The sequence below is a fragment of the Triticum urartu genome, chromosome 6A, assembly GCF_056163025.1.
Source record: "Triticum urartu cultivar PI428250 chromosome 6A, HENAU_Tu73, whole genome shotgun sequence".
Classification (NCBI taxonomy): Eukaryota; Viridiplantae; Streptophyta; class Magnoliopsida; order Poales; family Poaceae; genus Triticum; species Triticum urartu.
In genome coordinates, this window is record NC_141878.1 from 18,457,820 (window position 1) to 18,529,908 (window position 72,089).

At 43.6% G+C, this 72,089-nt stretch overlaps 4 pseudogenes across 1 annotated transcript; all 4 read left to right on the forward strand.

The window, feature by feature from the left end:
- The first annotated feature begins 13,868 nt into the window (after positions 1–13,868).
- Positions 13,869–14,976, forward strand: LOC125516363 (cation/calcium exchanger 1 pseudogene; annotated as a pseudogene).
- Positions 14,977–16,949: 1,973 nt separating this feature from the next.
- On the forward strand, positions 16,950–22,883 carry LOC125516362 (uncharacterized; annotated as a pseudogene). Its single transcript, XR_015608250.1, has 4 exons — positions 16,950–18,325; positions 18,903–19,044; positions 19,300–22,255; positions 22,438–22,883. The product of XR_015608250.1 is annotated as an uncharacterized LOC125516362 (transcript).
- Positions 22,884–28,383: 5,500 nt separating this feature from the next.
- LOC147963293 (zinc finger BED domain-containing protein RICESLEEPER 2-like) lies at positions 28,384–32,615 on the forward strand (annotated as a pseudogene).
- A 19,381-nt stretch (positions 32,616–51,996) lies between these two features.
- LOC147963294 (sucrose:sucrose 1-fructosyltransferase pseudogene) lies at positions 51,997–55,473 on the forward strand (annotated as a pseudogene).
- Positions 55,474–72,089: the final 16,616 nt, after the last annotated feature.

The window sequence follows — 72,089 nt, forward strand, 5'->3', positions numbered from 1 at the left end:
CAAGATTTTCCTTCTTCCCAACTAGTCTATATATACTTTCTATTCTTTAATAAGGATGAGGAGGCTGTTATTCTTATTTAGTAGAATAACACCTCTTGCCCACTAGATTGTCGTGGAGAAACATCCTCGGCCTAATAAGCATCTCACCGACCCTTATACAGAGACAGCAGACAGGGCTCGCATTACTGTCCTTGATGAGAACTACGTGTATACAATTCCATTTCTTGGTGTTTTAGTACGGCTTTGTGCAACCCAGAATCAGGATGCTCCTCGATTGGGCTCACTCAGAAGACGAGAACGTTGTTAAATTAGTGGCTCGTGATCCTGCAGCTTTGTAATTTTTTTGTCTCCATCTTATTCCTGCAGCTAGCGAACGAGTAGAAGCAAAGGATTGATTTCTTCTTTTCATCAATTTGGCCTCTACGGAGGAGAGGCACCATTTGCACATCCACATACTGATCAATCCCTGCAGCAACATAAGCAGGGACAAACTAGTGCAAGGCTACAAGTCCAACCACATACGAGTAATTTAATGGACTCCAAGTACAGAGGTATGGTTGTAGCAAAGAAAGCCTTGGCTCAGTGGTTGGGCATGCGGCTGTGCAGCCTAACGACCCGAGTTCAATTCCTAGAATTGACAGGTGATGCACAGGGGTTTTTCCCCATTTATTGAGGATCAAGTTTGGTGTGTGGTGGAACCACTCATTTAAAAAAATTTAACTTTAATTCCTAATAAAACAGAGGTTGTTCGTATTGAGCAGTCAATGGCCCTTCCTTCAACAGGCTTTGCGTATGATAGGTTTTGATCAGACCTGGAGACACTAGGTAGACTCTTTCATGCAAAAAGGGAGTGTTGGGATTAAAGTGAATGATGATATAGGTCACTACTTCCAAACACACAAAGGCTTGAGGCAAGGAGATCCGATGTCACCTATTCTATTCAACATAGTGGTCGATATGTTGACAATTCTTATAGGAAGGGCTAAGGAGGCGGGCCAGGTAGGTGGCCTCGTCCCGTACTTAGTTGACGGAGGTGTATCCATCCTACAGTACGCTGATGATACTATCATCTTCATGGACCATGATTTGGCAAAAGCGTACGATAAGGTCAAATGGCCCTTCCTTCAACAGGCTTTGCGTATGAAAGGTTTTGATCAGACCTGGAGACACTAGGTAGACTCTTTTATGCAAAAAGGGAGTGTTGGGATTAAAGTGAATGATGATATAGGTCACTACTTCCAAACACACAAAGGCTTGAGGCAAGGAGATCCGATGTCACCTATTCTATTCAACATAGTGGTCGATATGTTGACAATTCTTATAGGAAGGGCTAAGGAGGTGGGCCAGGTAGGTGACCTCGTCCCGTACTTAGTTGACGGAGGTGTATCCATCCTACAGTACGCTGATGATACTATCATCTTCATGGACCATGATTTGGCAAAAGCGTGAAACATGAAGCGTTGGGGAACGTAGTAATTTCAAAAAAATTCCTACGCACACGCAAGATCATGGTGATGCATAGCAACGAGAGGAGAGAGTATGATCTACGTACCCTTGTAGATCGACAACGGAAGCGTTGACACAACGTAGAGGAAGTAGTCGTACGTCTTCCCGATCCGACCGATCCAAGTACCGTTACTCCGGCACCTCCGAGTTCTTAGCACACGTACAGCTCGATGACGTTCCCCGGGCTCCGATCCAGCAAGGCGTCGGGGAAGAGTTCCGTCAGCACGACGGCGTGGTGACAATGATGTTGTTCTACCGGCGTAGGGCTTCGCCTAAGCACTGCAACGATATGACCGAGGTGGAATATGGTGGAGGGGGGCACCGCACACGGCTAAGGAACGATCACGAAGATCAACTTCTGTCTCCTAGGGTGCCCCCCTGCCTCCGTATATAAAGGATCCAAGGGGGGTGCGGCCGGCCCTAGAGGAGGCGCGCAGGAGGAGTCCTACTCCTACCGGGAGTAGGACTCCCCTCCCTTTCCTTGTCCAAGTAGGAGAGAGGGAAGGAGAGAAGGAAAGGGGGGGCGCCGCCCCTCCCTCCTTGTCCAATTCGGACTAAGGGGAGAGGGGGCGCGCGGCCTGCCCGGGCAGCCCCTTCCTCTTCTCCACTTTAGGCCCATGAGGCCCATTAACCCCCCGGGGGGTTCCGGTAACCCCCCGGTGCTCCGGTTTTATCCAAAACTTCCCCGGAACGCTTCCGGTGTCCGAATATAGTCGTCCAATATATCAATCTTTATGTCTCGACCATTTCGAGACTCCTCGTCATGTCCGTGATCACATCCGGGACTCCAAACTAACTTCGGTACATCAAAATGCATAAACTCATAATAACTGTCATCGTAACGTTAAGCGTGCGGACCCTACGGTTCAAGAACAACGTAGACATGACTGAGACAAATCTCCGGTCAATAACCAATAGCGGGCCCTGGATGCCCATATTGGCTCCTACATATTCTACGAAGATCTTTATCGGTCAGACCGCATAACAACATACGTTGTTCCCTTTGTCATCAGTATGTTACTTGCCCGAGATTCGATCGTCGGTATCCAATACCTAGTTCAATCTCGTTACCGGCAAGTCTCTTTACTCGTTCTGTAATACATCATCTCGCAACTAACTCATTAGTTGTAATGCTTGCAAGGCTTATGTGATGTGCATTACCGAGAGGGCCCAGAGATACCTCTCCGACAATCGGAGTGACAAATCCTAATCTCGAAATACGCCAACCCAACATCTACCTTTGGAGACACCTGTAGAGCACCTTTATAATCACCCATTTACGTTGTGACGTTTGGTAGCACACAAAGTGTTCCTCCGGCAAACGGGAGTTGCATAATCTCATAGTCATAGGAACATGTATAAGTCATGAAGAAAGCAATAGCAACATACTAAACGATCGGGTGCTAAGCTAATGGAATGGGTCATGTCAATCAGATCATTCACCTAATGATGTGATCCCGTTAATCAAATAACAACTCTTTGTTCATGGTTAGGAAACTTAACCATCTTTGATTAACGAGCTAGTCAAGTAGAGGCATACTAGTGACACTCTGTTTGTCTATATATTCACACATGTATTATGTTTCCGGTTAATACAATTCTAGCATGAATAATAAACATTTATCATGATATAAGGAAATAAATAATAACTTTATTATTGCCTCTAGGGCATATTTCCTTCATGAAGCTGGTGTTATGCATATTCAAACAATTGACCGGGTTAAAGATTAACTTCCACAAGAGCGAATTGTTCTATTTTGGAAGAGCTAATGATGACCAAGATGCGTACAAACAATTGTTCGGGTGTGAATTGGGGGCTTTACCTTTAACTTATTTAGGTATACCAATTCACCATCGTAAGCTGACCAACAGAGAATAGAAGTGCATTGAGGATCGATTTGAGAAGAAACTGAGCTGCTGGAAAGGCAAGCTGATGTCATACCGAGGCCGACTAATTCTTATTAATTTGGTCCTCACGAGCATGCCCATGTTTCTCCTCTCCTTTTTTGATTGGAAATGTTTTATAGTGGATCATTTTGCCCAGGGCAAGCAACAGATTTGGGGATCATGGTAGTACCTTTGTTTATTTTGCTTGTCAAAGTAGAACAAAAACCATGCCTGGACCGGATTGGTTTGTGATAGTACTATTTATCAAATTTGGAACATGTTACGACTTCTGATAACTAATTCGTAGCATTTTGTTCGTGTAGTTGTGATCAATAAATGCGTAGAATTTTCTCACCGATGAGGCGGTTTAGTAGTGTATGGCTCCATCGATGTATGTTTGTGTGTGTGTTCAGATATTATCCGTGCTTTGTAAATTTCTTCCCCGAATCCTATTAAGTGTTTGGATTCTCAAACCAAATTCTATTAAGTTCATATACAAAATTTGTTGGTTGTCCTGCACTAGTACAAGTAAATGAAATTTGTGTATTACATCTGTTGTTGATTTTGAAAGTTAATGCTCTCTAATGTTCCTATATTTCCCTCTGATAAGAAAAATGAAAGAGGAACAAGGGGACCATGAAGCATACCAAAGTGGTGGTTCATCGTTGATATCCGGTGCGACAATGAGAAGGGCTCAACCTATTGGGGAACGTAGTAATTTCAAAAAAATTCCTACGCACACGCAAGATCATGGTGATGCATAGCAACGAGAGGGGAGAGTGTGATCTACGTACCCTTGTAGATCGACAACGGAAGCGTTTGGTTGATGTAGTCGTACGTCTCCACGGCCCGACCGATCAAGCACCGAAACTACGGCACCTCCGAGTTCTAGCACACGTTCAGCTCGATGACGATCCCCGGACTCTGATCCAGCAAAGTGTCGGGGAAGAGTTCCGTCAGCACGACAGTGTGGTGACGATCTTGATGCAGTACCGTCGCAGGGCTTCGCCTAAACACCGCTACAATATTATCGAGGACTATGGTGGAAGGGGGCACCGCACACGGCTAAGAATATGATCACGTGGATCAACTTGTGTGTCTAGGGGTGCCCCCTGCCCCCGTATATAAAGGAGCAAGGGGAGGAGGCCGGCCGGCCCTATAGGCACGCCAAGGAGGAGTCCTCCTCCTAGTAGGAGTAGGACTCCTACTAGGAGGGGGAAAGAAGTGGGGAGGGAGAGGGAAAAAGGGGGGCGCCGCCCCCCTCTCCTAGTCCAATTCGTACCAGGGGGAGGAGACGCGCGGCCCACCTTTGGCTGCTCCTCTCTCTCCACTAAGGCCCATATGGCCCATTACTTCTCCCGGGGGGGTTCCGGTAACCCTCCGGCTCTCCGGTTTTCTCCGAAATCACCCAGAACACTTCTGGTGTCCGAATATAGCCGTCGAATATATCAATCTTTATGTCTCGACCATTTCGAGACTCCTCGTCATGTCCGTGATCACATCCGGGACTCCGAACTAACTTCGGTACATCAAAACTCATAAACTCATAATACAACTGTCATCGAAACCTTAAGCGTGCGGACCCTACGGGTTCGAGAACAATGTAGACATGACCGAGACACGTCTCCGGTCAATAACCAATAGCGGAACCTGGATGCAAATTTTGATCTGCAAATTTTGATATATTATATGTATTTTTCTGAATTAGGATGATTTAGTTATGATTTTTTCAAGTTTGAAAATTGCCCTATAGTGCCGGTTTGTGTCTCCAACCGGTACTATAGGTCAGACCCCTTTAGTACCGGTTCATGGCACGAACCGGTACTAAAGGTTAGACCTTTAGTACCGGTTCGTGCCATGAACCGGTACTAAAGGTGATCGTGGGGCCCCGGCCTGACGCCAGCCAGCCACCACCCCTTTAGTACCGGTTCGTGCCATGAACCGGTTCTAAAGGTTCAACACGAACCGGCATTAATGCAAATCCGTTCGAACCGGCACTAATGGTACCATTAGTACCGGCTCAAATACAAACCGGCACTAATGTGCTTCACGTTTGACCCTTTTTTTACTAGTGTATTGTACTCCCTTGCTTAACACAGTGTAGGGTATACAATAGATCTGGTACACAGCATGGCATACTTTATAGAACCTATGTCTGAGGCATAGGGAATGACTTTCATTCTATTTCTATCTTCTGCCGTGGTCGGGCTTTGAGTCTTACTCAATTTCACACCTTGCAACACAGGCAAGAACTCTTTCTTTGACTGTTCCATTTTGAACTACTTCAAAATCTTGTCAAGATATGTACTCATTGAAAAAACTTATCAAGCGTCTTGATCTATCTCTATAGATCTTGATGCTCAATATGTAAGCAGCTTTACCGAGGTCTTTCTTTGAAAAATTCCTTTCAAAAATTCCTTTATGCTTTCCAGAAAATTATACATTATTTCCGATCAACAATATGTTGTTCACATATACTTATCAGAAATGTTGTAGTGCTCCCACTCACTTTCTTGTAAATACAGGCTTCACCGTAAGTCTGTATAAAACTATATGCTTTGATCAACTTATCAAAGCGTATATTCCAACTCCGAGATGCTTGCACCAGTCCATAGATGGATCGTTCGAGCTTGCATATTTTGTTAACACTTTTAGGATTGACAGAACCTTCTGGTTGCATCATATACAACTCTTCTTTAAGAAATCCATTAAGGAATGCAGTTTTGTTTATCCATTTGCCAGATTTCATAAAATGCGGCAATTGCTAACATGATTCGGACAGACTTAAGCATATATACGAGTGAGAAAATCTCATCGTAGTCAACACCTTGAACTTGTCGAAAACCTTTTTGCGACAATTCTAGCTTTGTAGATAATAACACTACTATCAGCGTCCGTCTTCCTCTTGAAGATCCATTTATTCTCTATGGCTTGCCGATCAACGGGCAAATCCATCAAAGTCCATACTTTGTTCTTATACATGGATCATATCTCAGATTTCATGGCCTCAAACCATTTCGCGGAATCTGGGCTCATCATCGCTTCCTCCTAGTTCGCAAGTTCGTCATGGTCTAGTAACATGACTTCCAGAATAGGACTACCGTACCACACTGGTGCGAATCTCACTCTGGTTTACCTACGAGATTCGGTAGTAACTTGATCTGAAGTTACATGATCATCATCATTAGCTTCCTCACTAATTGGTGTAGTAGTCACAAGAACAGATTTCTGTGATGAACTAATTTCCAATAAGGGAGAAGGTACAATTACCTTATCAATTTTTCTACTTTCCTCCCACTCACTTCTTTCAAGAGAAACTCCTTCTCTGGAAAGGATCCATTCTCAGCAACGAATATTTTGCCTTCGGATCTGTGATAGAAGGTGTTCCCAACATTTTCTTTAGGGTATCCTATGAAGATGCACTTTTCCGATTTGGGTTTGAGCTTATCAGGATGAAAAAAAATTCACATAAGCATCACAACCCCAAACTTTAAGAAACGACAACTTTGGTTTCTTGCCAAACCACAGTTCATAAGGCGTCGTCTCAACGGATTTTGATGGTGCCCTATTTAACGTGAATGCAGCTGTCTCTAATGCATAACCCCAAAACGATAGTGGTAGATCGGTAAGATACATCATAGATTGCACTATATCCAATAAAGTACAGTTATGACGTTCGGACACACCATTATGATGTGGTGTTTCAGGTGGCGTGAGTAGTGAAATTATTTCACATTGTTTTAACTGAAGACCAAACTCGTAACTCAAATATTTTACCTCTGCGATCATATCGTAGAAACTTTTATTTTCTTGTCACGATGATTTTCCACTTCACTCTAAAATTCTTTGAACTGTTCAAATGTTTCAGACTTATGTTTCATCAAGTAAATATCCCCATATCTGCTCAAATCATCTTGTGAAGGTCAGAAAATAATGATACCTGCTGTAAGCCTTAATATTCATCGGACCACATACATCAGTATGTATGATTTCCAACAAATCTGTTGCTTGCTTCATTGTTCCGGAGAACGGCGTTTTAGTCATCTTGCCCATAAGGCATGGTTCGCAAGCATCAAGTGATTCCAAAATCCCATCAGCATGGAGCTTCTTCATGCGCTTTACACCAATATGACCTAAACGGCAGTGCCACAAATAAGTTGCACTATCATTATTAACTTTACATATTTTGGTTTCAATATTATGAATATGTGTATCACTAAGATCAAGATCCAATGAACTATTTTTATTGGGTGTGTAACCATATAAGGTTTTATTCATGTAAACAGAACAACAATTTATTCTTTTACTTAAATGAATAACCGTATTACAATAAACATGATCAAATCATATTCATGCTCAACGCAAACACCAAATAACACTTATTTAGGTTCAACACTAATCCCAAAATTATAGGGAGTGTGTGATGATGATCATATCAATCTTGGAACCACTTCCAACACACATCGTCACTTCACCCTTAACTAGTCTCTGTTCATTCTGCAACTCCCGTTTCGAGTTACTACTCTTAGCAACTGAACTAGCATTAAATACTGAGGGGTTGCTATAAACACTAGTAAAGTACACATCAATAACATGTATATCAAATATACTTATGTTCACTTTGCCATACTTCTTATCCGCCAATCACTTGGGGTAGTTCCGCTTCCAGTGACCAGTTCCTTTGCAGTAGAAGCACTTAGTCTTAGGCTTAGGACCAGACTCGGGCTTCTTCACTTGAGCAGCAACTTGCTTGCTGTTCTTCTTGAAGTTCCCCTTCTTTCCTTTGCCCTTTTCTTGAAACTAGTGGTCTTGTTAACCATCAACACTTGATGTTTTTCTTGATTTCTACCTTCGTCGATTTCAGCATCATGAAGAGCTTGGGAATTGTTTCTGTTATCCCTTGCATATTATAATTCATCACGAAGTTCTACTAACTTGGTGATGGTGACTAGAGAATTCTGTCAATCACTATCTTATCTGGAAGATTAACGTCCACTTGATTCAAGCGATTGTAGTACCCAGACAATCTGAGCACATGCTCACTAGTTGAGCGATTCTCCTCCATCTTTTAGCTATAGAACTTGTTGGAGACTTCATATCTCTCAACTCGGGTATTTGCTTGAAATATTAACTTCAACTCCTGGAACATCTCATATGGTGCATGACGTTCAAAACGTCTTTGAAGTCCCGATTCTAAGCCGTTAAGCATGGTGCACTAAACTATCAAGTAGTAATCATATTGAGCTAGCCAAAAGTTCATAACGTCTGCATCTGCTCCTGCAATAGGTCTGTCACCTAGCGGTGCATCAAGGACATAATTCTTTTGTGCGGCAATGAGGATAAACCTCAGATCACGGATCCAATCCGCATCATTGCTACTAACATCTTTCAACACAATTTTTCTCTAGGAACATATCAAAATAAACATATGAAAGCAACAACGCGAGCTATTGATCTACAACATAGATATGCTAATACTACCAGGACTAAGTTCATGATAAATTAAAGTTCAATTAATCATATTACTTAAGAACTCCCACTTAGATAGACATCCCTCTAATCCTCTAAGTGATCACGTGATCCAAATCAACTAAACCATGTCCGATCATCACGTGAAATGGATTAGTCTTCAATGGTGAACATCATTATGTTGATCATATCTACTATATGATTCACGCTCGACCTTTCGGTCTCCGTGTTCCGAGGCCATATCTGCATATGCTAGGCTCGTCAAGTATAACCCGAGTATTCTACGTGTGCAAAACTGGCTTGCACCCGTTGTAGATGGACGTAGAGCTTATCACACCCGATCATCACGTGGTGTCTGGGCAAGACGAACTTTGGCAACGGTGCATACTCAGGGAGAACACTTCTTGATAATTAGTGAGAGATCATCTTATAATGCTACCGTCAATCAAAGCAAGATAAGATGCATAAAAGGATAAACATCACATGCAATCAATATAAGTGATATGATATGGCCATCATCATCTTGTGCTTGTGATCTCCATCTCCGAAGCACCGTCATGATCACCATCGTCACCGGCGCGACACCTTGATCTCCATCGTAGCATCGTTGTCGTCTCGCCAATCTTATGCTTCTACGACTATCGCTACCGTTTAGTGATAAAGTAAAGCATTACATCGCGATTGCATTGCATACAATAAAGCGACAACCATATGGCTCCTGCCAGTTGCCGATAACTCGGTTACAAAACATGATCATCTCATACAATAAAATTTAGCATCATGTCTTGACCATATCACATCACAACATGCCCTGCAAAAACAAGTTAGACGTCCTCTACTTTGTTGTTGCAAGTTTTACGTGGCTGCTACGGGCTTAAGCAAGAACCAATCTTACCTACGCATCAAAACCACAACGATAGTTTGTCAAGTTGGTGTTGTTTTAACCTTCGCAAGGACCGGGCGTAGCCACACTCGGTTCAACTAAAGTTGGAGAAACTGTCACCCGCAAGCCACCTCTGTGCAAAGCACGTCGGGAGAACCGGTCTCGCGTAAGCGTACGCGTAATGTTGGTCCGGACCGCTTCGTCCAACAATACCGCCGAACCAAAGTATGACATGCTGGTAAGCAGTATGACTTATATCGCCCACAACTCAGTTGTGTTCTACTCGTGCAAATAACATCAAACCATAAAACCTAGGCTCGGATGCCACTGTTGGGGAACATAGTAATTTCAAAAAGTTTACTACGCACACGCAAGATCATGGTGATGCATAGCAACGAGAGGAGAGAGTATGATCTACGTACCCTTGTAGATCGACAACGGAAGCGTTGACACAACGTAGAGGAAGTAGTCGTACGTCTTCCCGATCCGACCGATTCAAGCACCGTTACTCCGGCACCTCCGAGTTCTTAGCACACGTACAGCTCGATGATGTTCCCCGGGCTCCGATCCAGCAAGGCGTCGGCGAAGAGTTCCGTCAGCACGACGGCGTGGTGACGATGATGATGTTCTACCGGCGCAGGGCTTCGCCTAAGCACTGCAACGATATGACCGAGGTGGAATATGGTGGAGGGGGGCACCGCACACGGCTAAGGAACGATCACGAAGATCAACTTCTGTCTCCTAGGGTGCCCCCCTGCCTCCGTATATAAAGGATCCAAGGGGGGGTGCGGCCGGCCCTAGAGGAGGCGCGCAGGAGGAGTCCTACTCCTACCGGGAGTAGGACTCCCCTCCCTTTCCTTGTCCAAGTAGGAGAGAGGGAAGGAGGGAAGGAAAGGGGGGGCGCTGCCCCTCCCTCCTTGTCCAATTCGGACTAGGGGGAGAGGGGGCGCGCGGCCTGCCCTGGCAGCCCCTTCCTCTTCTCCACTTTAGGCCCATGAGGCCCATTAACCCCCCGGGGGGTTCCGGTAACCCCCCGGGGGGTTCCGGTAACCCCCCCGGTGCTCAGGTTTTATCCGAAACTTTCCCGGAACGCTTCCGGTGTCTGAATATAGTCGTCCAATATATCAATCTTTATGTCTCGACCATTTCGAGACTCCTCGTCATGTCCGTGATCACATCCGGGACTCCGAACTAACTTCGGTACATCAAAATGCATAAACTCATAATAACTGTCATCGTAACGTTAAGCGTGCGGACCCTACGGTTCGAGAACAATGTAGACATGACTGAGACAAATCTCCGGTCAATAACCAATAGCGGGCCCTGGATGCCCATATTGCTCCTACATATTCTACGAAGATCTTTATCGGTCAGACCGCATAACAACATACGTTGTTCCCTTTGTCATCGGTATGTTACTTGCCCGAGATTCGATCGTCGGTATCCAATACCTAGTTCAATCTCGTTACTGGCAAGTCTATTTACTCGTTCTGTAATACATCATCTCGCAACTAACTCATTAGTTGTAATGCTTGCAAGGCTTATGTGATGTGCATTACCGAGAGGGCCCAGAGATACCTCTCCGACAATCGGAGTGACAAATCCTAATCTCGAAATACGCCAACCCAACATCTACCTTTGGAGACACCTGTAGAGCACCTTTATAATCACCCATTTACATTGTGACGTTTGGTAGCACACAAAGTGTTCCTCCGGCAAACGGGAGTTGCATAATCTCATAGTCATAGGAACATGTATAAGTCATGAAGAAAGCAATAGCAACATACTAAACGATCGGGTGCGAAGCTAATGGAATGGGTCATGTCAATCAGATCATTCACCTAATGATGTGATCCCGTTAATCAAATAACAACTCTTTGTTCATGGTTAGGAAACTTAACCATCTTTGATTAACGAGCTAGTCAAGTAGAGGCATACTAGTGACACTCTGTTTGTCTATATATTCACACATGTATTATGTTTCCGGTTAATACAATTCTAGCATGAATAATAAACATTTATCATGATATAAGGAAATAAATAATAACTTTATTATTGCCTCTAGGGCATATTTCCTTCATGAAGCTGGTGTTATGCATATTCAAACAATTGACCGGGTTAAAGATTAACTTCCACAAGAGCGAATTGTTCTATTTTGGAAGAGCTAATGATGACCAAGATGCGTACAAACAATTGTTCGGGTGTGAATTGGGGGCTTTACCTTTAACTTATTTAGGTATACCAATTCACCATCGTAAGCTGACCAACAGAGAATGGAAGTGCATTGAGGATCGATTTGAAAAGAAACTGAGCTGCTGGAAAGGCAAGCTGATGTCATACCGAGGCCAACTAATTCTTATTAATTTGGTCCTCACGAGCATGCCCATGTTTCTCCTCTCCTTTTTTGAGGTTCCTGTCGGAGTCCGGAAGAGACTAGATTTTTATCGATCATGTTTTTTCTGGCAGAGTGATGAGTTAAAACTAAAGTACAGACTTGCTAAATGGGATATAATTTGTAGGCCGAAAGACCAAGGGGGTCTAGGTGTTGAAAACCTGGAGGTGAGGAACAGATGTCTTCTTAGCAAGTGGTTGTTTAAGATTTCTGTTGAGACGGAGGCCACTTGTGCTCAGATCTTGCGTAACAAGTACCTTCACTCTAGAACCTTGTCCCAGGTGACAGTGAGGCCATCTGACTCGCCTTTTTGAAAAGGATTGATGAGAGTTAAATCTCTCTTTTTCAATAGGACAAGATTCATAGTTGGAAACGGTACCGCTACGAGATTCTGGGAGGATACATGGCCAGGGGAGACGCCCCTGGCACTCCAATATCCTTCTCTGTATAGCATTGTTCAGCATAGAGATGCTTACGTTGCAACAGTACTGCAGTCTACTCCGCTCAACATTCAATTTCGGAGGACACTAGTAGGAAACCGTTGGGAAGCCTGGCTCAATTTTGTGAGAAGATTGATGGATGTTCAGTTGTCTCAACAGACCGATCAGTTGTGCTGGAAACTAACTGAGAATGGAGAGTTTTTGGTTAAATCCATGTACTTGGATGTTATCAACTCTAGCGCGATTCCCCGAACGAAACATGTTTGGAAAGTCAAAGTACCTTTGAAAATCAAAGTGTTTATGTGGTTTGTACATAAACAAGTTATCTTAACTAAGGACAATTTGGCAAAACGCAATTGAACAGGTTCCACAAGATGTAGCTTTTGCGACCAACATGAATCAATCAAACACCTCTTTCTTGATTGCCCTCTGGCAAAAATTATGTGGAGGACGATTAACATAGCATTTAACATTACTCCTCTGAATTCTATCACCACGTTATTTGGGACGTGGCTTGATGGGATAGATTTCGACACAGCGAGACACATTCGTGTAGGAGTATATGCTTTATTATGGGCAGTTTGGAATTGCAGAAATGATTTGGTCTTTAACAGAACAACACATATTTATTTTTCTGCAGGTTATCTTTAGAGCCACTGCGTTGATCCGTATGTGGTCGCTACTCACTCCGACGGAGGCTAGGAAGCGTTTGGTTACTGGATCTACCCGATGGGAGATGGTAGCATGGGATATTTTCAACCGGTTTGGATGACGGTCATGTAATAGGATAGACATTTAGTGTTTCTATTTTTTTTATGCCAGCCGGTTGTGGCTGTTCTATTCCTGTTTTGCTCTTCGTGAGCCTTTTTTGTTATTTAGTTAAGACTTGTGTTAGCCCTTTTGCTTATTAATAATCAAGGCCAAATGCATCGTTTTGATGCAGAGGCTGGGGCGAACCCCCCTTTTTGAAAAAGGGTCATAGATGGCTTGAAGGATGGTACAATTTTTCCAGGAAATGAGAAATAAATAGGGATAATAGCACCGCAGGTCCTTGAACTTGTCCTTCATGCGATAGTTTGATCCTTAAACTTAAAAAAGTGGATTATTTGGTCCTGAAACTTGTTCTCAAGGTGCACATTTGGTCCTGGGCTAATCAACAACAGCCAAGTGAAGCCAGCTGGGCCGAGCCGGTCAGCACCGCAGTTTTTGCATTTAGCCCCTTTCTGTTTATCAAAATTAACCCATGGGATACCTTTGCTGGAGTGGATAGCTAGCTCTCTGTAGCCTCGCCTCGACGCACCCATGCCATCTGCTCGACGGCGGGGACGCGCGGAGGGACACGTCGGCCGAGGTGCCTAGGCTCGGCTGGGGGCGGGACGGTGGCACCATCGCGTGGCGGCAAGAAGACGGCCGGGAGGTACTCATCGGTGTGGCACGCGAAGGTGGAGCGGCTGAAGTGCCTCACCAGCCTCTGCCTGCCCTGCAAAGACCAACGGCTCACGGTGCCGTCGTGAGGTTGACGAAGGCGTACCCCTTGTTGCTGCAACGCTGCCTGCTTTAATTTGCACGTTGCAAAACAGAAGAAGATCGCGTAGGCTCCACGACAGCAGCCTGCCTGCATTACCTCGTGTGCGATCTCCGCATGCCGTTGTACCTCCCGTGCCGCCTCACCATCCCGGACATCACCGCGCACCGCTGGTCTCGGCCCTGCGCCGTGGCCTTGGCCGCGCCGGCGCCCGTGCTCCTCGCCACGACGCACAACCTGGCGAAATCATCCTCGCGCCACGCCGCCACCACAACAGCGACGACCACGCGATCGTCCTCGCCGGCAGCGTCCTTGGCCTCCTCCTCGCGGCCCTCGCCGCGGCCACAACGGACGACGCGTCCCCTCCCCACGGGCGCCCGCGTGCCGTGGCTGACGGTGGGGTTCCTGATGAGCGTACTCTGGGGCTCTGGGCATACACCCCGGCGCGCGAACTGGTGGCGCTCCTGGTGGCCATCGGGTACCGTACATGGTGGGCGCGACGGTGCTGGCATGCGGAGACTCGTTGGGCGACCTAGTCTCCAACGTGGCGGTGGCGACGCACAGGGGCCACGATGGCGCGCAGATGGCCGTGTCATCCTGCTGCGCCGGGCCGCAGTTCAACACGGTAGTGGGGCTGAGGCTTTCACTGACGCTGGCAGCGGGCGCAGAGTACCTGGCGCCGTTCACGCTCCCGGCGGACGCAGCGGTGTACGAGACGGTGGAGTTCCTGTGCACCGGGCTGGCGTGGGTGCTGGTGGTGGTGCCGGCGAGGGGCATGCGGCTCGACCAGGTGCACGGGGTGGGCCTCATCGTCATCTACCTCACCTTCTTCGGCGTCCGCGTCCTCGACAGCCACGGCCTCTGGTCCGAGTAGCGACGGCAGCAAACAGAGGAAGCTGCTCTGCTCCCGTCAATGGCGACCACTGTCCACTGATGTACGTAGATGGAGGATGATAGTTGATAGTTCAGATGCTTGTACAGTCGTAGTAGCACTAAGCTGGTACTATAGTATTAGCCTGTAGGCGATTACCGATGGATTAGTTAGTGGTGTAATTGTTTTGCTTGTTTTGGTTGGCATCAAGATGATTTCCCCACGAGCTGAAATCGATAAACGAGAGGGAGCTAAATGCAAAAGTGCGGCACTGACCGGCTTGGTCCAGTTGGCTCCACTTGGCTGCTCATGATTGGCTCGCAACCAAATGTGCACCTTGAGGACAAGTTGGAGGACCAAATAATTCATTTTTGCAAGTTTGAGGACCAAAACATCACATGCAAGACAAGTTTCAGGACCTGCACTGCTATTACCTCAAATAAATAGGAGTGTTGGCATTCAGCTTGCGTAGCATGAGCTCCTGAGTGCTCACGTCACTCTCGTGCTCCGTCTCTATGTGTGAGTGTGTTCTCTTTGAATTGGTATGGATTTCCAACTATGGTATGGTACATGAGTGTGTAATTTTGTAAGAGTAAAAGATGATGGTGATGATTTTGTAATGTGGGTTATTGTTTAATACGTTGTGGTATGCACAGTCAGCTACGGACTGAATGTGATTTGTAAAAAAAATGATGATGGTGAAGATTTTGTGTGTGATTTGTGCAACGGTTATAGTTTGGCTATAAAATTTTCCATCACTAGCTTTTTTTTTTTGAGAATCACTTGTAGTATTTCTTTTTTGAGACAAACTTGTATACCTCGGTATGCTTGGGCTGGGCCATCAACAACCAATAGAATGTTGGGAGCGAACGGTGGGCTGAACCATGCCGGGCCGTGCTCCTGCGCCATGTCCACCCTCAAGAGACGGTCGTCCTCTTCTGAAAAAAAAAGAAGACGGTCGTCCGGTCAGGGCCACGGGCGTCCGCGCACTCCGGCGTCCCTCTCTGCCGGCGGCCGGCGGCGCCGCATCCCGGCAGCCCCCATAAGCAAGTAGTACAAGACTCGCCTCTGAGCTGAACCAATCCCCAGAAATGGCGACCAAGCGGCCGGGCCGGCACGGGCGCCGGCCGACGCTCCACTTAGGGCGGGCCTCTCCTCTGCTCCGCAGGGAGGACCAAGGCCAGCAGGAAACCTCTGTCCCTCCGGTAAGTAGGAATCTTTTACCCAGAACACAATGCCACAGAAGTGAGGTGTTCGCTGTTCTAGCTGTTGCTACAGATCTATTGGGCTCCAGTTCAGTTACTAGCACTTGCCTCCCTCACCATTTTGTTATTTCTATACAGAAATTACTCACCAATTCACCAAGGAAAATTCGCTAGATTTTTGTTGTGCTCCATCCTGGACTCTAAGAAAGCAATTACAGCCACATTACAAGTTAACTGTTCAACTGTATACTGTGATCTTAAAACATTTTGGGAGTACTGCCACACGCTTCGTCGGTGATGACGCTTGGAGACTGACCTCTGCTGTTGTACCGACATTCTAGAATGCAACTTTAACCGAAGTTGTTCAATTAATGAGCAGCAAGATCGTCCATTGAGCGGACAAGCCTTGTAACCTTTTATCTTTATATCCTGCAAATAATTATTATTTTCTGTCTTTTGCAAAAGCAAAAGATAATCATCTCTAGAAAAGAGAAAAATGAAAGTAAAAGATTACAGAACTCTACCTCCTGGAGTAATCCAGTATCAGGGATTCTCTTCTGTCCTGTTCAATTTAACAACTTACACTCAGAGTGATTGTCTTACACTCTTTCAGCGTCAGGCATGTTTTCTTATTGTGGCCCCAGCTCAGCCTCTAAGAAAGCAATTGTTTACATCGTAAGCTACTCCCTCCGTCCCATAATATAAGAGCGTTTTTGACACTATGTGGTGTCAAAAACGCTCTTATATTATGGGACGGAGGGAGTAGATGTTTTAAAATATATGGTAAACCTTAAAGGAAGGAAATTCAGGTGCGTCTGTTTCTTTGTTCCACTTTGCTGATGTATTGTAGTACTAATTTCTATCTCGGAGGATAAAATGGGTTTTGCTGTATGTACTAAATCTGGTCAGATGGTTTAGAACAAGGATATATGTAGATGGTGTGCATCAAGAGTCGGTAACAGGCTCGCATGTTCGAGTACGAGGGTCACCATTTTTAGTTGCAGGTAGTTTGCATACAATGTTTCGAGAAGTGTGTGAAGCATTTTCTGATTTATACAGGAAAATGTTAAGCAAGTTAGCCTCACACCACCTCCATAGAGAAAGAGAGTAGGAACTCTTGTGATTAGGACTCGTATAGGAATCCATGTAGCACATGTCTCCAATCATCCAAATTGGAAATGCAAGTAAAACCCAAATTCAGATGCTCTACTAGAGAGTTTCTTCAATTGGGATGTCTTGAAAGACACAAAAGTTGTTCAACTAGCAGGAAAATCCAATAGTGAACACTGACCAGACAGTCTAACAATCTTTGATCTTTATCTTTTTATCTTGCAGCTAGCTAGACACAAGCAAAGGGTTGATTTCTGTCTTTAGCAAAGCATAAGGCAATCGTCCTGTTTTTCTCTGCACTTTTTTCTTTCCGATATTTCTGTAAACAGGTTGCTTATGTTGTAACTTGAGAATATGATACTTCTTACTATATGTGATAGATACAGTCATCAGAATGTATAAAAATTGCATGCTGATGTTTAGTACATTCAGAGTGGCTTCACAATTCTAGATAGTGTCGATATTATATGGAGGTACTTTGCTTAAAGTTTCTAGTAGTGTATGAAGCATTTTCTGATTTGTGTAGGTAAGTTAACTAGTTAAGTAAGCATGTCAGCCTCTCACATTACCTCCAAACAGAGAGCTGTTATCACTGTCAATAGGACTTGAATAGGAACCTGTGTAGCACATGAAAGTTATAAATAGGATTAGAGATATGAGTCAAATCCCTGAATCTAACTTGCATCACATTATTTTTCCTTATAATTATATAGGAATCCTACCTTACTGGAATTGCAATGCCAGCTACAAGCATACAATTTGTTTCTGTCTTTAGTGAAAACAAAAGATAATCCTCACAAGAAACAGCAAAAAAGTAAAGCAAAAGGTAAGGAATAGTACTTCTTGCTTTTATTCTGTCTAAGGTATTTGTGCATACACAGAAGCACGAGGCACCCTAAATGTTTTATTGCAGCATGTAGCATGTCCTCTATTCCGCTCTCCGGTCTATCTAGCCAGCTTCTTGTGGTGTCTAAATGATCTATTTGGCTTCTTGTAGCTGCGTATCTCTACATAGTATCAATTATTTCTTCACCAAGGTATGTAAAGCTCAGCATATATAATTACACCTGTACTCAATCTGCATGCCTGCTTCTTCATAATTATGTAAGCTAGTTTTATCTGGATATAGATTTTGTGCACTCGAGCAAATGTGCCGTGTTTGCTATTTGACAAGAATAAAATAGTGAGTTTTGAAGCTTCAGAAAATTCCAAGAACAATCTCATGTAGATATTTCAATCGAGCAATTTTAACATGCTCCCTCTTACCTCCTCTTTTCACATGAGAGCCTATGTGTTTGCAAAGTTTCTGAGAAGACGAGTCTACACTAAAAAGACAATCATGAGAGGCTGAAAAACATATTTATGTGCTCGTTTTGTTATTTTTGCACAGGCCACCAAAATACAAAATTTTGCAATTAACTTGACTGTTGCACACAATACTAAATGATGTACACGTGCGATTATTATTATTTTGAAATTTTCTGGAAGCACAAGAAATATAGTTTTAGCAGGCTCAGGAGTGAGGCCATGGCGCCATGCTCAATTTTAGGTTATTGACATTTATTCATTGCTCGAGGGATTCACGTGGATTTTTTTTATTCTTTTTTATTACAGGAAATAATCCACTACTTCTCAAGGAATTCAGACGGATACTTGCAGTGAGAATACTGGTCGAGGATAACCTGGAAATAGAATTAATCTAGAGACTAGAGATTCCAGCATCTTGCGGTCTTGCCAATTCATCATGCGTACGGAGGTAAGTTTACACATACCGATCACTTTTCATTATGCCTAGCTTACAAAATATTTAGATTATTCTATGCTGTGTGCATCGATTGTGGTAAAAATTTATTGTAAATAAATTGTTCTATATGCCACGGCTTTAATTAGTTAATTGCTGCATGAATGTGTAGCCTTGCCCATCACATCTTGTTTCATATATATACTGCTACTATGTATGTAGCTACTTTGAACTGGTGGTGATCACCGGTGGCTTCACATATCCATGCAGGTTATCAAGGCAGACACCATTGATGCGGCTGTTGAAGGAATTCTCAATGAACTCAAGGATACTGGTAGAAGAGAAAATTTCATCTACTTTGATGGCTGGGACGGGCTTGGGGCATCTACGGTGCTGCAAGTTGTAGCCCAACATCTGGCATCAAACAAGAAGACAAGACCTCCAGGACTGTTGTTTGAGCATGTCATCCACATTGACTGTTCAAAGTGGGAGAGCACAAGAGCAGTGCAGAGGGAAATCTCTATGCAGCTGAAGCTTCCCAGTCAAGTGATTGAGATGTTTAACAAGCAAGATGAGGAGGATGATTTCAGTGGAATTACTGATCAAGGCTCTCGCACGAAAATACCAGAGGTTGCGGCAGAGATCGAGAGGAGCATACAGGGCCGCAGGTTTCTGCTGGTTCTTCAGAATGGAGGGGATGAGGAGGTTAACATAGCTAACCTTGGTCTTTACATATACGGGTACTTGAGTAGCAAGGTGGTATGGACCTTCCAAGGGAGGTTCCGGATCGACTCCAAGATGAGAGAAAAGGTCATGAAGAAGAACACAACAGATGTTCTTCTCTCAGCTTCATGCTCTGAGCGAGATACACAAGAGTTGTGGTCATATCTACTTCGTGAAGAGGCTATACAAGTTGTTTGCAAGTATGGCATTGACCCTGCAATAGCTGTTAAATGCTTCTTGTATATGTTCACACTAAATTGCATCCGCGGCCATCATGTCGAAACTGAGTTTGATTTGGCTATACATACTTGCAACTATTGGATGTGTGATGGGATCATACAGAAAGTCACGGACATCAATGAAGCGTGGCAAGTCAGTGATGCTCTGGAGGCTCAGATGCGACTGGATATAGACTACTGCCATAATGAATTGCCCTCTCACTTGGTAAGGCATGATGAGAGCATTCCTCATTGGTCTTCACCGGCAAATGGATTTCTATTGGTTCCGGCTGGAGTCATTCCTAATGGAATGTTTCAGCATTTTGACAAGCTTGGTGTCCTAAAACTCTTTAAGTGCACCTTCAGCTTTTCATCGCCCCCATTTCTCTACTGCCACATCCTTAGATTTCTATGGCTTGACCACTGCCAAGACCTAAGAAACACAAATGCAGAAAAAAGGGATGAGGAAAACACCACTAGATCATGGACATGCTTCAGAGGCTTGTGGGTGCTTGACCTGCGCTACACAGATTGTGATTGGATCTTGTCTGCACGGATGATGGATCTCATGACCCAGCTCAGGGAGCTAAATGTGATGGGTGCTGAAAACTGGGACATGATCCATTTGCAAGGACGAATTCGTAACATTCGCAAGCTCCGGGTAACAAAGTCCACCTGCTTCTTCAACAACCACGTGTTCTCAGAGATGGAAAGCATGGAGCTTCTTGATTTTTCAGGAAATCGCATCACACAAGGCATGACATGCTTATCTGGGCCAGCAAGCAACAGTAGCCTTAAGAGCTTCATTATTGACGGATGTGATGGGTTAAAAACTATCTGTTTTAGGGGCTGCAAAGAATTGGACAATCTATTCTTGAAAGGGTCTTTGGAGAGTCTCGAGGAGCTGGACCTCTCAGGCACAAGAGTGAAAACCCTCAACCTGATAGGAGTGGATGCCAGATCACTCCCCAAGCAGATCATCCTGCTAGGCTGCGAGAAGCTCCATGCAATATTGTGGCCACTGAGTATGACAAAGGAAGGGTTGCCAAAAGTGCTGCACGTTGACACCACATCTCCATCAACAATAGCTTACGAAGGGGAGGCACCACTTGTGCACTCGCATGCTGATCTATCCCTCCACCAGCAGAAAGAAGAAATGTTTAAGGGTGGGTGGCGGATTTGTCTCACGGATGCAAGGCTCCTTAGGTCCCTCTCTCCTGCAGAAAGTTTTTTAAAAGACTCAGCCATACATATTGATATCTGTACAGCAGCTGTTGTTGGTGGTAGCAACATCCAAGGAACAAGCAGTAACAAACTAGTGCAAGTCCAACCGCGTACAAGCATCTTGATGCACTCGAAGTACAGAGATGCCTTTAGGAATGACCCAATTCCAGCAGTGATGATGTGGGAGTGGGACTACCCCAAGATACCGAACTTGATGATGACCAAATATACATGCTTCATAAAGATGATAATGCACGGGCGGGGCAACAGACTCTTGGAGGATGCTGCAGGTGACTTGGTTAGTACTAGTGCTTTATTATTGCCTAAGTTTATATGTGACTTGGTTACATCGCTGCACGTGTATGATAACTTGTCCATCACTAGTATCCCTGGACCTCCCCAAGGATCAGGATGGCATAGACTAAGATGGTGCCGCGTGGAGAGATGCCCCAGGTTACACACAGTCTTCACTGTCCCCCATTGCACTAGCGAGGACCTTGGCGAGGACAGCTTTCGGTATCTGGAAACATTATGGGCGTCCAAGCTCCTCTCTGCACTATACATCTGGGACAGGCAAGTTGAAAAAGGTTATTTGAATTCCCTGGTGTTATTGCACCTGGACCACTGCCCCAGGCTCGTACATGTGCTCCCCTTCTCCATACGGATAAAACATACCTTGTATTACCTTGAGACCCTTGAGATAGTGTACCGCGGTGACCTCAAGGAGGTATTCCCTTTGAGCCCTGAGCTTCAAGAGCAGAATAAAATTCTAGAGTTCCACAATTTGAAGCGCATCCACCTGCATGAGCTCCCAAAGTTGCAGCGCATCTATGGGCGTAGTATATCTACCTTGAGACCGTCAAGATCAGGGGCTGCTGGAGCCTTAGGCGTCTTCCTGCCGTCGGACGCTACACCGAGCCGCCCAAGGTGGAGTGCGAGAAGGAATGGTGGGACAACCTAGAGTGGGACGGGTTGGAAGAGTACCACCATCCTTCGCTCTACGAGCCGACCCACTCGTTGTACTACAAGAAGGCCCAGCTGCCAAGAGGCACAGTACTCTGGTGAGCTTTACATCTACTTCCATTTGTACGTATGTTCCTCAGTATGTACAGTCTGCTAATAAGCTCTTTGTGCTGAACATTGTTGCTACTCTTTTTCTTTTCTACATAAAACAAATCAGCCTAGTACTGTAAGTAGTACGTGTGGTTAATCATTGATAGCATGGTTGGTTTATATGCTGCAGGTAATATGCATGATCGTCCAACACGCAGTGCTACCTCCTACATAACAGAAGCTTTCCTGTCGTGCGTGTGCTGCTTGCCCTACTTCCCGCTTGATTGGTGTGTGGTGTTCTCTCTGCATATGCATCGCCTTGGTGTCGCAGTGCGGCTTCCAGTTTGATTTGATTGGATTTGGCATGGTTTGATCAACCTTTGCTCCAGCTCCCGAGCAATTGAGGAATAAAGCAGAGCGGGCGCAGCTTCTGCAGCATGAGCCCCTGAGTGCTCATGTTGTTGTGTGCTCATTCTGTGTGTGTGGTGGTGCTTGTCATGGTACGAATTGTCAGATGTGGATTTGTTGTAATTTGTAAGCATAAACGATGATGGCGATGATTTGTGTGTGGTGTTGTTTGTTGTGATATGATTTGAATACTCAGTCATGTGTTGTTTGTTCCAATGCCAGTTTTCTATATGCTCATTGTTCCATCGTGTACTTGGAGTTGATGTGATGGCTGTTGTCACTTGCTAGGGTGGCTGGCAGTATTTGCTTTGCCCAGATAGAGGTATGTATACATGAGGTCCATGTCTCTAGTAAACTCATCCATCATCCTTAACAGATGGTGGTGGCTCAGGATTTGCCTTTCTTTAGTTACATTACAGGGTTTCTCTGAATTTGTTTTTGCCCTTGGCATTTAGGTTTCCCTTTAAGTTAGCCATGTGAAATAATGATGGAGTACGTACCATTTGTGTAGTTTGGGAAACAGGGAAAGGTCTAGATCAAATCAAGAGGAAAAAGGGCTAGGCTGTGGACGTCTGGAGTTTCCTGGTTGCGACCCGGCCTTTCTGATGCCTTTAGTTTCTGAATAATCCCACTTCTCACTTCTTCTTCAGTTAACCTTTGGGTATGACATCGCCGCCACCCTAGGCTGCGACTCCGTTTCTGGCTTCTTCAGTTAACCTGCAGTCTCCATTTCACCATCGTTGGCGCGGGCGGCCTCCAGGCCCCGGTCACAAAAGAAATCATATGGTTGATATGCTATATATATATTCAATTCCAGACGACTAGGGGAACTGAAGATTTTCAAATTTGAGAAAGACAACTTGACGCAACTCCGGTTGCCGTCGCCGCCGTTTGTCCAGCGCGCGTGGGATGGTGCAGTTGCTCTCGGCTTGCCGCCGAGTATGTGGAGTAGGTGTATGTGCGGCCGAGCAGAGTGAGTATGCGACAGAGAATGGGTGCTGAACCTAGACGTGTTGCAGAACTTTCATTCTGTCAGGCCCTTCAATGTGTTTTCTCATCTGCTGAACCTAGTCTACGGTGTACTCCCTCCGTTCGGAATTACTTGTTTCGAAAATGGATGTATCTAGAACTAAAATACGTCTAGATACATCCATTTCTTCGACAAGTAATTCCGAACGGAGGGAGTATTTGTTTGCTCACCAATTATTGATTAATCCAAACCATTTGATCTGCTTGCTGTATGGTCTATGTTTTACCTGTCCCTATCGTAAAAAGCCTCGTGTTCAATATCATCTCGCTACTGTAAACGGTTGTGGGAAAGGATTTTTTATTATCATTCTTTCTACAATTTTACTGTTAAATTGTGTGCAAGTTGCAGCTGATAATTTGTTTATTTCCCATTTCCTATTTGAAAAATAAACCAATATTTTTTAAATGTGTGGGCACTTTTATAAATACATGAACATGTATTAAAAATACGTGATCACATTTTGAAATTTACATGAACATTTTTTTAAATGCATGAAAACTTATTTGATTATTTAATTTGTAGAAAAATACATGATAAGTATATTTTATTAAAGTATGGATATTTTTAAGTACACAATGAACATTAGTAAATATACAATGAACAATTATTTAACAGGAGATACAATATTTTTATAATACACCATGAACCATTTTACAAAAACAAGATTTTTTTTTTGATACGTGGTGAACGTTTATTAGTACACCACGGACCTTTTCAAAAAACACTATGAACCTTTAGAATACTAACATTTTATAGTACATCTAACCACTTAATCACCAGGAACAACTTTTAATATGCGATTATTTATTGGTTGTACACATTGAACATTTATTAAATATAGGAAGATTTAAAACAAATATGCAACAAACAAAATTTTAGTACACGATGAAACATACATGAAAGTTAATTAATACATGATAAAAAACTATTAATACATAACAAAAAAATTTTAATACACAACTGACAGTTATTAAATATACAGCGCGGCGAACATTGTTTATCACATGATGAACCTTCTTGAGGAAACAAGATAAACAATTTTTAATGCGCGATGAACCTTTTAATAAACAATGAATCATTGTTGAGAACGTGATTACTATTTTCTAAGTGATCATGCTTTTTAAAACTAATCACGTATTTAAAAAATCATGCACTTTAAACAAAAAATTCAGGAAGATTTTTAAAACACACACATACACAAGTTCAAAGTACTAAAACTAAAAGGAATGGGAAGGTAACCTGAAAAAGAAGAAGGATAAAAGTATGAGTGAATTGCATGAGTTCCTGAAAACATCGCCATTGCCAGGTTTAACCTACTCAGGTTAGACCTAAGTTTACACATGGAGCTCGAGACCAAGTCTCGAGTGTTAGAGTTGTGTCGAATATTGTGTACAAGATAGGTAACAGTTGCACTCTGAGTTGTATTGTGTTTACGGGGTATGATGTCGTGCCCTAATAGGACACTTGTATCCTAGACCTCTCATATATAGTGAGGGTAGACACACAATGTAATATATGCCAACATAATAGCACTAGCGCGCATAGGAGCTGGCAGAGTGCCGGTTGCCGGTGTGCGGTATTGTGACGGTGTCACGGGGACCAGTGTCCGTAATCAGGTTCTGGGGATGTAGCCATATCGATAAACCTCGTTAACAAATATCGGTGTCGTGTCTTTTATGATTGTTTGATCCTCAGATGATCGACTATGCGCCTCGAATTTATTCTAATTAGGGATATCAGAGTTAGGTTGTGCAAAGGCTGCAAATCGTTGATTTAGAGGAAGGGTCGAGTCTGAGATGCATTCGGGTTTCGGCGTGGTTCTCAACGTGATCGGAAAAGGATATCAGAGAAGAGTTACCTGACCATCTCAGCGAGTTGTAGCGATCAACAAAGGCAGCGGCACGCGTGCACACGCTGGATGTGCGGAGATCGATCGTGCTGTGCTGCTGGTTCGCCTTTGCTCGCCTCGCTGGCTTTTTTTCCGGTTGTGCTACGCTACTGGTTCAAGAAAAAGACCGGCCTGCGGTTTACAATTTCGAATATATTCATGAAATAACAAAATGTTTGTAGATTTATTAAAGAATAAATAAAAGGCTCATTGAGTTTGAAGAAAAAGTTCACAAATCTGAAAAGGTTCATCGAATTTGAAAAACAAAGTTCACCGAATTGAAAATTTACATCCATTTGGAAAAAAATCATCAGATTTGAAAAAATGTTCACCGAATTGATAAAAGTTCATCGGATTTAAAAAGAAGTTCATTGATTTTTTTTAAAAATCCATTCATTTCGAAAAAAAGGTAACCAAATTTGAAACAAAAATCATCTACTTAAAATGGTTCACGAATTAAAAAAATCAGGCATTAAAGAAAACAAATAGTATGAGAAAAAGGAAAAAAAACCGAACTGAAACACGAACTAAAAGAAAAAAATGATGCACCTGTACAGCGGCGTGGTGATGGTCTGGTGGTTGGAGTTGACCGCTGGTAATGCTTTTTTTTTGTGAGAAGGACCGCTGGTAATGAGGTTGTCGGGTTTCGACTCCTTGTGCTTGTTGTTTCTAAATAACAGAAATAATAATAGAATGGGCCGGCCCAGCTGTGACTGCTTCACGCGCCTGTTTGCGAATTGCACTATAGCAGCGCCTGAAGCACCGAATAGGATTTGGCCCAGGCGGGGCTAGCGATGCTGCTGGTGTGTGCAGTCGGACTGAGATCTGTTTTGGATAAAAAGGAGACCGAGTCTTCATATATGACGCAGATATAGCGAAGTAAATCAGTGAAGTGGAATAATAAATCGATCAAGCCATCGGGAGCACTACTTCTGTAGGGAATTGACAAGGCAATAGCTAGCGTATTGGTTTGAGGCAAAGAAGAGCAATCACCTGAAGGTCAAAAGGAATCCTTGATTGGGTTTTGCTATTAGTACATGAGGGCGTGTCACGTCAGGTTTTGCTTATGTACTTGGACATCACATGAGGAAGGCTCGGATAATTTTCCACACGGTGAACCATACGAGGAACTATGGCATCAACGGGTATCAAGTTTGAGGTGAAGAAGTTCACGAAACTGAAAAGCTTGGGTTATGGCAGACAAGGGTGAAGGATTTGTTGACACAGCAGGATGCTTGAAGGCATTACGGAAAGTCATGACAGCTAAGATTGAATTATTATGTGATGGCTGGAAATTCGTGGAAAACAATTTGAGAGCCTCAAGCGTGTCCTATAGCTGGACAAGTTCGGCTGGGTACTTGACAGTGTGACATATCGACTTGGATATCGGTCGGAACAGAAGACGATGGTGAGATCAGCGACAACGACATATGAGCGTGATGCTGGTGGTGGCTGACTTCTGGGCGTGGAAACACATGGCGCAGACCCAAAGGCTTGTGCATCTTCAACAAGACTATGGCGCGGGGTTGATTCAAGGTGGTGTACACACAGAGTTGAAGTCAACGGAGCGCGAGGCTGGACTGATCATGTACCATGGAGTCATGTTGAAGGTGGAGCCAGAGTCTGGAAGACTACACTCGGTGCTGATTGAGGGTCTACGGTGTAAGGATTCTCAGAATCAAAGCCTATTCATCGGGAGAAATTGAGTGACACGTAGTTCGAATTGGAGCCCAGTGGTCTAATGGAAACATGAAACTCGTCATCGGTCGGTGATAATCGGTGGTATTCTGAAGTGGGGGTTGAGTGGTGTGGGTTTGCGACCCTTGAGAGTTGACGGGGACAGTAGAGGCTCGGTGCAGTAAGAGCAGCGAGGTGTGCGGTAAGCACGGGGACATGGAGACAAGCCAGGGCTCTGGTGGTCATACATGTGGTGAGACAACTGCGAATTTGACTCGGAATGACTACAAGTAACGGTGAAATTCCTTCAAGTTTGAGATATGCGGTCAAGGAAGAGCAGTCATGTTGAGTTTAGGAAACTCTTATATGTGGCATCCAATATGTGAGTTGTTCACTTTCACGTAGATCAGTGAACGATGTGTGATGGTGTTTAATGGATACTCTGAAAGTACTTAATTTTGCTCGAGTGTTGACTGTGATCACGAAAAAAAGGGACTACAAGTTGTAGGTGGAGTCAATGGAGTCTTCGGAGTAGGAGCGGTACTCATGGGATAAGCTCAAGTCCAACGTACATGTAAGTTTGACGCATGTGAAAATTCAAAATTATGGAGAATATTTATCAAGGTGGAGTTTGTTAGAGTTGTGTCGAATATTGTGTACAAGATATGTTACAGTTGGACTCCGAGTTCTATTGTGTTTACAGGGTATGGTGGCGTGTCCTATCAAGATGGGAATGGGTCGGGTCGGCCCGCTGGGTCACTGACCCGTCCCGAAATCTCGAGGACAATGGGCCAGGTGGGTTGGCCTCGAAACATAAAACGGGTCAGCGGAGCCGGCACTGTGTGACCCGATGGACCAGACGGGTCGACCCAGCCGTCTGATTGCGCTGCCCTAGTCCATCTCTGCCGCCGCCCCCCACGATCTCTGTAGGCCGCTCCCAACGATTTCTGCCGCCGCCGGCCATCTCTGCCGCCCTCGGCCTCCCCCGACCTTCTCTACCGGCCGCCCCCGACCTTCTCTGTCGACCTGCCGCCGCCGGCTACCCCTGAACATCTCTGCTGGCCTGCTGCCGCCGGCGTTCCTCCCGCCTCTCGTTCGTCGTCTTGGTCGCCGTCGAGCTCGCTGACCTGCGGTCCCGTCCACCGTCTACCTCGCCATTCCGGTCGCCGTCCTCAACGTCATCATCTCGCAGGTGAGACTCTTGTCGGCTTCCTCCCTGTCCCAGCGCAGCTGCAATGCAAGCACCGATCTTGTTTTGGTTCTTGGTTAGTGTTGTCTGCAATTGTTTCAGTATTGATTATGCTACTTTCAGTCAGTGTACTTTGTAGCCATGGGATCTGTTACTTGCAGTGTTGGTTCTGTAGTAGTTCTACAGTGTTGGTCCTTGTCATTCAGTCAGTGTACATGAACAATTACATGAAGAACTAGATCATATTTGATTGGAAATGTTTTATAGTGGATCATTTTGCCCAGGGCAAGCAACAGATTTGGGGATCATGGTAGTACCTTTGTTTATTTTGCTTGTCAAAGTAGAACAAAAACCATGCCTGGACCGGATTGGTTTGTGATAACTAATTTGGAACATGTTACGACTTCTGATAACTAATTCGTAGCATTTTGTTTGTGTAGTTGTGATCAATAAATGCGCAGAATTTTCTCACTGATGAGGCGGTTTAGTAGTGTATGGCTCCATCGATGTATGTTCGTGTGTGTGTTCAGATATTATCAGTGCTTTGTAAATTTCTTCCCCCGAATCCTATTAAGTGTTTGGATTCTCAAACCAAATTCTGTTAAGTTCATATACAAAATTTGTTGGTTGTCCTGCACTAGTACAGGTAAATGAAATTTGTGTATTACATCTGTTGTTGATTTTGAAAGTTAATGCTCTCTAATGTTCCTATATTTCCCTCTGATAAGAAAAATGAAAGAGGAACAAGGGGACCATGAGGCATACCAAAGTGGTGGTTCATCGTTGATATCCGGTGCGACAATGAGAAGGGCTCAACCTGTTGGGGAACGTAGTAATTTCAAAAAATTTCCTACGCACACGCAAGATCATGGTGATGCATAGCAACGAGAGGGGAGAGTGTGATCTACGTACCCTTGTAGATCGACAACGGAAGCGTTTGGTTGATGTAGTCGTACGTCTCCACGGCCCGACCGATCAAGCACCGAAACTACGGCACCTCCGAGTTCTAGCACACGTTCAGCTCGATGACGATCCCCGGACTCTGATTCAGCAAAGTGTCGGGGAAGAGTTCCGTCAGCACGAGGCGTGGTGACGATCTTGATGCACTACCGTCGCAGGGCTTCGCCTAAGCACCGCTACAATATTATCGAGGACTATGGTGGAAGGGGGCACCGCACACGGCTAAGAATATGATCACGTGGATCAACTTGTGTGTCTAGGGGTGCCCCCTGCACCCGTATATAAAGGAGCAAGGGGAGGAGGCCGGCCGGCCCTATAGGCGCGCCAAGGAGGAGTCCTCCTCCTAGTAGGAGTAGGACTCCTACTAGGAGGGGGAAAGAAGTGGGGAGGGAGAGGGAAAAAGGGGGGGCGCCGCCCCCCTCTCCTAGTCCAATTCGGACCAGGGGTGAGGAGACGCGCGGCCCACCTTTGGCTGCCCCTCTCTCTCTCCACTAAGGCCCATATGGCCCATTACTTCTCCCGGGGGGGTTCCGGTAACCCTCCGGCTCTCCGGTTTTCTCCGAAATCACCCGGAACACTTCTGGTGTCCGAATATAGCCGTCCAATATATCAATCTTTATGTCTCGACCATTTCGAGACTCCTCGTCATGTCCGTGATCACATCCGGGACTCCGAACTAACTTCGGTACATCAAAACTCATAAACTCATAATACAACTGTCATCGAAACCTTAAGCGTGCGAACCCTACGGGTTCGAGAACAATGTAGACATGACCGAGACACGTCTCCGGTCAATAACCAATAGCGGAACCTGGATGCTCATATTGGCTCCTACATATTCTACGAAGATCTTTATCGGTCAGACCGCATAACAACATACGTTGTTCCCTTTGTCATCGGTTTGTTACTTGCCCGAGATTCGATCGTCGGTATCTCAATACCTAGTTCAATCTCGTTACCGGCAAGTCTCTTTACTCGTTCCGTAATACATCATCTCACAACTAACTCATTAGTTGCAATGCTTGCAAGGCTTATGTGATGTGCATTACCGAGAGGGCCCAGAGATACCTCTCCGACAATCGGAGTGACAAATCCTAATCTCGAAATACGCCAACCCAACATGTACCTTTGGAGACACCTGTAGAGCACCTTTATAATCACCTAGTTACGTTGTGACGTTTGGTAGCACACAAAGTGTTCCTCTGGCAAACGGGAGTTGCATAATCTCATAGTCATAGGAACATGTATAAGTCATGAAGAAAGCAATAGCAACATACTAAACGATCGGGTGCTAAGCTAATGGAATGGGTCATGTCAATCAGATCATTCACCTAATGATGTGATCCCGTTAATCAAATAACAACTCTTTGTCCATGGTTAGGAAACATAACCATCTTTGATTAACGAGCTAGTCAAGTAGAGGCATACTAGTGACACTCTGTTTGTCTATGTATTCACACATGTATTATGTTTCCGGTTAATACAATTCTAGCATGAATAATAAACATTTATCATGATATAAGGAAATAAATAATAACTTTATTATTGCCTCTAGGGCATATTTCCTTCACAACCACCCCAGGGGTGTCTCCTTCTTCGATAAACATTTGTAGAGCTTATCATGGTGAGTATTGTTAATCTTTCTTTTTCTAGGGATTCAAATTAATGGTTGCTAAAATAAAAAATACTCGTAGTTGTAATGTTAACACTTGTGTCCTTTGCTCAGCAGGACGTTCACAAGACACTCGTATGGTTGATTTTGAAGAAGATGAGGCTGATGAAGAAGATGTTGACTATGAAGAAGAAGAGGAAGGAGAAGAAAATGAGGATGATGATGATGATGATGATGATGATGAAGAACAAGAGGGAGATAATGTGGATGAAGAGGGAGAGGTTGAGATCATTGACATGGGAAAATTTTCTGAACCGGGAAGAAAGTTTTTGTCTAAAGTGTGGGAAGAATATGAGACAATCCGTGTTGATGGCATAGTTGTAGCTGCTGAGTGCAAACACTGTGCAAGGAATATTTGTGCTGAGCGTAAACATGGAACACGTTCATTGCGCAAACATTTGAAGAGATGCAGGGAAAGGAAGAAGGTTCTTAGTGTTTCTGGACAACTGAGTGCTTCTATCGTGAGTCCTGATGGAGTTGCAATGGGGCTTTGGACCTTTAATCAGGCATTAGCACGCCGAGAGCTGATGAGGATGATAGTGCTGCATGAATTCGCATTCTCATTGGTGGAGTATGATGGATTTAGAAGATTTGTCTCTAGTCTAAATCCCAGCTTCAAGATGATATGTAGAAAAAAAGTGAAGGAGGATTGCATGAAAGCATTCAAGGAAGAGAAGAGAATTATGGAAAGGATGTTCCAAAACTCCAAATCCAAGATTTCTTTGACCACGGACCTGTGGACATCAAATCAGACAGTGGGGTACATTTGCATCACAGCTCACTTCATTGATGAGGAGGGGAAGCAGCAGAAGATGATAGTTAAATTTGCCGCTATGGAGATGCCGCACACAGGAGCTGCAATGTTCAACATCATGGTGAATTTCATAAGAGAGTGGAACATTGAAGATAACCTCTTTGCTGTGATGCTAGACAATGCATCGAATAATGGTGCAATGATGAAGCTATTGAAGGCACATCTCCTGCTTAAGAAGATGTTACCTGGTGGTGGCCAGTTGTTTCACCAACGTTGTGCCGCCCATGTCATAAATCTGATATGTCAAGCAGGATTGAACTTCCTTGGTCCAGTGATCAACATGATACGTGAAACTGTGAAATACATTCGAAGCTCACCAAGTCGAAAGGAAAAATTTCAAGAAATCATTGAGCAACATGGTGTATCATGTGGGAGAACTCCATGTCTTGATGTTCCAACTCGCTAGAACTCAACCTACATGATGATTGATATAGCAAAAGAGTATCGCGGAGTGTTTGACTCTTTGGCCATTCAAGATAAACAATATACCTTCAAGCCATCTTTTGAGGATTGGAAAAATGCCGAATATGTTTGCAGGCTACTGAAGGTATTTTATGAAGCCACTAATGTGATATCCGACACAAAATATCCAACTGCTAACTTGTATTTCCATGAAATGTGGAAAGTGAAGCTGACCTTAGAGCAACAACATTATGAAGAGGATTCTGAGATGGGCACAACGGTCAAATATATGAAGAGAAAACTTAGAAGATATTGGAAGATGACATAGTTGAGCCTTTTGTATTCCAGTGATTTTGGACCCACAATTCAAGTTAAAATATATTGAGTTCCAATTTGACCTAGCGTTTGGGAACGAAGCAGGAGCAATGATTGCTAAAATAAAAAAATGTGTTCCAAGGGTTGTTCAATGAATACCTCCAATTGAATGACAATGGATTAGATCCCATGTCACAAGGAGGTGATGATGACATGGTTGTAAGTGGTGAAGATCCTATGGCTGATTGGGACCAACATGTCACCCTCACTGCTCGATCAAAAAATATGGATGCCACCGAACTTGATTCGTACTTGTCAAAGGTACCCATCCGTCGAAGTGATCAATTCAATATCCTTGCATGGTGGCAGACAAACTCAGGTGAATACCCAACGCTGAGTCGCATGGCAGCAGATATCTTGGCGGCTCCTGCCTCTGCGGTGGCATCCGAGTCCGCCTTCAGCACAGGGAAGAGAGTCCTATCAGATTTTCGAAGTCGAATGACCGCAACGACACTTGAAGCTCTTGTTTTCTTACAAGATTGGATAAGGGCCAACGGTAAAGCCATACGACACAAGTTTCTTCTTTGTTTCTTGTTAATGCTTCAAGTTTACAAGTTTCTTCTTCTTTTTCTGTAGCTAATACTCAACGTAGCTTGGCTTCAGTTCATGACATTATAATGTACTTACAAGGTATGAGAAACCTTCTGATGTATATAGTGCCATGTATATGAAAGTACACTTAAATTATGAAGTCTGCTTTTTAATGAGGGATTTCATATCTACAGTTTGTTCCAGGGAACTATTTGCAAGATGCAGCCCATACATGTAGATGAATATATAGAGTGCTTTACACACAGAACTAGTGCTTTTTGTTTTTGGTTTCCCCAAGTTATACTTGATCTCTAATATACATTCTTTTTTCTCTCAGATATGAATGTGTAGTTCAGATTCATTTTTTTCATCGCCAAACTATATTAAAAATATGCATTGCTAACTAAAGTAACTTGATTAGAATATGTTGCGGAGTGGATGACGAGTAGTGTATAATGGATATTTAGAAGTGTATTTTCTTGCAAACCTGATCATGCATTGGTTTTCTGGAACACGCCTTTGCTACAAAGAATATTCCTCTGTTCATAAATATATTATTTAGTTTTTTCGAGGGATAAATATACTATTTAGTTGATGTGCACAGAATCACTCTTGTAACATTTCTTTGTAAATACAGATATCGAGGACTGATGCTTGTTGGAGCAATTGATGTTGAACCTGAAGCAGATGGTGAAGCAAAGATATGTCAGCTTTCTCTATAACCTACTGGAGGTGAAAAGTTTAGCATGTTGAACCTGTAATATTTTGATCTTGTCTGAGTCTGTTGGATTGAGGTCATTAGCTTGACGTTCTTTGAAACTTGTAATTTTTTGATCTTGTTCGTATCTGTTGGATTGAGGTCTTTTGCTTGATGCTCTTGAAACATGTAATCTCATGATCTCGCCATTTTACTAAATGTGAAAAGGTTAGACCTTTCATTTTACTGTATTGTGTACACGTTTGTTGGCATATCTAATCTTTTGGGGACTTATTAGTATTTTGGCGAGGCCACAATTGTTGGACTGTGCAAACATTTGGTTCAAAAAACCTGTAATCCTCTGGGCTGTGTAAACATTTGCTAAATTCTAGGTCGGCCTCATGTACCCAATGGGTCAATGGGGCCACAAAATTCTGATGAAATGGGCCGGCCCGTGGCCTCACATATTGACCTTGGGGCCACGGGGCCGGGGCCGGTGCCAGGGCCGGGTCGGCCCATTCCCATTTTGAGTGTCCTAGTAGGACACTTGTATTTTAGGCCTCTCATATATAGTGGGGGTAGAAACGCGATGTTACCTATGCCAACATAATAGCACATGCACGCACGGGGAATCGGCGGCGTGTGCCGGCGCCCGGGTGGCTGGTGTGCGATACTGTGACAGTGTCACGGGGAAGAGTTCCCGTAGTCAGACCCCGGGAAGTAGCCATATCGATGAATCTCGTTAACAAATCTCGGTATCATGCCTCTTGTGATTGCTTGGTCCTCGGATGATCGACTATGCGTCTCGGATTTATTATAACATCGAGTAACACCATCATTGAAGTCACGCATGTCTTCTCGACATCACTTTTCCGCGATCACAACGGCTACATGCGATGTGCGACCGCCACTACTGAACTACCATCTCTCTGCGTCAAAATGTTGTCCATGGTTTGTATCCCAACACGTATGTAAGTCAACCACGGATCTAAGATGCGAATAGAGTCTTAGCTTAGTGGTTAGGCATGTTGTTGTGCAACCTAACCATCCGGGTACAATTTCTAAAATTGATAGATGACAGAGGGGTTTTCCCTCATTTATTGAGGATCAAACTTGATGTTTGCTGGAATCACTCGTCAAGATAAAATCTTGGTACACATAAAAAAAAATATTTGAGAACCATGGTTGATGTGTGGTGGGACTAAAATTCAAGATAAAAAATATGGGTACTCATACTAAAAGGGATGTGTGCATCCCTAGTTCATGCAAAGGCGAAAAAGTAAATTTTCCCCTATTATTTTATTTTAGAAAAATATGTCAAACAATTTTCAAATAAAGATCAATATTTTTAAATACATGATGAACATGTTTTAAGTACACGACGATATTTTTAAAAAATTACATAAACATTTGTTACATATGCGCAGGCATTTTTTATTTTCCATAGATAAAAAATTACTTTAGTTTGAAAACTGGTGTATTTAAAACTTAGCAAAAATACAAATGAAACAAAAACAGGAAGAAAAAAATTGGAAGAACGACGGTACAAAGCCCTACCCATGTTAGTGTGTCTACTTTTCTTATTTTTTATTTTTATACTGTGTTTCCTTTCTCATTTATTATTTTTATTACCCTTTTATATTTTAAGTGTTCTATTTATATTTTTAAATTTTACAATTTTAATTTTGTGAGTATTTGGAAAAAAATAAATTATTTTTTATGTTTCTTGAGCATTTTTTAAATCATGTCCCCATAAGTTCGTCAACATATTTACTTCTAGAATTATTTAAAACCAATGAACGTTTATCAAAATTTGTGCAGATTTCCTAATGTTCGAAATGATTTTATAATTTTCTTATTCATGTACATTTTTAGTGGTGATCAACATTTTTATATGAGGTGAACATTGCTTGAAGATGAGATGAGCATTTTATAGATACGTGCTAAACATTCACAAAATAAAATTGAGTAGTTTTACAAACAAATAGTGGTATGTATTTTTAAAGTACAAATGATATCTTTTAAGTATGTGGTGATTTTTTTTAAATACATTATGAATATTGATATGTATGATTACATATACTTTTTTCATTTTTGTGCATAATAAAATTCTTATTGTTTAAACTACTTAGATGTTATTAAAAATATATGCGAAACTTTTTGGCATAAAATAAATAATTAAATATATGCGAGATGATAATATTTCCGGGAGAACTAAAAAAAGGCTTGAACCAGGGCGTGGCCCTGCCCAGGCCACTCTCTTTCAAGCGGCCTGGCGAGAAAAAAAAGATCAGAAACCACGAGATGGGCCTCCAACGCGCGGAGGAATAGAATAGGAGGAGTTGGTCCACTCCCTGCAAAAAAAGGAGGACTTCTCAAGTAAAAAAAAGGACTTGGTCCCTACGGAGCTTCTACTACTCCCTCGGTCGCATAATGTAAGACGCTTTTTGACACTACACTAGTATCAAAAAACGTCTTACATTATGGGACGGAGGGAGTAGTAAATAGCAAGAGTTTATGTCTTCTTAATCCATGCCATGTTCAGTTAGAGTCTTTTATGTTTATCCATCAATCAATGGTGAAGTCTTTTATGTTTTTGCATCAATCAATGGTGAAGCCTTTTTGATTTGTTGCAGATCAACCAGGAATACTAGAGTTCAAAAGCAGAAAATGAAAGCCACAAACGGCTAGGGGTCCTACGTACCCGAGTTTTAACTTTTAAGCGCAGTCCAGAAATGCAGCAGACGATGAAAATGTTTAGGCACGAGCGGCCGCCGCATACACAGGCTCCTCTGCATCTTTGCCTTCTTGCTCAGCGGTGACTGATTTGCTAGATTTCAATTTGTCCCGGGCTCTTTTCCTACTTGTTCATTCCTTGTTGCATGTGCGTGTTCTTGTTCTTTTCTTCGATGATCATACCATCTACGTACACATGATTGCTAACTTTGCCTGCCCGCTCGCACCATAGACATGGCACAAGAGACCACCAAACAGTTTAGCATAGTGCATTATCGGTGAGCAATCATCACACATAACCTACCTACACACCTCCTGCATAAACAAGTGGGGATTATTGCATAAACCAACAGGAATTATCACACTCAAGTCAAGTGTCAATGATGCCTACTGGGTGCAGGCACCCATCCCAGGAAAAACAACGCGTCTTGAAAGATTAAAGGGCAGGATCTGATCTGGCAATGCCATGTGGGCTACGAATCAGTTAGGCCACCAAGAATAGATGCTAGTGATGACTGATAAAATTATGGATCTTCTCCTCCCTGGGTCACAAAACACTCACGTCACGGCCCGCGGCGTCGATCTTCTCCTCTCCCTGGGTCCCAAAACCACCCACCTGAGCTGTACTGCGTCCATTAATAGAAGGTTTATGTTTGTTTTTCCTTTTCATTTTGTGCCATGTTCAGCTCCAGAGTTTGTTGAATCAATATATTGTGTCGGGGCACCGGCAAGGCTGATCACTACAAGAAATATGTCAACTTATGACCTTCTGTCAGTGACCCTCGAAGAATTGGTCATAAATTTATGACCATTTTAGACCAATTGGTCAAAAGCTGTTCAGGGGGCTTCAAACCCTAAACCATTGCGACCATTTTGGTCAGAAAGGTCGTAATTTCCTTACACGAAATGGTCACAAAGCAAACAGTGCTAGTCCGCTGCCTTATTTCTAGTTGTTAATGACCAATATAGATGGTCATAACCTTGTAGATTGTGGTGGGTTGTGATGACTAGGCGCCATCTCATCAGTTTTGCCTATGTGTCATGTCCATGTGGCAGTTTTTGCCCTAGGTTGTGAAGCAGCCTATATTTCTATCATTCCCAAAATTCCTAAAAAAATCTCATAAATTCTTTGGGTCATATCTTCATCAAATATGTAAAAATCCTTCCTTGCCTAGTTCAAAACTAATTCAACAATATTCATTTTCCTATTATGTTCACAACAACACTTTATGAAGGAAGTGCTATTTATATATGCTTGATTGCCCTACGAATTTTTGGGCACTCTTTCCTATCCAAATCATTACCGCATGACAAAATTCAGCTCCATTTGCCTAGCAAATCTTCCTCGGCAAATTTCCAAAGTTTTTGTCCACCTAGAAGCATTGTGAAGGAAGTACCTTTTTTATATCTCTAAATGACATGAAATTTATACAGTTTCTTCATATGCCCAAATTATCACCCTCCTCCAAATTGCAGCTCAGTCAAATCATCTATGTGAGCCCAGGTTCAATTTATATTTTATGGCCAAATTGGCACGTTGCAAAGCAAGTGTTATATAGACCCCTCCTATTACCCTCAAACTTTTCGGGCACTCTTCCATACCCAAATCATTGCCACATGATAATATACAGCTCAATTTTCCTAGTAAATCTTTCTCGGGAAATTTCCAAAGTTTCTACCTCGAGAGAAGCTTTGTGAAGTAAGTACTAGCTAGGCTTACCCAAATGATCTAAAAATTGACCAGCGCATGACCATACCTAAGTAACTTACCTACACCAAGTTTGAGCTCATTTCATTCATCCAATCTCTCTCACTAGTTTTCCCAAGTTTCTGTCCATAGAAGAGCATTGTGAAGGAAGTACTACTTTGGCATGTCCAAATGGTATCAATTTTCTACAATGCTTTCCTATTCCCAAAAAACCATCCTCCACAAAATTTCAGCTCAATCCATTCATTATTTTGAGCCCAGCTTCAACATTCATATTTTTGTCCAGCGTGGTACTTTGCAAAGCAAGTACCACCTAGGTTCCTCCTTTTGAGCTAAAAATTTGTGGAGACATTCTCCTTAGTAGATGATCATCCTCAGCCAAAACTCACGCCCATTGGCCATGTGCATTTCCCGTACCACTAATCAAACACTTGCCTGCTAATTCATGTTTGAGCATCGATCGGTCTTCTCGTGAGAATCTTATGTTGTAATTTTCTTCCTAGCACCAACCTTGGGAGTGCCCAACCCACTAGACATGCCTAAGCCGCCCAGAACACATGGCAACATTACGGTCACGCGGTGACCATGCGACGGGCATGCGAGTTTACGCGCTCTAGAGTTGAGGCCCTCGGCCACCACCCAAACCTTGACGTGTCGCCACCAAACCATGTATTTATGATTAAATAGGTCCTTATGTAACTAGAAATGATTTTTGGAAAAAATAAATAGCAAACTATGAGGCAGCTGAAGTTCAAATTTGACCCGCTTCCAACTGAATCGGCGGAAATTTGTCTTTTTCACGAGAGGTGGATCAAAATTTTTTACACCCAACCATTTTGTCAATTGTGCATTAAATATGGCCTAGTATTTTATAAAAATGATTCGGTCCAATTTTGCAACAATTATTTGGTAGTTTCTTCACAAAAAAACCTCCTTTCGGGCACTCGAAAAATGGAAAATGGTTTTTTCGTCCAACGAAAATGAAAACTTCCTTAGGAAACATTGTTTGCCATTCCAATATGCACCCTTGTGCACAATATGAGATCATTTGAACAAACTATGCCATGAATGTGGACATAAGATTGATCATTTGGCTTGAAAGCCATTGATCTCCACACATGATAGCTCGTTTCTGAGAACACTTTTTTAAAATAATTGCCGTATTACAAGTTTGTTATTTTTCCTAGGAACTTGGCCACATATGATGACACAATGAGAAGGTTTCCCAATTTTTTGATTTTTTTGAATTTTTTATACCCGTTTCAAAATGCGGTCAAAACGGTGGGAATGACCGTTCCTAGCTAGTGGTTGAATCTTGGAATTTTTTTGGTGTTTCTCTGATTAAATAGATACTTATGTACCTAGAAATGATTTTTGAAAAAAATAAATAGCAAACTATGAGGCAGCTGCAGTTCAAATTTGACCCGCTTCCACCTGAATCAGCGGAAATTTGCCTTTTTCACGAGAGGTGGATCAAAATTTTTTACACCCAACCATTTTGTCAATTGTGCATTAAATATGTCCTAGTATTTTATAAAAATGATTTGGTACAATTTTGCAACAAATATATGGTAGGTCCTTCACAAAAAAAACCTCATTTCGGGCACTCGAAAAATGGAAAATGAATTTTCCGTGCAAAGAAAATGAAAACTCCCTTTGGCAACATTGTTTGGAATTCCAAGATGCACCCTTGTGCACAATATGAGATCATTTGAACAAACTATGCCATGAATGTGGCCATAAGATTGATCGTTTGGATTGAAATACATGAATCTTCACACATGATAGCTCATTTCTGAGAACACTATTTTAAAATAATTACCGTATTACAAGTTTATTATTTTTCCTGGAAACTTGGTCACATATAATGACACAATGTGAAGGTTTTCCAATTTTTTGATTTTTTTGAATTTTTTATGCCCGTTTCAAAATGCAGTCAAAACGGCGGGCTTGACCGTTCCTAGCTAGTGGTTGAATCTTGGAATTTTTTTGGTGTTTCTTTGATTAAATAGATACTTATGTACCTAGAAATGATTTTTGGAAAAAATAAAGAGCAAACTGTGAGGCAGCTACAGTTCAAATTTGACCCGCTTCTAGCTGAATCAGCGAGAATTTGTCTTTTTCACGAGAGATGGATCAAAACTTTTGACACCCAACCATTTGGTCAATTGTTAATCAAATATGGCCTAGTATTTTATAAAAATAATTTGGTCCAATTTTGCAACAAATATATGGTAGGTCCTTCACAAAAAGAACTCAATCCGGGCACTCGAAAAATGGAAAATGAATTTTCCGTGCAAAGAAAATGAAAACTCCCTTAGGCAACATTGTTTGGAATTCCAAGATGCACCCTTGTGCACAATATGAGATCATTTGAACAAACTATGCCATGAATGTGGCCATAAGATTGATCGTTTGGCTTGAAAACCCTGAATCTTCACGCGTGATAGCTCATTTCTGAGAACACTTCTTTAAAATAATTGTCATATTACAAGTTTATTATTTTTCCTGGAAACTTGGTCACATATAATGACACAATGCGAATGTTTCCCAATTTTTTGATTTTTTTTGAAATTTTTCTGCCCGTTTCAAAATGCGGTCAAAACGGCGGACTTGACCGTTCCTAGCTAGTGGTTGAATCTTGCAAAACTTTTGATGTTTCTCTGATTAAATAGATACTTATGTACCTAGAAATGATTTTTGGAAAAAATAAAGAGCAAACTATGAGGCAGCTCCAGTTCAAATTTGACCCGCTTCCAGCTGAATCGGCAGAAATTTGTCTTTTTCACGAGAGGTGGATAAAAGCTTTTGACACCCTTCCATTTGGTTAATTGTGAATTAAATATGGTCTAATATTTTATAAAATTGTTTTGGTCCAATTTTGCAACAATTATTTGGTAGGTTCTTCACAAAAAAACCGCATTTTGGGCATTCGAAAAATGGAAAATGATTTTTTCATGCAAAGAAAATGAAAAATTCCTTAGTCAACATTTTTGGTCATTCAAGATACAAACTTGTTCACAATGTGAGACCATTTTTTTAATTTTTCATGTGCAAAAGTAGAAGAAAAACAAAATAAAATACACAAATCACATATACTTTATTCCCATTGGTGGAGTTGGTTTGACACAGATTGATGACATGGTGCCCATCCATCCATCCATCATCCCACATCCATCCATCCATTTATCTATAGAGAACAAAAAAGAAGAAAATGAAAAGGGGAAACCACACAGACCCACCCACCCCGATCCCATCCCTCCCACACCCCCTCTCGTCTCCCACCCACCCCCGATCCCATCCTTCCCAAACCCTAACCCGCACTCCTCCTTCCTCGGCTCCTCGCCGCCGCCACCTCCTCCCCGTCCCGCAGCGACGCCCACCCAGATCCGTGTTCTTCCTCCCAGATCCAATCCGGCCTCCCGCACTCCCGCCCTCCATCTCCATTCCTGCGCCATCCACCTTGCCCTCCCGCCCCGGCCATCTCCATTCCTGCGCGCGTCAGCCACCTCCCTCTGGCGGAGTTCGACCCCCCTCTCCCGCGCCCATCCACAGGCCTCGCGATGAATGTTGCTCTGCAGACGCCAAGGCCACCACTGCGTGCTCGCCCACAAGCACTTCATGCTCGAGGTCATCCACCTGAGCACCAAATCCTAACCACCCGTGCTCGAGGTCAAACACGTGGTCCTGCTCCGCAAGGTTCGTCGAGCGCATCTCCGCCAGGAGGGAGGCACCTCGCCGTCTCCTCGCCCCGACCGCCCGGCCGCGGTAAGCAGTCCCTCCCGATCCGCCCCGCTCGCCTCCTAGCGGCCCGCGTCTCCGCGCTTGGGCCGGTCAGATCGCGACCCGCTTGGCACGCCTCCCGATTCGGATCTCCCCGATCCCTTGGCGCGGCTCGCCGGGCGCCTCCTTGCGCGGGGCCCATCCCCGTCGGATTCGGCCGCCCGCCTGCCTACCTGCCTGCCCGTGCCTACGCCGCTGCTGACGGTTTAGTCAAGCCTAGGTGCCTGTCTTCGTCGGAGTCGCTGCGCTTTCGGTGCTCCGGCCCAGTCCTGCCTTCGCGTGCTGCTGGGTGGCCGAGCTCCAGATCTCGTAGCCGGCGTGTCCCTGCCCAAAAGGGGAGGGCTGGGGATATATTTTTTTTCCAATGCGTCGAGTAGATTCGCGTTGCTACTTCTGCAGTTCTGCTAGTCGCTCTCATTCATTCCTTGTTTGAGCTTCCGCATGCGCAACTGCTTGCTTATTGCTGACACGAATTTACGGAGAAATCCGGCTCTAATCCTGTACATGTAGATAGATTTGTCATGGATTCGATCCTTGCTTGAGAAGATAGCACCACATCTGGCTAGTCTTAATTTTAAGGCACGTTTTGCCTTTGAGATACGCTGCAATTTACTACTTACAAGCTGTTGGTTGCTCTGCCTTGTCGAGTTGCTGATGACCATAACCATTTGCAGCTTGTCGTTGGTGGTTCCTGGCAAGCAAGTGAAGCCCAGCTGGCATGGCGGCCAACCTGCCCTTCCTGCCGAATGCGAGCAGCTCTCTAGTTCTCTCATGTCTGCTGCACGCACGCACGCTACTGCTCTCTGGTGACTTGCTACGCACACACTTCAACAACAGGTAGAGCTGCCTTTCATCTCCCTTTATACTGTTGGTCATGGGGTGGTACTGCTCCTCTCCCTTTCTCGGATCAGTAGCTGCATCATTCCCAAATAAATGTGTGCTTCTATTTAGATTCTGCCCATAACATGTTTGATGTTATGCTGATGAGGAGTTGAACTTCATTTTTTCCAGGTTCTTCTTTGGTGTATCAGGCCTGGTGTAATTTGTTTTCAAAAGTGAGCTTGTTGTACAGTCCAATTCATCTGGGAAAATTAACTTATGGAGAGTTCTTCGTGATGTTGCTTGCATATATTTCTTTTGTCTAACAAACTGGATGCTTAAATTTTGGATATAAACATTGAGTAGGTGCTAAAATGTTTTGCTAATAATAGTTTCCAACTTGCTTTTAGCAGAACTACATAACTATAAAAATACATCAAAACTATTATAGCTCAATCAATTTGCATATTTTAATTATGTGTACTCAAAATTGAAACTGTTATCAGAATTGTGATATTGTGCATTGGCTTGCTGAACCCTTGTGCTGGCTAGAAATGCAGAATTGTGATATTGTGCTGGGAGCACTCTTGCTACAGTCATTAGCTCATAAGCATCATACCATATGTTTTCTTATAAGCAAACTATATTGATGGTTGCAAGATAAGTTAAAATATACTAGTGCTACCTTGAAATGTCAAATACATGTTCGCTCTCAGCTGGGATATTGGATTGTACTTATTTATGTGACTCGTTCATGTTCGCGCTGCTTGTTAAGTGATTACCTTTATGTACTTGCTACAAGTAAGATGGTAATACATGCTTGTTTTGTATCTATTCCAGAACAGTTTGCTTGGTCGCCTGATGCTTGATGCATGTATAATGTGACTCACACATCATGAAATCTGAATAACTTTGACATAGTTGCTCTGTTATCTTGCACGGGGTTGATACTCGTCATTTTCCCTTCCCAAATATATCTCAGTTTTGCTGTTATGAGAATGCTATATGCATGGTTTCTTATTAGATCTCAAATTCTGCAGCTATTTTTCATTGTTAGGAGAATGTTGTATGCACGGCTTCACTTGATTATATTCCTAACTTTTCTGATTTATAACTCGCAGATTTTGGCCTTAATTCGTCAAAAGTTGCTGTACAAGGAACTACAGGAGAAGAATCCTAAAGAAAACTTGCACCCAACAATGTGTTTTAGCTCCCTGGAGCTGGACATGTTAATATTTAGCTGTATTTTATATTTCAATACCTGATTTGTACCATCGTGATTGTATAGTACTTGCCATGTTTATTTTTGTAGACAGTACACAACTGATCTGTAAATTAGCTGAATAAAGCATGTTCTAAGGTTTCCATAGAGTACTTGTTTGCTTCGTTTGGATGTACGGTTTGAGGGCAGCCATCTATTTAGTTTGTTGTCCAGAAATATATTACAGTTTGTAAAAGCAACCAATTCATGATAAGACTTGGTGTGGCTGATGCACATAGCTACTTTCAGTACCTTGTTAACAGTGTTGAGGACAAGTTAAATCCTGTATTGGTGTCCTGTTCTTGTAAACATTATGTAAAGCTAAAATTCTTCTGTGTCTTGCTTCCTGTGTCTTGCTCATTTGATATAAACATTATGTAGAGCTCTGTTTCTTCTTCTTTTGCTTCCTGTATGTATGTATGTGTCTGACGACGAAGTTGGTTTCTTCAGAATTGATCGAGTCTGACAAAGTTGTTCTGAACATTTCTTGAAACAGGGCGAGGCCGGTGATGTCCATGCGGTGATGTCCCTGGGGTGGCGCCACTGTGCCCGACGCTTGCCCTGGTCACCGCGGTGGTGCTTCGGCGGCTTCCAGACCCTCTCCTGGATGTGGTGATGGTCACACCACAGCCGTGGTGTGGCTGAGCCTCTGCTACGGCTACAATGTCCCTCTAGTGAGCTCCTCCCCATTCCTTCTTCTCTGATGTAGCTCCTGCATGGCCTTGGCCATGATTTGGGTTGGACGTGGGGCTGTACTAGTTGCTGCTAGATGCTGTAACCAAGCATCAACTCCTACCGGAGCTCTCTGGTGATAAATTCATGTGGTTCTAGGGTCTGTCAGTGGCTGCCCACGTGTACTTGCTTTACATATGTGCCCCTGTGATGCTCTGGTGATATGGAGTGGCTGATATCAAAATCATGGTGGTGTTGATGCTTATCTTGCGTGTCTCTGGTGGTGGTGGTGTTGACAGCAGTTACACACCTAGCTTGTAACTAATATCATTACTGCTAATTTACCTCAAGTTAGTCTGAACATGGTTGAAATGAGCGCTGCTAATTTTGATGTCTAATATCAATTTTTACCCCAAGTCCTTAAGTAATTATTTTCATTACATCAAAGTTAGCTGAGAATATTGACTAGAATATTTTATGTATGACATGATGCATGTACACATACGGTTGAGAAAATACCGAGCTGCAGTGGAACAACCTGGAGTTAGAGAACTTCCAGGACAAGATCAACGAGGTGACTGGCGTTATGGTGGCTGTGTACGGCGGCGACCACAAGTTCTTCGGTGAGCTGGCAGTGTCCATATTGTGTGATATATGATGCTGCTCTGTTGTGCATCTCTCTTTTCTTGTGTGTTGCATCATTGTTGCTTGATAGAGTAAATGATTTCAGTTTTGGTTGTGTCCAATATTTACTATGTACCATGCTTAGTGTTTACTAAACTGAGGCATTGGCCATTGGAATTTAGGCATTTATGTATAATTTTAGTTTTGGATGTGTCCAATGCAAACATTGCTGTCAACTGTCAAGTTGATTTTAAAATGTCTCGTTAACTTCACTATTCTGTTATTTATTGTTAAATATGCTGTTAGATTTACTTCTATTTTGTTCCTAAACATTTTGTTCTGTAACATGCAGATGCTGGGCTTTCATGTTTCTTCGTGAGCATCAGGACAAAGAAGTCGGAGGAAGCATAGTTCTAACATTGATGTCAAGTGTCAAGTTTTGCATTAATGAAGCCCTTTATGCTGCTCCTATTTGTATGTGTGTATGATGTAGCAGAACCTGGCTCATGTGATTGTACACTTGTGGAGCTTGTTATCTGATTGTAAACTTGATGCTGATCACATTTGTATGTGTGTTATATGATGTAGCACTTTGATGGTTGATAATATTTGAAGTATTTCGTGTGTTTTCTGTGTGCCAATTTAAATACCAGGTATTTATTTGCGTGAAATAAAAAAAATGAAGAATATTGCCCTGATGGCTAGGACCTAGTACTAGAACCTGACAATGGGGACCCACCTGACTAGTGAACCCAATTTATAAAAAAAGAAAAAAATGAAACTGTTGAGACAAAAAGGCCATGGGCCAAAAATAAAAAGGCTGCAATGTTGGGCTTGGTCCATGAAGGTGACAAAAAATTCACAGAAAAAATATAAATGGGCTGAATTAATGGGCTCTGCCCATATAAACACTGAATTGGACCGGGCTGAATCTTGTGCCACGTTAGATTGCCACGCTGGATGCCTACGTGGCCTGGGGAGGTTGCTAGTGACCAAAACGCCACAGTAGACGTATTTTGGTCATAAACGTTTGCGACCATTCCAGAAGAAAGGTCGCTATAGTCAGTTTACGACAGCCAGCTTTTGACCTTATGTTTTTGGTCACAAAAAGGTCATAAATGGAAATTTGTGACCTTTCAGTGACCAATAATGGTGGTCATAAGTTGACATATTTCTTGTAGTGGATGCCTGGAACGAACTAACATTGTATTGTTCCGAATTCATTTGCACCCAATTGGGCTAGCTACTATACTAGTAGATTTTTTATGGGTTTGCTAAGGGAACATCTAGATATGCCATAGTTATTGCATATCTAAATGACTTAATCAAACTCGAAAGAAAAAAATATAAAAGAAAATGTTTGCACAAATCTCCATGTAAATCAATAACATAGAACTTAGACGAATATGGCATTTTCTAACTGATTGTGCGCGCAACGTCAATCACAGCCGCTGCTTCAACATATGGATCCAGGCCCTTTGCATGTGCATGCCCCTCTGCCTCTCTTTTCTTTCCCATGGACTAACACATGCATGCCTAGGTTGTCTTTTCTCTCTCCAAAAACTTTGTTACTTTTACTTGTCTTTCAACAGTTTAATCAAAATTTGTTACTGAAACTTTATATATATTTGAACTCCTGACGCCAAGATCCTCGGAACAAGATCAGGCTTGGACAATTTTTGAACACAATTTTTAACAGAAATTGAAATATGGTTTTTTTAGAAGATTATCTGTGTTTTCAGTGAGGAACTTTGTTGGGCATAGTGAAGAACTTTTCATTTTCGTTTGCAAAGTGATAAATAAACTGGACCAGCAGTTGAAGAACTTTATAAATAGTGTTTATGCACTTTGTTAGAAATATTAAAGAACTTCGCTAGAAAATGTATTTGGAACCAAAGAACTTTATAAACAGCTTGTCTGAACTTTGATTAAAAGTTTATGAAACTTTGTTAGAAATATATCAATATTGGACTTGTTTTGTTGAGCTAGCCGTGAGAAACCCAAATACATAAATTAATTCAAATTTGCACAATTTATTTAGAAGTTATGGCGACATATTAATTTTGCTAGCAAATATGATGGAGTAGCCCACCTATGCCTTCTGTACCTCGTGTCAGATTTTTAATATAGGGCCTATTGATGTTGACATGCATGCATGGGAGCAACTGCATGTTGATTTGACGTGTAAAATGGATGGGTGGACCAGATATACGTTGCACCCGCAACGAGTTAAGAAAAATCCGCTTCCGGACTTAGATGTGCAATACGTGTGGGCACATCTAAATGTGTTTTTAGCAAAAAAAAATTATCTCTAGCTCTTTCTTTCCTTTCATACTTCTTATTAAGGACCTGCATACACGAAATTGTGCAGGAGCACTCGGCGACGACGCTCACTGGAATCCCGCCCATCAAATCGCTTTGGGATTCTCACCCACTATAATAGCCCCATTGTATTCATGTCTTTATTATGTAGTATTTAGCTTTCCCCTGTTCAGTATAGCTGACGTGAAGTACACGCGCTCTGTTCCCCACATGCTAAAGTTTCTGTCTGGCACACTGTTCCAACTCCGCCGGCAGAAGTTTCATTCATATCGTTTAGCATTGCTGGTGCACTTTCAATACGTGAACAGAAAAAATGCTCTCTTTTTACCACTTGCACTCCAAAATTTCGATTGTTACCGCAAGTCCGGTTATGTAATATAATATAAATAATTCGACAATTAATAAGGCGCTCAGATTCTTGGTACGGGCAGAGACTTTTTTGTCCAACCTATCAATGCACTGCATCTAGGCCACTAGGTAGAACCATGCATGGCTGGTAATAGTTTGAACACAAAAGTAAAAGAAAACTTCATGGGGTAAAGACCATAGATGAGAAAGTTAGCATTTGTTCTATTTTTTATTCTATTGAACACACTGGTAGCTAATTCGAGCGACAAACTAACAAGTTATGAGATAAATCTCGCTTCATTTAGAAACTCAAGTCACATTCATCTTCCTGTTTTTGCACGCGTTGCTATTATGAGTAAAATGATTTACGAGGAATTATAGGCAAAAAATGACTATTTTATTTTTGTGCACATGTGTGCACATTATCTAACCTCCCATTAATATTTTTGGACTAATCAATGGGGGGAAGAGCAACAATGGCCGGGCGAAAAGAATCAAAGGGGCGAGCTTTGCGTTGGATCTGGCAATGGTGTTGGCAATGAAGAGTACAGTTTGTATAATTAACAATATGAAAATAAAACATCGGTGGCTCAATAGTCTTCATAGTTCAATAAATGCCACCAACGTCAGAGGAAGGAAGCATCTTCCTCATCCTTGTCCTTACAGTATGACTTTTGGTCCTAATATATGATCACCAAACAGGTACGCACTGTGCCACTCTATGTTGGAGCGGTGTATTCAACAATAACAATTCATTTCATCCAATCACGTACCGATCCCTAGACAGCAGTGCAGTGACTGAGATTTCAACGAGCATAGTCGCCGAGTGCTCCTAGTTCGCGTCCCCTGCATACATGCCTTGCATGCATGTGCTGATGATTGCTTTGCCTTGTTTGAGACTGGGCACAGGTCAACATACATACCCGTCGGTTACTTAGTTTAGAAGTGTATTATTGGCGAACAATCATCACAGAGAATCTACATACAGATCTCTTGCATAAACAAACAGGAATTATTTGATAAAGAAAGCGAATTATTGGGGTACTAAGCACACTCATGAAGAACACTGCATCTGGATTATATTGGATGGATAGAGAAAGGAGGATTGGCGGTGAAGATTTGAGCTGGCAATGGCATGTGGTTTGCCTACCAAGATGGGGACTGCGAATCATTGGGGCCACAGGGGATGACGGTGATAAGATTCTGGATCTTCTCCTACCTCTACCTGTCTCCCTGACGACCAACCCCACCGGACGGCCAGAATTATTTGCAGTGTGAGGCCTCGATCTGCCACTTCCGCCATTGCTGACGTGGCACAAGGATGAGGAAGATGCTTCCTTCCTCTGACGTCGGTGGCGGAGGCAGCAACCTGGCAAGCTTTGGCCTCCGCCATGCAGAGCTTCACGTTCTGTATTGTTGTGCATCTGGATCCCTACGTCGGCGATGCCTTGGAAATATTTCTACCTTCGCCGTCTATCGCGATGTAGCATGTTGGTTCATGTCGAGAGAAGCATGGGATTTACTGGTGTTTGTTTGTGTGTTCGCCACTTTTAGAAAGGAACAATAATGTAGTGCCCTTCTAGAAGAAGAAGAAAATCATTGCAAAATTCATATTCATATATATACAATCATTTAGTTGGACGGATAGATAGTTTATGTGCCAGTGTGTTGTGCAGGGGTAGTAGATAGATATACTACAATTCATGCGACTTCATATGAGGTTTTTATTGTTGAGAAAACTGTTAGTCTATTCATCTTTAATCATGGCGGTACAACAAAAACTAGAAATAACAAAATTACATCCAGATCTGTATACCACTTAGCGACTGGTACAAACACTGAAGCAAGCCGAAGGCGCGCCACCGTCATTGTCTCTCCCTCGCCGAAGCCAAGCAAAACTTGTAGTAGACAGTTGGAAAATCGTCGTGCTAAGGCCCCATAGGACCAACACAGCAGAACAGCAACCATTGCTGATGAAAAGTATAGTAGATCGGAAGGATCCAACCTAAATACACACAAACGTGGACGAACTATGACTAGATTGGAGCAAATCCACCATAGACAAATCCACCGAAGACACACCTCAACACGCCCACAACGTTGCTAGACACACCGCCGGGACAGGGGTTAGGCGGGGAGAAGCTTATTCCATCTTCAAGGAGCAGCCGCCGTCTCGTCTTCTTGAGCAGGAGACAAATCCTAACAAAACTAAAAAAACATATAAAACTAGAGCCCTCCTGCCAACAAGAGTTGGGATTCACTGCATCGCCATGGCCTGAGTAGCTAACATGTCACACGTCGAACGAAGTGACACTTGGCACGTGCCAAGCCTAGAGTTGGACTCCGAGAATTTTTGATGGCTTGAATGAGTCAAGTGGATCATCCCACCCCTACCACCGCATTGGACGTATTACCTTTAAACCTTAGTCTATCAAAACATCTTATATTTTGATACCGAGGTAGTAGTATTTAGCTTTTTTAGAAACTGGACATAGTATTTATCTAGGACAGTGACACGTATTGGGCCCGCCTTTGGTTGCGTGGATCCCTACTGGTCTTCCTCTATGCCTTTATCTCTCTATCTGAATTCCACTCCATTATTGCACTTCACGGATGCAACAGGGAAAGGTCTCCTTAGCTTAGCTAGGAGAGTGTCCTGATCACCCAAAATGCTGGTGCAAAAACAGTTGTTCATATGAGAAAAACAGTTGTTAACATGCAAAAACCACAATAATATCGACAGGTTAGTTCATACAGAAGTAATTTGCAAAACCCGGTTACGTGAATAGGACCGGATCGAGTGTTTCCGGCCTATCCTGCTGTTTAGCATGTCGTCTACTGGCATGCAAAGATTGGACATTTGGTACTACCAAAAAACTAAATACAAATAAATTCTGTTAGAACCAACCAAATTGGGATTATACAAGTAAAAGGCCTTTCTTGTCTGCTTACTGTTCAACTAATTAGAGCATCTTCAACAGCCGCGCTACGTGCGGCGCGCTAAATGCCCATTTACAGCGCGTGGATCGTCCGTTTTTGCGCAGCGAGATGCGCTTGCTCCAGCGGCCGCTGCAAATTTTAGCATGCGCGAGCCGCTCCAGCAGGCGCTGCAAACCTGGACAGCGCGTGCTCTGGCACAAACAACATATGCACTTCAAACAAATATTAAAAAAACATAGGCATAGATTAAAATAGATAAAAAAAGATACATAGATAGTTCACATAGCGTACATAGTTCATCATAGCATAGATAGATTAAAAAACTAGTCCAACACGATAAAAACTATGGTGCAACTAGATAAAAACTACGGTGCAACTAGAACCTACTTCGAGTCCTCTTCATCATCATTCTCGCTGGTGTCGTCCGAGGAATCGAGCCACGCATCTTCCCAACGAGGATTGTCTGAGTCAAAGATCGACTGCCCACCTATGTTAACGAGATTGCACTACGTCTCCGTGAGTGCCTTCCGCCGACGCCTGTCTGTCCGCTCCGAGCGCGCATTGCCGTCCTCTTCGCCCAGAAGGCGTTCTCGTTGGCGACGTCCTGCGGGTAGCGCAGGCACCACTCCGCCATGGCGCGCTCGTCCTTCTCGGCGATCAGGAGGCGGCGCTGGCGTCTGCGGTGTTCCTCACGGTCCTGGTTTGTTACAAGACAGGGTGGCGGCACGAGGTCCTGCGTCTGCTGGCACGTCTGCGCGTCGTGGAAGTTCATCTGCCAGCGTGGCCTGCTGAGGCGCCATGCCGCAGGATCATAGCGGATCTCCGCATAGAACCAGTTGGAAGGGCGGACGCGGACGTCGCGGTAGCCCGAGCTGCTTTGGTGACGCGATGGCATGTCGGCTGCGGGGGAAGGGCGCGGAGGCGGCTGGGCGCCGGATGCGAGGCAAAGAGGGGGCGGCGAGGGGAGCGGTCGAGTGTGCGGCTGGCGGGAGCGATCGAGTGTGTGGCTGGCTGCATCGGACGCGCGCCTTTTGTAGAGCGTGTCGGACGCCACGCGCCAAATCTAGCGCGCGAAGGGCCGCCTTTTCCCCCGCGCGCGATCTTCTGCCGCGCGCCGGAATTTCCCGTGCCCGCTAGAGCGCACGAACCCGCTCCGCGCGTGCTAAAACTAGCTTTTTCCGCACGCGTGCTATTTGCCGCCGCTGTTGGAGATGCTCTTAGTACTATTATTTCTTTAATGTCAATGATTGATATCTAGGATTCTTGATTGAAAATTAATTAGTGTCAATTGCTCACTTAGAGCATCTCCAACAGCCGCCCAATGCGCGGCGCCCAAAAAACAGATTTACAACACGCAAGTAGTTTTTTTAGGGCGCTAGAAGACGTTTGCTCTAACAAGCGCTGTAAAATATGTTGCGCGCGCGAGTCCAGCGGTCCCAATCAAGCGATCCCATCTGCAGCAGCTCAGACTTTGCAGCGCGCGCGACCGGGCGCACTAAATATGCTGCGCGCGATGCCTTTTTGATGCGCGCGCTGCATTACTCATAGCACGCGCTTTTTGTGCAGCTGCTGGAGACTCCAAACCGGGTCCCCACGTGCTAAAAGCAGTTTTTATACCATGCATCGCTTATATAGCGCTTCTGTTGGAGATGCTCTTATGCTTTATCTTTTCGAAATTTGTATTTTCCAAACGTTCTGATCTTGTCATTAGATCCGAATGACTTTTGCGCCGCACGATCGAACGGAACCTCCCGCAATTTTCTCCCTCGCAGATCGTTAACTGCCTTATTTTTTCCTGTGAACAACACCTCGCGTGATTTTCTCCTCGCGGAACAGATCGTTAACTGCCCACTTTCCAACTCATCTAGCACCATTTTCATGTCCTATAATTGGAAAATACTTATGTGACCATTTTCGGACCACATGACAGCAAAACAAAATTTGTTTCTTTATTGTTTGTTGGCCTTCTTTAGTACATCATTTCGTACTAGATTATAAGTTATGGAATTAGGCATACATACAAACACTTCAGTGCGAATAGCATGGTAATATACGCATCATGGACGTGATAATTTATGTACAAACGACGTGGTAATTTTTTGACCCGAAGAAAAATTTATTGAAAACATCCCCGATAATTTTTATGTAAATAACATAGTAATTTGCACATAACAGAGCTAATAGCTTGTACAAACACCACGGTAACTTTTGATTCAGAGGGAAAAAATTGTTGAAAACATCTCCTGGTATTTTTTGTCTATTAACATGGCAATACACACATCATAGACTTGATAACTTACGTACAAAGACCGCCGTAACCGTGAAACCCCGGAGAGAGTGGTTGAAAATATCCCTCCGGTAACTTTCGTATAATAGCATGATAATATACGCACAACAGAGCTGATAACTCATGCACAAATATCGTGGTATCATTTTGACATGGGAAGAAAGTTGTTAATAAACATACCGTCGGTATCTTCTATGCAAATATTATGGTAGTATTTGCATCGTGTACGTGATAACTTATGTACAAACATCTCCAATAACTTTTGCGTAAATAACATGATAATTTGCACACCGCAGAGCTAATAATCATATACAAATACCATGATACTTTTTCGCCTAGGAAAAAAGTTGTCGAAAAACGTACCTCCGATAACTTTTGTGTAATTGCCATGGTAGTATACACACAGCATATCTGATAACTCGCGTACAAACATCGTGGTAAGTTTCTCACCCGGGTTTTTTTGTTGAAAAACATAACCCCAATAATTCCTCTATTAATAGTATGGTAATATACGCACACAGAGCTGATGACTCACGTACAAACACCATGACAAATTTTTCAGCTGGGAAAACATACCCCCCAATAACTCATATATAAATAGCATTGGTAATATACAAACAACAGAGCTGATAACTTGTTTAGCCTAGACGTGATAACTTTTGACCCGATAAGGAATCGTTAAATTATACCAACATAAGATCTACTCGCTTCGTTTCAAAATAGATGACCCAATTTTGTACTAACTTTGTACTAAACGGTTTTTCAATCGAATCGACGGTTTGAGCTACAAAATATTTTTGAAGTTTCAAAATAGGAGAAATCTAGGATTACATCAGTTTTTTGTCCTCTAGTGCATTTGCATGTGGGAAGATGGTTAAAGGGACCATTTTTAAGCTCCGGTAATTTCTGTATAAACGAGATGGTAATTTATGTACCGGCGATGTGATAACTTACTTAGCCTAGGCTTGATAACTTTTAACCCAAAAAAAGTCATCGAAACATATCAACATAGGATCTAGTTTTGATGATCTCGTCGCAGCGAAAATTTTATGTGAAAACGGGTTTTCAATTGAACCAACGATTTGAACTACAAAATATTTTGAAATTTCAAAAAAGGAGAAATCTAGAATGACATCAGATTTTCGTTCTTTAGTATATATAATTAGAGTGAAATGCATGTGAAAAAAAATTAGACATTCTAATGCATGCATGTATATAATTAGAGTGAAATAAGAATCGTTTTTGCCTATTGTTAAAATCCGAACGTTTGGTAGTTATAAAAGTCCTTATCTTTTTTACTGTCGCAGTCGATACCTGGGACTGGGACTGCGGTGTTGGACACCAAGACAGGGACCAATTTCCTTCAGTGGCCGGTGGAGGAGGTAGAGACCCTCCAGTCCAACTCCACCGACCTCGGCAACATCAGCATTGATCACTGCCCCGTCTTCCCTCTCAACCAACACCGCGCCATCCAGCTCGACATTGAGGCCTACTTCCGCCTTGACCCTCTAGACGTCGCCATTGCTAAGGAGGCGATGTCGGCCTCAGTTGCAGCACTAGCGGTGGCGTGGCGGGCCGGGGTGCTCTCGGCCCCTTTGGCCTGCTCGTGCTCGCCGACGCCAGGCACCATGGCAGGGACACGGAGTGTATTGCCATCATTTTCTACGTCGGCAGAGGCCTCGACAGCGGCTTGCACACGCACTTCTGCCAGGACGATACACACTCATCCCACGCCAATGACATCGTCAAGAGGGTCATCAGGAATTTCGTGCCAGTGCTCGACGATGAGGAGCTATCCATTAGAGTGCTGCTGGATCACTCCATTGTCGAGAACCTCGCGATGGGTGGGAAGTCGACCGTGACGTCAAGAGTGTACCCGACCGAGGCCATCTACGCCAACGCCAGCGTGTACCTCTTCAACAACGCCACCAGAGCCCGGACCACTGCCACCAGCCTCGTCGTTCATGAGATGGACTCCTACAACAGGCCTACACAGCTTCACTGCAAAAAGAAAACAAAGATTCTATATCGAGGAGCTTCAACTTCGCATCTGGCTGCTCATGGACACCATTTGTTTACGTGAGATGTGCACAAATTTGGGTATGTTGGAGTCTGATGCTCTTCCCATGATAAACCACGTGGGGGACAATGCCGAGTTTGTGTTCTGATGGATGGGTCGGTGCATATTCCTCTTGGATATCAAGTGCAGGACACTGCGTAAATTGTATGAGATTACAAACGAGGACCTATGTTCGGCATATATCCATCCTGTTGTGATGATCTGGCCTCCCACATTTCCCGCGCTAAAGAATGGCCCCTCAAGGTTTGCCTTTACACTTTGGATGGTTTGTGTATATAGTTTTCTTGTTGAGTTAATTTACAAATATTTGAATGCGCATCGCGTTAATTTCTCTGTGCTTGTTGCTTTGTTTTGCCATCTGCCTTTTTAAAGTTGAAATTTATAGCATCGATCAATACACCATCATATTCGATTAGTTAAGGAAACAACTGGCGTTGCTACAATAGTCATCATCCATTACTTTTGTTGATAGTTGATTAACCATCACATAGTTTAGTTTAGTGGTTGAATGGTGGTGGAATGATTCAGATTCCTTATAAACACTGGTAGAAAAAGGGCTTGTTGTCCCGGTTCGTAAGGGCCTTTTGTCCCGGTTCCTGAACCGGGACTAAAGGGTCGATACTAATGCCCTTTCCCTTTAGTCCCGGTTCAATCCAGAACCGGGATTGATGGGCCTCCACGTGGCCTGTGCGCGGAGCTCAGGCAGGAGACCCTTTGGTCCCGGTTGGTGGCACCAACCGGAACCAATAGGCATCCACGCGTCAGCATTTCTGTGGCTGGGGTTTTTGTTTTTTTGAAAGGGGGGGGGTGTTTTGGGGGTTTTGAGGGGTTAATTTAGGTGTTTCATATATTGTGTTAGCTAGCTATAATTAATAGAGAGAAGTGTCCTCTCTTATGTCCGTGCTTGGTCGACGCTACGTACTATACATACGTATAGAAAGGACTAGACACGCTAGCTAGCTAGTAAGCAAACGAAGGAAACAGAAGATCGTCATGAACATATATGCATACAGAGAGAAGTGATATCGACCACCTCTCCTTCTCCGAGAGATTGGTCGAACAACAAGTTCTCGTATATCTATCCGACACTACCGGCTACATATATACAATAATTATCTCTTACAAATATAATCATACGGACTCATGGTCCACATAGTATTCTCCGTCATCAGCGATCACGTGGTCAAGAAAGAATGCCGCCAATTCCTCTTGAATTGCTCGCATGCGAGCTGGTGCTAGGAGTTCATCCCGCTTCCGAAACATCTAATTTAAAGAAGGGGGTGAATACATATATATATATATGAATGAATGAAACTCAACACAAATGATGGTAATAAAATAAAATTGTGAATGTTGTTATTTACGTACTTCATATTGTTCGTCAGTGTAGCCCCGCTCACAGGTCGTGTGGCGGATGGACTCGCAAACGTAGTATCCACAGAAATCATTCCCTTATTCCTGCCACAACCACTTTACAAGAAATAGAGGTCAATCAAACTGATAAGTAAGAATGCCAAATCAATAGGAGATGCGCGGAACATGCTACTATAGTACTTGCTTTGGGGTGTCTAAATTGCAGCTTCTTTGGGAGTCCTGGAGCTTTTTTGAAGAATTTTTTCCAAACCCTGCCAGACAAAGAAAACAATTACTTGATATATCAGGAAATGAACAAAGTTGCTGATATGGTGGATAATGATCGATTTAACTTACTTCTCGAGCATTTGAGTCATGTCCGCATAGTCCTGGGGATCTTTTCGTCTTGAGTCTAAGACGGTTACTAGTCCCTGCTCAAGCTTAATCTCTAGGAGAATATAGTGGTAACTGCACACGCATGCATAACTCATCAATTACATTACTATAACCTTGACTAATATATAAGGGAAACCGAATATGCACAAGACAGTAACACTAACTTGAAGTTGTAAGGAAAGAGTATTATATCTTTGTTTGCATTTATTACCAACGATCATAGCAAGTTGGCCTCGGTAGCTGCGGCATGAAATTTAACCTGAGTTGCATCTATGAGATATGTGTTAATGAACCCAGTATCACCGACTTGTCTTTTCTTTAATTCGGTGATCTTCAATCTGCATAATATAGTGAGGATGATTATAAATACATGCAATGAAAGAGTTGAGCTATATAGAGAGACTTAATGACAGAAGTAGTACTACTTACAAACAGTAGCAGGTGACCGTTGTTTTATCGAGGGCCAATTGATTGAAAAACTGAAAGAACTCCTCAAATGGAACAGGCAACAGTTCAATTCCAACGAGGTCATGCTCCTTTTTAACTTTCACATACAAAGTACTCCTCCCCCCAGAGTCTCTGTAGATTTTCAAGTACCAATCATGTAATCTTCGCATCATCGTTGATAGAGATCTTTCATCTTTGATGAGAGGCTTCCCGTACTCGTACCTTTGTATCTGCACCTCCATGAAATCATAATGTACATCGTCGGGCAGGTAATCGCCAAGATTGCTATAACCGGGCACCATCCTCGGATCATTAGCGACGTTGTCGCTAGGCACCTTGAGCGGGGGGCACAATTGCTTCGCTTGTTCGCCGAGCTGGGCAATTTGTTTCCCAGCTCGTCGTTCTTTTAGCCTTTGATCACTGATAGTACTTCCCGACCGCTCCGCTTCGGCAAATTCCTTTCCAATAATGCGCTCATAGTTTCCTTTCGGCGGAGACTTGGGTGGTTTTGTCAGGGCAGCCAGAGTGCGCGTCGCTTTCACCGGATCTACCTTCTCCACCGGAGGTGGATGTTTCTTTGCTTTCACCCCTTCAAAGTAGTTCCTCACTTCTTCTCGTGCGATCTCGGCGTTCTCCTCCGGGGTCCTCTCGTATGGTAACTTCTCTGAAGTCTTCAGAGAAGGACTGAATCTGTATTTCCTCCCGCCTCTGGCTGTACTGCTAGACGCCGGCAGAGCAGACGGAGTGGTTGTCTTCTTTACTTGCTTACGAGGCGGAGGAGAAGGACTACAACGTGCCGGAGCAGCCGGAGTGGCGGCAGGTCTCTTCCGCCCTTGCTGACGAGGCGGAGAAGGAGGAGGCTGGCTGCTCGGGCACGTCGGCGCAGGCGGAGAAGGAGGCGGAGTGCCGCCGTGCGCCGGAGAAGGAGCCGGTCGAGTGCCCTGATCGTCACTCGCTGGAGGAGGAGGCGGTGGAGGAGGCGGGGTGCCCTGACTCGCCGGAGGAGGAGGCGGTGGAGGAGGCGGAGTGCCCTAACTTGCCGGAGGAGGAGGAGGCGGAGGCGTCCAGTTCGGAAGGTTGATGAGCTCCTTCCGTCATAGGTATGGAGTCTTCAGAGTAGACCCCATCCTAGTCTCCCCTTCACCGGTAGGGTGGTCAAACTGGAGGTCCTCAAATTCCTCCGTTATTTCATCCACCATCACCCTAGCATATCCTTCTGGAATCGGCCGGCAGTGAAAAGTTGCGCCGGGTTCAGTAGGATAAACAGAGCCAACAGCCGCCTTGACCTTCAAATTCATCCATTGCGTCATAAGGTGGCAATTTTGAGACTCCATGATAGTATCCACGGGATAGCTGGCAGGAGCCGTCAAGGCATGCTCCGGATGAAGCAGCTCGGTGGAAGCCACGCTGCTTCTCCGCTGAGATGGCGGGGTAGCTTCGGGGGAAGCTTCGGCAGTACATTTGCTGCGATTTGCTTCTCGTTCCTCTATCGCTTGTACCCTTGCTTGCAGCGCCTGCATTTGGGTCTGCTGCAATTTTTTCCTCCTCTCCTGGGATTTGTAACCGCCTGCGTCCGGAAACCCAACCTTCCACGGAATGGAGCCTGGCGTGCCTCGTGTCCGTCCAGGGTGCTCAGGATTCTCGAGGGCCATTGTGAGCTCGTCGTTCTCTCTATCTGGAAAGAACGTCCCTTACTGCGCTGCTTCGATATACTGCTGAAGCTTCCTGACTGGTATGTCCATTTGATCGTTCGTCCAAATGCACTTCCCTGTTACAGGGTCCAAGGTTCCGCCAGCCCCGAAGAACCAAGTCCGGCAACGGTCTGGCCAGTTAATTGTCTCTGGTTCGATCCCTTTATGAACCAGATCATTCTCAGTCTTGGCCCACTTAGGCCGGGCTACGAGGTAGCCACCTGACCCCGTGCGATGGTGATGCTTCTTCTTCGCGGCATTTTGCTTGTTTGTCGCCGACATCTTCTTACTCTTTTTCGATGTCTTGTGGGCCACAAATGCGGGCCAGTGATCTCTGATCTTCTCATATCTGCCCTTGAATTATGGTGTCTCTTTATTTTCGACAAACTTATTCAGCTCTTTCTTCCACCTCCTGAATAGTTCTGCCATCCTCTTAAGAGTAAAACACTTGATTAATTGCTCTTTAACTGGCTTCTCTGGATCATCCTCTGGCGGTAGGGTGAAATTTGACTTCAGCTCAGTCCAAAGATTATTTTTCTGCATATCATTGACATAAGACACCTCAGGGTCTTCTGTAGTCGGCTTTAACCATTGCTGGATGCTGATCGGGATCTTGTCCCTAACCAAAACCCCGCACTAAGCAACAAATGCGCTCTTTGTCCGGAGGGGTTCAATCGGTTGGCCGTCGGGCGCGATTGCTATGATCTCAAACTTTTCATCCGAGCTCAACTTTTTCTTCAGGCCTCGTCTCTTTACCGAAGTTGTGCTCGATCCGGAGGGCTAGAAAAAATAACAAAGACTTAATTAATATGTGTACATACCAAAACAATGAATGCATCAATTAGCTAGTCAGCAGAAGCTTAACTAATATATATACCTGGCCGGACTCGGTTCGGTCAACGGAGACGTCATCACGGTCTCCTTCTTGCACCGGCATTGGGTCACCGGAGCCGTCCTCACGGTCTCCTTCTTGCACCGGCATTAGGTCACCGGAGCGATCATAATCATAGCCAGCTGCTTCCAGACCATCGGTGTCGTTGAGAAACAACGAGACGATGGCATCACTTCCTCGTGCGATTATGTCCCCCAACAACTCTTCTTGTACTTCGTCTCGGGCGGTGTCCATAGTTTCTACAAATATTGACAACATGGCAATTATTATTCAAACATGACAGATGGATATATTAGTGGCAAACGTCGAACTAATATTAATTAGTGGCCTCGACGCTGCTTCTCTAGGGTTTGGGGTGGCCTCGACAACGCTTCAAGGATAAAAAAAGAAGAGGAAGAAGAAAAAAAAGAAGAGAAGAAAGAATAGAGGAGTAAGAACTCCTCTATTCTTTCTTCTCCTATTTTTTTCTTCTTCTTCCTCTTTTTTTATCGGGAACGAGGGTCGTCGAGGGTCACCGAGTGGTAGAGGAAACCCTAAATAGCAAGTATTGTGGGTGTGAGATACATGTGGCCGTCGGTGTCGGACACTACATCCACGACCCACAAGTGACGTGCCCACGTCACTTGTGGGTCGTGGATGTAGTGTCCGACACCGACGGCCACATGTATCTCACACCCACAATGCTTGCTATTTAGGGTTTCCTCTACCACTCGGTGACCCTCGACGACCCTCGTTCCCGATAAAAAAAGAGGAAGACTCCTCTATTCTTTCTTCTCCTCTTTTTTTTCTTCTTCCTCTTCTTTTTTTATCCTCTTCTTCCTCTCATGTTTGACGACCCTCGACCCCTCGGCGACCCTAGACCCCATCTCGACCCCCTCATGTCGAAGTTATCGGGTAGGGGGTATATCGACAATGACATACCCGATACATACATACATACATATCACATGCATCCATACATATATGAACAAAATTAATATCTACTAATTAACAACCTAAATAAAAAAACTAATACATATAGGAAGAAGAAGAAAAAAGAAAAGAAGAAAGAATAGAGGAGAAGACTTCCTCTTCTTCCTCTCCTCTTCTTCTCCCTCTTCTTCCCCTTCTTCCTCGCCTCTCTCATGAATGTCTGACGTTCTCGACCCTTGACCCCCTAAACTAGTTCTCAACCCTCGACCCCCTAAACTAGTTCTCGACCCCCCCTCATGTCGAAGTTATCAGGAAGGGGGTATATCGACCCCCCCTCATGTCGAAGTTATCGAGGAGGGTTATATCGACCCCCCCTCCTGTCGAAGTTAACGGGGAGGGGGTATATCGACAATGACATACATACATGGAAAAATGCTATCCATCTATACATACATAGCCACATACATATATACATGGAAAAAAAGAAGAAGAAAAAAGAGGAGAAGAAGAAAGGAATAGAGGAGAAGAAGAGAAAAATAGAATATATTCTATTTTTCTCTTCTTCTCCTCTATTCCTTTCTTCTTCTCCTCTTCTTTTTCTTCTTCTTATTTATTTCTCCTCGTCTTCCTCTCCCCTCTTCTTCTCCTTTCTTCCTCTTCTTATTTCCTTTTTCCTCTCATTCTTTTTCTTCTTCTTCCTTCTTAAAAATACATGAAGTAGTATTGCCTAATTCATTGTTCAAATGAATATACAAACATTTGCATATTTACAATAATTAATATCACTAAAAAATCTATGAACAGAAAAAAATCCTAATTTTTCTAAAAAACTATCTTTTGCATATATACATGAACATATATATACACAGAGAACATATATACATATATATAAAAAACAAGCATATATAAGAAAAAAAGCATATATATGAAAAAAAATGCTAGCTAGGGACGGCGCCGGCCGGACCAGGAGGCCCGCGGGGTCGGCGGCGAGGATGGCGACGGGGCAGTGGGCGCGCGCTCGGGGTAGGGGGCGCGGGCGACGGCGACGGCGGGCCGGGGCGGTGCGCGTCGGGGAAGGGGCCGGCGCGGGCGACGGCGAGGGCGGGCCGGGGCGGCGCGCGTCGGGGCAGGGACGTGGGCGACGGCGACGGGGGCGGGCCGGGGCGGCGCGCGTCGGGGCAAGGGCGCGGGCGACGGCGTCGACGGGGGCGGGCCGGGGCGGGCGGCGTCGGGGCAGCCTGGCGGCGTCGGCGTCGTCGGGGGCGGCAACTGCAAGATGAGAGTGAAAATTTCCTAAGTGTGGACTTATATAGCAGAGCCTTTAGTCCCGGTTCATGGCAGCAACCGGGGCTAAAGGTGGGCATTAGTCCCGGTTGGTGCCACCAACCGGGACCAAAGGCCTCTTTTCAGCAGCCTAAAGGGCGGGAAGCGGCGGCCTTTTGTCCCGGTTGGTAGCACCAACCGGGACTAAAGGGGGGCATTGGTCACGGTTCGTGCCACGAACCGTGACCAATGCCCCCCTTTAGTCCCGGTTGGTGCTACCAACCGGGACCAAAGGCCTCGTGCTGTTGCGGCGTCGAAAGTTTAGTCCCACCTCGCTAGTTGAGTGGGGTGCGCAGTGGTTTATAAGCCCCACTGCCGCACCCCTCTCGAGCTTCTCTCCATTGCAGGCTTACGGGCCTAATTGTCACTGCTATGCCTGTGGGCCTACTGGGCCTCCTGCGGGCCTGAATCCTGGCCCTTGGATGGGTTTCTAGTCGTATTCAGGCCGTGGGGGCCCAGTAGGTGGCATTTTTTTTGTTGCTTTATTTTATTTTCTTTTGTTTTTTGCTTTCTTTTTTAATTCTTTATGCTTTTAGTTTTAGAAAAATTATAAACTTTTTGTTAATGCCATTAGTTCTCAAATTTGAAAACACTTTTTTTTTGTTTTTTTGTTTTCTTTGTTGCTTTATTTATTTTATTTTGTTTGTACTTACAACAGAATACTTATTGTTGCTATTTTTTTCAGTTTTTTTGTTTTGTTTTCTGCATTATTTATTTTCTTTTGTTTTTTGCTTTATTTTATTATTCTTTTTGGTTTTAGTTTTAGAAAAATTATAAACTTTCTGTTAGTGCCATTAATTTTCAAATTTGAAAACACTTTTTTTGTTTTTTGTTTTCTTTGTTGCTTTATTTATTTTATTTTGTTTCTAATTACAACAAAATACTTGTTGTTGCTATTTTTTCCAGTTTTTTGTTTTGTTTTTTGCATTATTTATTTTCTTTTGTTTTTTGCTTTAATTTTTAATTCTGTTTTCTTTTAGGTTGGCAAAATTATAAACTTTCTGTTAGTGCCATTAGTTTTAGAAAAATTATAAACTTTCTGTCAGTGCCATTAGTTTACAAATTTGAATAGTTAAAATTTGAATTCTTTGAAATTTGTGTGAATCACAAGTTTGTGATTAACTTACTAAAAAAATGAGAATAGATGCACTTATAGAGAAAATTCAACCTAAATTCATACTAAATTTCTATGAATTTCAAAGAAATTCGCTATGAATTTAGGTTAAACTTTTCTCTATTAGGGCATCTATTTTCACTTTGAGAGGAGCTCAACAAGGCAGAGAGGGAAGGGCTTATAAACCGGTGTGAGCCCCCTTCGGTTGGCGAGGTGGGACTAAACTCTGCCCGCAACAAGGACCAACCCTTTAGTCCCGGTTTGTGGCACAAACCGGGACTAATGGTCATGGGCCAGGGGCGAGGAGCAAAATTATAAACTTTCTGTTAGTGCCATTAGTTTTAGAAAAATTATAAACTTTCTGTTAGTGCCATTAGTTTTCAAATTTGAATAGTTAAAATTTGAATTCTTTGATATTTGTTTGAATCACAAGTTTGTGATTAACTTTACTTTTTCCAGTTTTTTTTTGTTTTTTGCATTATTTATTTTCTTTTGTTTTTTGCATTTTTTAATTCTTTTTGCTTTTAGGTCAGGAAAATTATAAACTTTCTGTTAGTGCCATCAGTTTTAGAAAAAATTATAAACTTTCTGTTAGTGCCATTAGTTTTCAAATTTGAATAGTTAAAATTTGAATAATGGTATTACGAGGGCCGAACCATAAGACATGAAAGCATTTCAAACGAACTCTGAAAAAGTTGAAAGTTGGCATGGTATCATAATTTCACCCACATAGCATGTGCATGTACAAAACGGACAATGGTAGCATGTTCGTGTGTTACAAAGTTGGCATGGTATCATCATAATAGTTGCGGGAGAAAGTCTTCACTTTTTCTTCGCTTGTGTCATTTGCTTATTGCGCCATAACCGTGGATAATCTTCATTGTTTATCAGGATGCTTGGGTCAGCCTTGACATTGAAGGGAGGAATTTCATGAAACTTTTCATAATCTTCAGACATGTCTGTCTTGCCGTCCACTCCCAGGATGTCCCTTTTTCCTGAAAGAACTATGTGGCGCTTTGCCTCATCGTATGATGTATTCGCTTCCTTATCTTTTCTTTTTCTCGGTTTGGTAGACATGTCCTTCAGATAGATAACCTGTGCCACATCATTGGCTAGGACGAACGGTTCATCAGTGTACCCAAGATTTTTCAGATCCACTGTTGTCATTCCGTACTGTGGGTCTACCTGTACCCCGCCGCCTGACAGATTGACCCATTTGCACTTAAACAAAGGGACCTTAAAATCAGGTCCGTAGTCAAGTTCCCATATGTCCACTATGTAAGCATAATATGTGTCCTTTCCGCTCTCGGTTGCTTCATTAAAGCGGACACCGCTGTTTTGGTTGGTGCTCTTTTGATCTTGGGCGATCGTGTAAAATGTATTCCCATTTATCTCATATCCTTTGTAAGTCAATACAGTCAAAGATGGTCCCCTGGACAACAAGTACAACTCATCACAAACAATGTTGTCACCTCTGAGACGTGTTTCCAACCAACTGCTGAAAGTCCTGATGTGTTCACATGTAATCCAGTCGTCGCACTGCTCCGGGTGTTTGGAGCGCAGACTGTTCTTGTGTTCATCGACATACGGGGTCACCAAGGTAGAGTTCTGTAGAATTGTGTAGTGTGCTTGAGACCAAGAATATCCGTCCCTGCATATTATTGAGTCTCTTTCAAGAGTGCCTTTTCCAGTCAGTCTCCCCTCATACCGCGATTTAGGGAGACCTATTTTCTTAAGGCCAGGAATGAAGTCAACACAAAAACCCGATAACATCCTCTGTTTGATGGCCCATGGAGATGCTTCCTTCTGTCCTAGCGCGGTTACGGACATATTTCGTTAGAACTCCCATGAACCTCTCAAAGGGGAACATATTGTGTAGAAATACGGGCCCCAGGATGACAATCTCGTCGACTAGATGAACTAGGACGTGCATCATGATATTGAAGAAGGATGGTGGGAACACCAGCTCGAAACTGACAAGACATTGCGCCACACCAATCCTTAGCCTTGGTACGATTTCTGAATCGATGACCTTCTGAGAGATGGCATTGAGGAATGCACATAGCTTCACAAAGGCTAATCGGACGTTTTTCGGTAGAAGCCCCCTCAATGCAACCGGAAGCAGTTGCGTCATAATCACGTGGCAGTCATGAGACTTTAGGTTCTGAAACTTTTTCTCTGGCATATTTATTATTCCCTTTATATTCGACGAGAAGCCAGTCGTGACCTTCATACTGAGCAGGCATTCAAAGAAGATTTCTTTCTTTTCTTTCGTAAGAGCGTAGCTGGCAGGACCTTTATACTGCTTCGGAGGCATGCCGTCTTTTTCGTGCAAACGTTGCAGGTCCTCCCGTGCCTCAGGTGTATCTTTTGTCTTCCCATACACGCCCAAGAAGCCTAGCAGGTTCACGCAAAGGTTCTTCGTCACGTGCATCACGTCGATTGAAGAGCGGACCTCTAGGTCTTTCCAGTAGGGTAGGTCCCAAAATATAGATTTCTTCTTTCACATGGGTGCATGTCCCTCAGCGTCATTCGGAACAGCTAGTCCACCGGGACCCTTTCCAAAGATTACGTAGTGTAAATCATTGACCATAGCAAGTACGTGATCACCAGTACGCATGGCGGGCTTCTTCCGGTGATCTGCCTCGCCTTTGAAATGCTTGCCTTTCTTTCGACATTGATGGTTGGTCGGAAGAAATCGACGATGGCATAGGTATACATTCTTCCTGCATTTGTCCAGGTATATACTTTCAATGTCATCTAAACAATGCGTGCATGCGTGGTATCCTTTGTTTGTCTATCCTGAAAGGTTACTGAGAGCGGGCCAATCGTTGATGGTCACGAACAGCAACGCCTTAAGGTTAAATTCCTCCTATCTGTGCTCATCCCACGTACGTACACTGTTTCCATTCCACAGCTGTAAAAGTTCTTCAACTAATGGCCTTAGGTACACATCAATGTCGTTGCCGGGTTGCTTCGGGCCTTGGATGAGAACTGGCATCATAATGAACTTCCGCTTCATGCACATCCAAGGAGGAAGGTTATACATACATAGAGTCACGGGCCAGGTGCTGTGATTGCTGCTCTGCTCCCCGAAAGGATTAATGCCATCCGCGCTTAAAGCAAACCATACATTCCTTGGGTCCTTTGCAAACTCATCCCAGTACTTTCTCTCGATTTTTCTCCACCGCGACCCATCAGCGGGTGCTCTCAACTTCACATCTTTCTTTCGGTTCTCACTGTGCCATCACATCAACTTGGCATGCTCTTCGTTTCTGAACAAACGTTTCAACCGTGGTATTATAGGAGCATACCACATCACCTTCGCAGGAACCCTCTTCCTGGGGGGCTCGCCGTCAACATCACCAGGGTCATCTCGTCTGATCTTATACCGCAATGCACCGCATACCAGGCATGCGTTCAGATCCTTGTATGCACCGCGGTAGAGGATGCAGTCATTAGGGCATGCATGTATCTTCTCCACCTCCAATCCTAGAGGGCACACGACCTTCTTTGCTGCGTATGTATTGTCGGGCAATTCGTTATCCTTTGGAAACTTCTTCTTCAATATTTTCAGTAGCTTCTCAAATCCTTTGTCAGCCACAGCATTCTCTGCCTTCCACTGCAGCAATTCCAGTACGGTACCGAGCTTTGTGTTGCCATCTTCGCAATTGGGGTATAACCCTTTTTTGTGATCCTCTAACATGCGATCGAACTTCAGCTTCTCCTTTTGACTTTCGCATTGCGTCCTTGCATCGACAATGACCCGGCGGAGATCATCATCATGTTGGGTTTCGTAGTAATTTCAAAAAATTTCGTACGCTCACGCAAGATAGCAACGAGATGGGAGAGTGTTGTCTACGTACCCACGCAGACCGACTGCGGAAGCGTTGACGCAACGTAGAGGAAGTAGTCGTACGTCTTCCCGATCCGACCGATCAAGCACCGAAACTATGGCACCTCCGAGTTCGAGCACACGTTCAGCTCGATGACGATCCCCGGACTCCGATCCAGCAAAGTGTTGGGGAAGAGTTCCGTCAGCACGACGGCGTGGTGACGATCTTGATGTACTACAGCAGCAGGGCTTCGCCTAAACTCCGCTACAGTATTATCGAGGACTATGGTGGCTGGGGGCACCGCACACGGCTAAGGAATAGATCACGTGGATCATCTTGTGTGTTCTAGGGTGCCTCTGCCTCAGTATATAAAGGACTAGAGGGGGGAGGCTGGCCGGCCAAGGTGTGGCGCGCCAGGAGAGTCCTACTCCCTCTGGGAGTAGGATCCCCCCCCCCCCCAATCCTAGTTGGAATAGGATTCGCGGAGGGGCAAAAGAGAGAGAGGGGGCCGGCCACCTCTCCTAGTCCTAATAGGACTAGGGGAAGGGGGAGGCGCGCAGCCCATGTAGGGCTGCCTCTTCTCTTTTCCACTAAGGCCCATCATGGCCCATTTAGCTCCCGGGGGGTTCCGGTAACCTTCCCGGTACTCCGGTAAAATCCCGATTTCACCCGGAACACTTCCGATATCCAAACATAGGCTTCCAATATATCAATCTTTACGTCTCGACCATTTCGAGACTCCTCGTCATGTCCGTGATCACATCCGAGACTCCGAACAACCTTCGGTACATCAAAATGCATAAACTCATAATATAATTGTCATCGTAACCTTAAGCGTGCGGACCCTACGGGTTCGAGAACAATGTAGACATGACCGAGACATGTCTCCGGTCAATAACCAATAGCGGGACCTGGATGCCCATATTGGCTCCTACATATTCTACGAAGATCTTTATCGGTCAGACCGCATAACAACATACGTTGTTCCCTTTGTCATCGGTATGTTACTTGCCCGAGATTCGATCGTCGGTATCCCATACCTAGTTCAATCTCGTTGCCGGCAAGTCTCTTTACTCGTTCTGTAATACATCATCCGCAACTAACTCATTTAGTTATACTGCTTGCAAGGCTTAAGTGATGTGCATTACCGAGAGGGCCCAGAGATACCTCTCCGATAATCGGAGTGACAAAACCTAATCTCGAAATACGCCAACCCAACATGTACCTTTGGAGACACCTGTAGTACTCCTTTATAATCACCCAGTTACGTTGTGACGTTTGGTAGTACCCAAAGTGTTCCTCCGGTAAACGGGAGTTGCATAATCTCATAGTTATAGGAACATGTATAAGTCATGAAGAAAGCAATAGCAACATACTAAACGATCGGGTGCTAAGCTAATGGAATCGGTCATGTCAATCAGATCATTCTCTTAATGATGTGATCCCGTTAATCAAATAACAACTCATTGTTCATGGTTAGGAAACATAACCATCTTTGATTAACGAGCTAGTCAAGTAGAGGCATACTAGTGACACTTTGTTTGTCTATGTATTCACACATGTATTATGTTTCCGGTTAATACAATTCTAGCATGAATAATAAACATTTATCATGATTATAAGGAAATAAATAATAACTTTATTATTGCCTCTAGGGCATATTTCCTTCAGTTTCCCACTTGCACTAGAGTCAATAATCTAGATTACACCGTAATGATTCTAACACCCATGGAGCCTTGGTGTTGATCATGTTTTGCTCGTGGAAGAGGCTTAGTCAACGGGTCTGCAACATTCAGATCCGTATGTATCCTGCAAATCTCTATGTCTCCCACCTGGACTAGATCCCGGATGGAATTGAAGCGTCTCTTGATGTGCTTGGTTCTCTTGTGAAATCTGGATTCCTTTGCCAAGGCAATTGCACCAGTATTGTCACAAAAGATTTTCATTGGACCCGATGCACTAGGTATGACACCTAGATCGGATATGAACTCCTTCATCCAGACTCCTTCGTTCGCTGCTTCCGAAGCAGCTATGTACTCCGCTTCACATGTAGATCCCACTACGATGCTTTGTTTAGAACTGCACCAACTGACAGCTCCACCGTTCAATGTAAACACGTATCCGGTTTGCGATTTAGAATCGTCCGGATCAGTGTCAAAGCTTGCATCAACGTAACCATTTACGACGAGCTCTTTTTCACCTCCATATACGAGAAACATATCCGTAGTCCTTTTCAGGTATTTCAGGATGTTCTTGACCGTTGTCCAGTGATCCACTCCTGGATTACTTTGGTACCTCCCTGCTAGACTTATAGCAAGGCACACATCAGGTCTGGTACACAGCATTGCATACATGATAGATCCTATCGCTGATGCATAGGGAACATCTTTCATATTCTCTCTATCTTCTACAGTGGTCGGGCATTGAGTCTTACTCTATTTCACACCTTGTAACACAGGCAAGAATCCTTTCTTTGCTTGATCCATTTTGAACTTCTTCAAAATTTTGTCCAGGTATGTTGTTTGTGAAAGTCCAATTAAGCGTTTTGATCTATCTCTATAGATCTTTATGCCTAATATGTAAGCAGCTTCACCGAGGTCTTTCATTGAAAAACTCTTATTCAAGTATCCCTTTATGCTATCCAGAAATTCTATATCATTTCCAATCAGTAATATGTCATCCACATATAATATCAGAAATGCTACAGAGCTCCCACTCACTTTCTTGTAAATACAGGCTTCTCCGAAAGTCTGTATAAAACCCAATGCTTTGATCACATTATCAAAGCGTTTATTCCAACTCCGAGAGGCTTGCACCAGTCCATAAATGGATCGCTGGAGCTTGCACACTTTGTTAGCTCCCTTTGGATCGACAAAACCTTCTGGTTGCATCATATACACCTCTTCTTCCAGAAATCCATTCAGGAATGCAGTTTTGTTATCCATTTGCCAAATTTCATAATCATAAAATGCGGCAATTGCTAACATGATTCGGACAGACTTAAGCATCGCTACGGGTGAGAAGGTCTCATCGTAGTCAACCCCTTGAACTTGTCGAAAACCTTTTGCGACAAGTCGAGCTTTGTAGACAGTAACATTACCGTCAGCGTCAGTCTTCTTCTTGAAGATCCATTTATTCTCAATTGCTTGCCGATTATCGGGCAAGTCAACCAAAGTCCATACTTTGTTCTCATACATGGATCCCATCTCAGATTTCATGGCTTCAAGCCATTTTGCGGAATCTGGGCTTACCATTGCTTGTTCATAGTTCGTAGGTTCATCATGATCTAGTAGCATGACTTCCAGAACAGGATTACCATACCACTCTGGCGCGGATCTCACTCTGGTTGATCTACGAGGTTTAGTAGTATCTTGATCTGAAGTTTCATGATCATCATCATTAGCTTCCTCACTAACTGGTGTAGGTGTCACTGAAACAGTTTTCTGTGATGTACTACTTTCTAATAAGGGAGCAGGAACAGTTACCTCGTCGAGTTCTACTTTCCTCCCACTCACTTCTTTCGAGAGAAACTCCTTCTCTAGAAAGTTTCTGAATTTAGCAACAAAAGTCTTGCCTTTGGATCTGTGATAGAAGGTGTATCCAATAGTTTCCTTTGGATATCCTATGAAGACACATTTCTCCGATTTGGGTTCGAGCTTATCAGGTTGAAGCTTTTTCACATAAGCATCGCAGCCCCAAACTTTCAGAAACGACAACTTTGGTTTCTTGCCAAACCAAAGTTCATAAGGCGTCGTCTCAACGGATTTTGATGGTGCCCTATTTAACGTGAATGCGGCCGTCTCTAGAGCGCATCCCCAAAACGATAGCGGTAAATCAGTAAGAGACATCATAGATCGCACCATATCTAGTAAAGTACGATTACGACGTTCGGACACACCATTGCGCTGTGGTGTTCTGGGTGGCGTGAGTTGCGAAACTATTCCACAATTTTTCAAATGTACACCAAACTCGTAACTCAAATATTCTCCTCCACGATCAGATCGTAGAAACTTTATTTTCTTGTTACGATGATTTTCAACTTCACTCTGAAATTCCTTGAACTTTTCAAATGTTTCAGACTTATGTTTCATTAAGTAGATATACTCATATCTGCTTAAATCATCTGTGAAGGTGAGAAAATAACGATATCCGCCACGAGCATCAATATTCATCGGACCACATACATCTGTATGTATGATTTCCAACAAATCTGTTGCTCTCTCCATAGTACCGGAGAACGATGTTTTGGTCATCTTGCCCATGAGGCACGGTTCGCAAGTACCAAGTGATTCATAATCAAGTGGTTCCAAAAGTTCATCAGAATGGAGTTTCTTCATGCGCTTTACACCGATATGACCTAAACGGCAGTGCCACAAATAAGTTGCACTCTCATTATCAACTCAGCATCTTTTGGCTTCAACATTATGAATATGTGTGTTACTACTATCGAGATTCAACAAGAATAGACCACTCTTCAAGGGTGCATGACCATAAAAGATATTACTCATATAAATAGAACAACCATTATTCTCTGATTTAAATGAATAACCGTCTCGCATCAAACAAGATCCAGATATAATGTTCATGCTTAACGCTGGCACCAAATAACAATTATTTAGGTCTAATACTAATCCCGAAGGTAGATGTAGAGGTAG